The sequence below is a fragment of the Thamnophis elegans genome, unplaced genomic scaffold (genome assembly GCF_009769535.1).
Source record: "Thamnophis elegans isolate rThaEle1 unplaced genomic scaffold, rThaEle1.pri scaffold_41_arrow_ctg1, whole genome shotgun sequence".
Lineage (NCBI taxonomy): Eukaryota > Metazoa > Chordata > Lepidosauria > Squamata > Colubridae > Thamnophis > Thamnophis elegans.
In genome coordinates this window covers 1-70,000 of record NW_022473892.1, presented here as the reverse complement: position 1 = coordinate 70,000, position 70,000 = coordinate 1, and the positions used below count along the sequence as shown (strand labels likewise).

Sequence of the window (70,000 nt, the reverse complement as noted above, 5' to 3'; positions counted from 1 at the left end):
CTAGGCAAAAAAATGCCAGCTATGTTTGCGTAAGTTAATAGACCAGCAGATATTGTTGCCAGCGATGGAATGTGCCGATGTGCCAGGTGCTGTCTCATCTTTGTTAAGGAAGGATCAGGTTATTGATATTGTGCAGAGTTGCACTCCTCAGTCTCACACTAATTAAAGAAGGATTATTGTGTTGATATCTGCACTCACAACGTGTGTGCCGACCATTGAGACAGACAAATATCCCCACAGAAATTTCGCAATTTAATGGTTTCTATGCCACCCCAATCCCGGGGGACTCCGGCCGGCTTACAACACGAAATGAAAATAAAATACACACAGGGGGAGAATACAAACATACGAACAATTTAAAAAACACAACATACATTCGGTTTAATTGGGGGTTGAACCTGATTCGAAAATCAGCAACCCCAGGCCTGTCGGAACAGACAGGTTTTGGTGGCTTTTTGGAAGGCCGCGAGGGTGGGAAGGGTCCGGATCTCTGCTGGTAGTTCGTTCCAGAGAGCCGGAGCAGCTACAGAGAAGGCTCTCCCCCCGAGTGGTCGCCAGTCGGCATTGTCCGGTCGACGGCACCCGGAGGAGGCCTAGCCTGTGGGTTCTTACCGGACGTTGGGAGGTGTGTAGAAATACAGATCAGCATTCCTGGCTGAGATGCTTTGAGTCCTTGTGGTCTTTGAAAGGGCCACTTTGAAGCAAGATGGGTGGCAAATATGTTTAATAATAATAATTTAAAAATGGCGCAGGTCTCCCAACACTCTGGCAACAGCCTTGGCCTCCTCCCGAAGGAAGGTTAAATGGGCCGTCAACTGGGGAAACAGCCGAAGCCAGGGAGTAAGAGCCAGGGACCCTTGCCCCCCAATCAGCCCCGGGGCAGCCTGGAAAAGCTGATTTCCAGCTATCTCTCATTGCAAAGAACGGGCAGAAATGAGGGGCAACATGATAGCAACCTTCCAGTCTCTGAGGGGCTGCCCCAAAGAGAGGTGGCTCAGCCTATTCTCCAAAGCCCCTGAGGGCAGGACAAGAAGCAATGGATGGAAACCAATCAAGGAGAGAAGCAACCTGGAACCGAGTAGAAACTTCCTAACAGTGAGAACTTTTAGCCAGTGGAACAGCTGGCCACCGGAGGTTGTGGGTGCTTCATCAGGGGAGGCTTTTAAAGAGGAGACTCCGCGGAGAAACCTGGGTTGGGGTCGCCTTTCCACCCGCGTCTCCCTGGGACCTTCGCGCTGCGCTTTTGCTCCGGGAGTTTGATTTGCGCGGAGCCCCTGAGGTGGGAGGGGGGCTTATGGAAGGGAGGATGAGAGAGAGAGAGAGAGAGAGAGAGAGAGAAAGAAAGAGAGGGAGAGGAAGGAAGAGGGGGGCTTATGGAAGGAAGAGAGAGAGGGACAGGGAGGGAGGGAGGGAGGAAGGAAGAAAGAAAGAAAGAAAGAAAGGAAGGAAGGAAGGAAGACAGAAAGAAGAAAGGCAATGCCCCAAACCCCCCTCCCCCCCCAGTTTACCTGTGATGAGCACCGTTTTGCCCCGCAGGCTGACCGTGTTCCGGCACCAGGTGGCCGCCCCGAAGTTGTAGTAAAGCAGCGCGTAGAGCCCCAGCGCCCCCGCCGCCTCCATGGCCCGATGGTCGCTGCCCCGCAGGCCCCCGCCGCTTCCCTTTTATCCGGACGAACCTTCCCTGCCGCCCCGCCTCCCCCACTGGGAGGGACATGGTCACCAGGAGCGCTTGCCCTTCCCTTTGCCCTCCCCTCATCCCCTCTTGGGCTCGGAAGAAGGGAGGGAGGGAGAGGAGGGAGGGAAGGAAAGAAAAGAAAGAAAAAGAGGGAGGGAGAGAGAGTGTTTGTGCGTTTTCCTTTGACCTTCGCGCTGCGCTTTTGCTCCTGCGCGGAGCCACTGAGGTGGGAAGGGGTTTTATGGAAGTAAGAGAGAAAGAGAGGCAATGCCCACCGAGACCCCCCCTCCGCAGTCCAGTTGACCTGTGATGAGCACCGTTTTGCCCCGCAGGCTGACCGCGTTCCGACACCGGGTGGCCGCCCCGACGTTGTAGTAAAGCAAGCGCGTAGAGCCCCAGCAGCAACGCCGTCCCCGCCCCCAGCGCCCCCGCCGCCTCCATGGCCGATCCCTGCCCGGCCTCGCCAGCTGACCCCCGCGGACCGCCAGCGCTTGCCTTCCTTTTCCCTGGGACGGCCCCCTGCCCCGCCCCCGCGTGGGACAGCCTCGATCACACGCAGCGCTGCCACCCGTCTCGCCCCCCCCCTCCTGGCTGACAAGGAAGGAAAGAGGGAGGGGGGAGAAGATGGGAAGGAGAAGGAGGGAAGCAGTGGAGGAAGAAGGTAGATAGGCAAGGAGGGAGGGAGGGGAGGGAGGAAGGAAGGAAAGAAAGAAAGAGGGTGGGAAGGAGATGGGAAGGAGAAGGAGGGAGGCAGTGGAGGAAGGTAGATAGGTAAGAAGGGAGGGAGGGTGGGGAGGAAGGAAGGAAGGAAGGAAGGAAGAAGAAAGAAAGAAAGAAAGGGAAAGAAGAAAGAAAGAAAGAAAGAAGAAGAAAAGAGAAAGAAAGAAAGGCACTCCCCCCCCAGCTGACCTGTGATGAGCACCGTCTGCCCGCAGGCTGACCGCGTTCCGACCACCGGGTGGCCGCCACGAAGTTGTAGTTAAAGCAGCGCGTAGAGCCCCAGCAGCAACGCCGTCCCCGCCCCCAGCGCCCCCGCCGCCTCCATGGCCCGATCCCTGCCCGGCCTCGCCAGCTGACCCCGCGGACCGCCAGCGCTTGCTTCCTTTTCCCTGGGACGGCCCCTGCCCCGCCCCCGCGTGGGACAGCCTCGATCACACGCAGCGCTGCCACCCTCTCGCCCCCCCCCTCCTGGCTGACAAGGAAGGAAAGAGGGAGGGAGGGAGAAGATGGGAGGAGAAGGAGGGAAGCAGTGGAGGAAGAAGGGAGATAGGCAAGGAGGGAGGGAGGGAGGGAGGGAGGAAGGAAGGAAAGAAGAAGGAGGGTGGGAGGAAGGAGATGGACAGGAGAAGGAGGGAGGCAGTGGAGGAAGGGAAGTAGATAGGTAAGAAGGGAGGGAGGGTGGGAGGAAGGAAGGAAGGAAGGAAGGACGAAAGAAAGAAAGAAAGAAAGGAAAGAAAGGAGAAAGAAAGAAAATGAAAGAAAGAACGAAAGGAAAGAAAGAAAGGCACTCCCCCCCAGCTGACCTTGATGAGCACCGTCTTGGGCCACACGCAGGCTGACCGCTTCCGACACGGGTGGCCGGCCACGAAGTGTAGTAAAGCGCGCGTAGAGCCCCAGCAGCAGCGCCGCGACCGCCGCCAGCGCCCCCGCCGCTTCCCTTTTACCCACACTTTTACCCACTGCCTGGTACAACCACGGCCGCTCGTTGCTCTGCCAACCTCTCGCCACCCATCGTCCTGGGCTCTCCTCATGGTCTCTCGTCCATGGGTCCGAAGGCGAGGGGTCCTTGGCCACCCGCAGCCTGTCGCCCTTTCGCCCTCCACATCGTCCCTCTTGAGGAAGGAAGGAAGGAAGGAAGGAAGGAAGGAAGGAGAAGGAGACCGAGAGAGGGATGGAGGTAGGAAAGGAGGCAAGAAAAGAAGGAAAGAAGGAAGGTGGTAGGAATAAGAAGGAAAGAGGGAAGGAAAGGAACAAGATGAGGAGGAGGAGGAGACAGAGAGGAAGGAAGGAAGGAAGGTGGGTGGAAGGAGGGAAGGAAGGAAGGAAGGAAGGCTCCCCAGAGGCAGATCTACAGAGCAATTTCATGCTAATGAAGACAGTCAATCAGGCTTCCCTCCTGAAATTGTGGGTCTCCATCACTGGAGATTTTAAAGAAGAGACTGGACAGCCATTTGTCTAAAACAGTATAAGGTTTTCTGCCTGAACAGGGGATTGGACTAAAAGAAGAGAACAGAACAACAGAGCTGGAAGGGGCCTTGGAGGTCTTCTAGCAATCAAATTTGTCTTGCTTGACGTGTTTTTGACAAACCCATGTTGGCTTTTGGTTATGACTTTCTTTGCCTTTAGGTGTTTGCAGATTTATTGCTTGATTATCTTTTCCAGAATCTCCCCAGGTATTGAGGTCAGGCTGATTAGGTCTGTAGTTTCCTGGATCCGTTTCCCCCCTTTTTTGAATTTGGAAACCAGATCAGCCCTTTTCCAGTCCTCTGGCAGTTCCCAGGTGCGCCAGGACCTTTGAGAGATATAGTTCAATGCAGAGGTGGGTTCCTACCGGTTCGCACCTATTCGGTAGAACCGGTTCGTCAAATTTACCGAACCGGTTAGAAGAGGTTCTACCAGTGGATCCGGAAAGCAGGCCACACCTACAGAAGAGGTTCCAAAAATTTTTTGAAGCAAGGAAAGAAGGCAGGAAGGCAGGAAGGAAGGCAGGCAGGCAGGCAGGCAGGCAGGCAGGCAGGCAGGCAGGCAGGAAGGAAGGAAGGAAGGAAGGAAGGAAGGAAGGAAGGAAGGATCCTCAGAGGCAGATCTACAGAACAATTTCATGCTAATGAAGATAGTCAATCAGCCTGAAATTGTGGGTCTCCATCACTTTGCTCACTTGCTCACACGCATGCCTTCCATGCGCCAGGACCTTTGAAAGATATAGTTCAATCGTTCTGAGATCTTGTCTGCCAGTTCCTTCAGAACCTTGGGGTGTAATCCATCCGGTCCTGGTGGTTTGAACTCATATAAGTGAGCAGGTGCTCACTTACAATTTTCTTCCCTATTTTAACTTGAGTTCCTAATCTGTTTTTCACGTTGCTGTTTTTTGATTGGCTGGACTATTTTTCCTTTTGTGTAAAGACAGATGCAAAGAACAAGTTAAGCAGTTCTGCTTTCTCCCTGTTGCTTGTCACCTTCTTGCCATTTATGATGGACCAATCATTTCCTTGACTTTTTTCTTGTCTTTTACATGTTGAAAGACACTTTCTTTGTTATTTTTGACTTGGGTTGCAAGCCTTACTTCATTGTGAGCCTTAGCTTTCTTCATTTTTGCAGATTTGGGCTATTTGCTGGTATTCTGCCTTAGTTATGTGCCCCTCTTTCCACTTTTAATACTTGTCCTTGTTGTCTTTCAATTTGTCAGAGAGTTCTTTATGCAGCCATGCTGGTTTCTTTTGAGAGCTGTTATTTTTCTTCTTCATTGTTATTGTGCTAGACTGGGCTTTTATAATCTTACTTTTCAAATTTTCCCAAGCTTCTTGAGTTGTTTTCCTCTTGAGGATTCTCATCCAGGGAATCCTTCCCAAGCTCTAATGTTATTGAAATTGGCTCTCTTAAGATCCTAGCCTCTAATTTGACTTGTTCTGTTGCTTGTGCTTGCATAATGCTGAACTCCAACACTCCATGATTAGTCTCCTCGCCACCCCATGGGTTCCTGTAGCTTAAACACCTGCTATCATCTCATCTTTGTTAGTGAGAATTAAATTCAATATAGCTGACCCCCCCTAGTTCCCTCCTCTACTTTTTGGGAGACAAAGTTGTCTGCTAGGTTTGTCAGGAACCTGGTTGATTTTCCACTCGGTGTACAGTTTGTCTCCCAGTTGATGTCAAACAGAGGTGGGTTGCTCCCGGTTCGGCCTGGATCAGGTGAACCGGTAGTAGCAGCGGTGGGAAGCTCTGCCCACCCACCCGGATGCTTCCACACCTGCATAGAAGCGTTGCATGAATATGCGCCTGAACTGGTAGTAAGAAATTGGCAACCCACCACTAATGTCAGGGTAGTTGAAATCCCCCATTGCTATTGTGATGTGTTTCCATATCTTACTTAACTGACCAACGAAGAGTTCATCTATTTCCTGTGCTTGGTTGGGTGGCCTATAGTATACACCTATGGTAATGTCATATTTCCCCCCTCTTTTATATTGACCCAAAGTGCATTCAGGATGGTTTTCATCATTGTTGTGCTGTATTTCTGTAGAGATGCAGTTACTTCTTATATTTAGTGCAACTCTCTCTTTGTTCATTAGATCTGTTTCTTTTAAATAATTTAAATCCCTCTAGCTGTAGAGAAGAGGGTGGAAGGGAGAGAAAGAGAAGGAGAGATAGTAGGAAAGGAAGAGGAAGAATGGAGGAGAGGTAAGGGAAGAAGAAAGAGGTAAGGAGAGGTGGGTGGAAGGGAGAGAAAGAGAAGGAGAGAGGGCAGGAAGGGGAAGAGAGAGGGTAGGAGTAGGGGAGAGGTAAGGGAAGAAAGAAGGGGAAGGAGAGGAGAAAGGAAGGAAGTAGAGAAGGAAGGGAGGGAGACAAGAAAGGGAAAATAAGGTGGTGTTACAACAGGTGCTAGGGATGGTAAACAAAACAACTCAAGCTGTATATTATAACCTTTTAAATGGAATAACAATAGTATAAGAATGGCAAAGAAAAAGAATAACCATGTGAATGTATACCTATAATTGTATGTAAGAGAATAAATGACAGTAAGAATATAAAACACAATATCGGTAAACAATATTTGGTTATAAATAGCTAAGTATAAATAAATATAGAATTGTACATAAAAGTGGATAACGAATAAGGAGACCACGAATGCAAGATAGAAATGTATAGAAGGGAAAACACTAACTGCAAAGAAACCGATACGGAGCTGCTGTATGATATACGATGGAACTTCGTGTTCCTATGTTGTTTTAAGTCATGTGTTCGTTTTTGTTGATGCGTTTAAAATAAAATATTTTAAAAAATAAAATAAATCCCTCTAGCTGTATGTTCCATTTCCGTAACGGCAACAATGTCATATCTGCCCTCATTTACTTGAATTTCTAGTTCACCTGGTTAATTCCTCATACTTTCTTTGTCGATGTGTAGACATTTGAAACCTTTTTTGACTGACCCCGTGTCAGCTTTCTACGTAACCCGTTTGGTGCCTTAATTCTACTACTTCCTTACCACCTGTTTGATTAGTGCACATGGTATGGCCCCCACTATCCAAAGCTTCATTTTCTTTGACAGCAAGGTTGGTATTCTCTTTTTAAGCCAGCTGGGTGTCCTTGGGCTAATCACCAGGGGCAGTGAGTTCTAGTCCTACCTGCAAACAGAAACAGGATGATTGTGGCAAAGTAAAGCTAGTCCCAAAAGGCCCCTTGGGTGCAATCCCAACACATCTGGAGCAGCATTTGAGGTCCATCGTCAATGACAGAATATCCATCAGTCAATTGCAAAATGCAGCGTGACTCAAAATAGGATCCATCCTGGGACAAGACCATCATCATCATCATCATCAAACACCACTTGGGAAGGCCTCGAGCGGTGGATAAAATGCCAAATCCAGTCTGAACATCTGGCTGACTGTGCAACGAACCCAAACTCCATCTTCAGCCCTTCCCGTCTTATGCGGTCATCCTAGCAGCCTCTTGCTGAATTGTGGCCCGCTAGCTGCCAGTGGAGCTGACTGCAGACTCAGACAATGAGGAGGTTGAGGGAGAACTTGGGCCAGTGCTGGAGCCTGGGGAAGGCTCCGATGGATGCTCAGCCTCGGACACAGAGATCGAGTCAGGGCCGTCCGGCATTTCCCAGCCACTGGAGAGGCAGCTGCCTTTGGAGGCTGAGATAAGTGGGGAGGAAGAACAGCTGGGGCCTGTTCCAGATGCATGTATGTGCAGAGCAGATAGGAGAAGTGAGCAACGGAGGACAAGGAGTCAATCCAGGAAGCAAAGCACACATGGACGCTGCATGGCCCCTCCCTGGCTGGGAAATAAACAGAAGGAAAGGGGAGTGGTTGTCATAGGAGACAACAGTTCGTATTTCTGAAGATTTTGCCCATTGTATTTCGTGCCACAAAGACTGCTTGCCAGAACTTAATTTGCAGCCTTTCAGCTGGGAGCTCATGGCCTTGCAATCATCGCAAGGAACTGATAAGGTCTGTTACTGCAGTGAACTCCTTGGAGGACTCTTGCCTGTCGGTGGGTAAATGCCATTAGTTCAGACGAGGCAAACAAAGGTGGTTTTTTTTTGTGTGTGTGACAAGGAGTCTGTTTCTTGTTTCTGCCAAGGCTGGGTCAGAACATACTGTCCGCTCAGACTCTCAATTCCTTCCTCAGTGGCACAGTAGGTGGAAGTCTGCGTCACAATCTCAGACGAACAGCCTCATAAACCAAGGGACCAAAATTCCCACTGTGGAAAGGAGTAGTTAATTATGGTTATAACAACTCCTGAAAGCAAAAGAAAGTTGCTTTCTTTGAGCCAATAGCAATAGCAATAGCAGTAGACTTATATACCGCTTCATAGGGCTTTCAGCCCTCTCTAAGCGGTTTACAGAGAGTCAGCATATTGCCCCCAACAATCCGGGTCCTCATTTTACCCACCTCGGAAGGATGGAAGGCTGAGTCAACCCTGAGCCGGTGAGATTTGAACCGCTGAACTGCTGATCTAGCAGTAGCCTGCAGTGCTGCATTTAACCACTGCGCCACCTTGGCTCTTGGAGCCGAAGTGGCGCAGTGGTTAAATGCAGCACTGCAGGCTACTTCAGCTGACTGCAGTTCTGCAGTTCGGCTGTTCAAATCTCACCGGCTCAAGGTTGACTCAGCCTTCCATCCTTCCGAGGTGGGTAAAATGAGGACCCGGATTGTTGTTGGGGGCGATATGCTGACTCTGTAAACTGCTTAGAGAGGGCTGAAAGCTCTATGGAGCGGTATATAAGTCTAACTGCTATTGCTAAAGTTGGTTGAGTGAACAGACCGGGACAGAAAGAAGAAGATCCCAAATAAACCCTTCGCACAACATCCGTTGCTCATCTGGCAGCCTTGGGGCAACTTCTAAAAAAGACCCAACTTTTTTTTTTTTTACCAGTGTTCCAATTTTTTTAAATATATATTTTTTATTTTTAAAACCAACAAAAACAAAACAACACATATAAAAAACTTTCCTCCATTTCGTCAAGCGTGTCGTTTGGTTACAAACTTTTGTTTTTACAATTAAAAATAAGATCACTGGTTATCCATCAAACATAACTAAATACATCCTTATCATTGAGCATTATGTGTTCAAGTTACCGCTAATATTAATCATCCATAGAGTATACAATACTTATAGTGTAGCATATTCAACACCAGAAATAGTTTCTTTTTGCTAATCCAAATAATTATTGAACATTTTGATTCATATATGTATCAATTTTTCATTACATCATCATTAGTCCATTTAACATATAGAAATCTTTCCAGTATAACATGGTTGATGCTTACAATTATACATAGGATTCAAATCATCCCATTCTTGTACATTGAATACATTATTGTCCTTTCTATATCATATGATCAAACACTCTATTTCATAGCAAAAAAAACACCACAAAAACTTTCTTAACAATGACTATAACTTTCTAGTAGTACATTAATAAACAATTTCATTTCCAGATTTTTTTATCCAACCATTGGTAAAACAAATCCCGTACCTTATAAAATTGCTCATCCTCCTGTTCTCTCATTTCAAATGTAAGTCTACTCATTTCAGCACATTCCATTATTTTCCGAATAGTTTCCTCCTGTGTTGGTAATTTCTCATTTTTCCAATTTTTTGCAAATACAATTCTAGCAGCTGTTAAAACATTTACAATCAAATATTTCAAGTCTTTATTGTATGTTTCTGGTATGATTCCCAATTAAAAAAAGTTCTGGTTTTAAGTCCATGTGTTTATGTATCATTTTCTCCAACCACATGTGAATTTTAGTCCAATATCTTTTAGCTTCAGTACAAGTCCACCACATGTGGTAGTTTGAGCCCGGCGTCTGATGGCATTTCCAGCATTTTTCGGATTTGTTCTTAGACATTCTTGCTACAAAAAACTTTCCTCCATTTCGTCAAGCGTGTCGTTTGGTTACAAACTTTTGTAAGAGCTGAGGTGGCGCAGTGGGTGGAGTGCAGTACTGCAGGCCACTTCAGCTGACTGCTAGATCAGCAGTTCAGTGGTTCAAATCTCACCGGCTCAGGGTTGACTCAGCCTTCCATCCTTCCGAGGTGGGTAAAATGAGGACCCGGATTGTTGTTGGGGGCGATATGCTGACTCTGTAAACCGCTTAGAGAGGGCTGAAAGCCCTATGAAGCGGTATATAAAAATCTGCTATTGCTATCTGCTATTGCTATTCTCGTTGGGGATAAGTGCCATCTGTAAAACATCTTATACAAATTCTCTTTATATGCAGTTGACATTGTCATTTTATAGTTTTGAGTCAATGATTGATATCCAGACTGGAATTTTTAATTAATGTAATTTCTTAATCTTCTCCCAGTTTAATAATAGAGCCTCTCTTATATAATGTCTTCTAAAGTAACCGTGTGCTTTGGTTCCCTTATACCATAAGAATGAATGCCATCCCAGCAGCAAGTCGTGACTCTCTAAGTTCAAAAGCCTAACATTTCTTAACATTATCCAATCCTTAATCCACATCAGGTAATATAGCTCCCAGTCAGGTAAGCCCAACCCTCCACTTTAAATTTTATTCTTGCTTTTTTCCCCTGCCATATAAATTTCAACAGCATTTTATTTAGATCTTCAAAATAATCTTTCCCCAACCTAATTGGGATTGTCTGTAACAAGTATAAGATTCTAGGTAAAATGTTCAATTTAATTGTTGAGATTCTCCCAATCATTGATAATTGTAGATTTTCCCATTTCATCAAGTCCGTTGCAATTTGTTGCTTCAATCTAAAATAGTTATCCTCTTTGGGAGTACTACATCTAGCTGTTAAGAAGATCCCCAAATATTTGACCTTGTTCGTAACTTGCATCTCCAAGATTTCTGCCAATTCTTCTTTTTGTTTTGATGATATGTTCTTTGTCAAGATTTTTGTTTTGTCTTTATTTATTTTCAAGCTACTTTTCCATACTCCTCAATTCTTTCTATCAATTTAGGTGCAGATTCAAGTGGCTCCTCGAGAATGAAAACTAAATCATCTGCAAACGCTTGCAACTTATATTCTTCTTTTTTAATAGTCATTCCCTTTATTTCTTCCTCTTCTCTGATCCTTCTATTTAGGACTTCTAACGTTAAGACAAAAAGTAACGGTGATAACGGGCAGCCTTGTCTCGTACCTCTCTTTATTCCAATAGGGTCTGTCAATTCTCCATTTATCATTATCTTAGCTGTTTGCTTGTGATATACCGTTTGTATAGCTTGAATAAAATTCTTACCAAAGTTCATTTGTTCCATGTGTTGTATCATGAATCGCCAGTTCACATTATCAAAAGCCTTCTGCGCGTCAAGGAACATCAAAGCCATTTGCTTTTCAGAATGAGCCTCATAGTATTCCAAGGTGCCCAAAACTATTCTTAAATTATCTTTAATTTGTCTCTTTGGTAGAAAACCATTTTGATCTGAGTGGATAAACCCATTTAAATATTTTTTAAGTCTCTCTGCCAGTATAAATGCGGATAAGTTATAGTCTTGAGTTTAGCAAGGAGATTGGTCTATAGTTCTTAATTTGAGTAAGGTCTGCCTCCTCTTTAGGTAGCAATGTAATATAGGCTTCTAACCATTAATTTGGTATTTTGCTTTGTGGGAAGTTATCATCCAGCCCCCTCCCAGAAAAATGAAATATCCTAGGAAATATTGAAAAGGCAGAATATTTCTCTGGATGTGAAAAGAAACATGTTTTAAAAGACAGAATAGTTGCCTATAGCTTTCTGCCCATCCCCAGCTAATGGGCCATTAAGATGGCCAGGCTAGCCACTTTACATAATAAAGACTTCTCCTCACTGCAGCTGTAGGGGGAAGGGATATTACTCAACTGACCACAAGGCATCTGAGAACTCCTCACAGCCTAGAGAGTAGCCCCCTGCATGGCACCATGGGAGTCTGACAACCAGTCAGAATACATTTCTTACACAGGAACAGGAAACAGAGAGGTGGGACTAAACAGGGTATAAAAGGCCCAGCAAGCCCCTCCCTCAGCCCTTCTCTTCTTCTCCACCAACATTGAAGCATGTGATCCCCTTTCCTGTTCGGGGCTCAAGCCGTGTGGCCCTGTCCACCAATAAACCATCTTTCCAAGCAGCCTCCATGTCTCCAGTGTCTTTTTTCCCCACTTGGAGCTGAACCCAGAAGGACATTTCTTTCAACAGCTTTCAACCATTACTTCATTCATAACTTCTAGGAGAGGAAGAGACAAGGATCCCTCTAGGGTTTTGTAAAATTCCACTGGTAGGCCATCTGGTCCCAGGGCCTTCCCATTATTTTGTCTTTTAAGAGCTTCAGATAGCTCCATCATTGTTATTTAACTTCTAGTATAATTCTATGGTATCCGGGGAAGATTGGCATTCTGTAAGTATTGCTTGACTCCTCCCTCTTCTATCTTCTCTTGTTCATACAACTTAGCATAATAGTCCTGTGTTGTGGCCCTGCAGGAGCCGTTGGCCACCAGGTGACGGCAGAGCACTGGATCAGATGCCTTGGTTCACTTGTGCCTCCGGATAGACGCCCAGCTGCAGAGGGGGAGGCCTTGCCGTGCATTCCAGGGGACCACTAGCATGCCGGTTCATCAAGAGACTGCAGTTGAATGGGTGGAGCCCATGGAGTTGGATGCTGTCAGACCCCGAGTGTCACGCACAGAGATGGACAGATGACATGCTGAGAGGTTGTGTTTTTACTGTGGGGATCCTGGACACCTGGCTGGGAGTTGCCCCAAGAAGAGTAGGAGGGTTGCGTGGCCTGCGGCCTTACCTCAGCAACGAACTATCATGTCGGGAAACCAGCACCTTTATGTGGCTCTGGTACCCTGCTCATACAAGGTAATGTGCATCCATGGTATGAGGAACCAAAGGGCGGATGCCCTGTCTAGGACACTGGAGAACTCTGACCCTGCGGACTCGCTTCCACTCCGGACTGTTCTACCCGTCGCATCCTGCACTGCAGTTCATCATCCCGTGAGCATACGGTCTCTGATATGGGATGCGCAGCGGGGTGACGATGGGTGGAGCAATGAAAGGCGGAAGTAGGGCCAGCTTCCCCGTGGACTTTTGAGGGGGATCTTTTGAAGTATCGGGACCGGCTCTATGTTCCCGCAGGGCCCATCCGTGGACGGGTGCTTTCTCTGTTTCATGATGCTCCCGCAGCGAGCCATTGTGGGTTTTTCCGGACATTGCGCCTGGTCTCCTGTATGTTTTGGTGGCCCCGGTTACGAAATGACGTGCGGAAGTACATGGTGTCAGATCCAACTTTGAAGTGAGTGAGCGATGACGCAAAGGGAGTGTGCGTGTTTTGTGTATACATCTGCATGCTGCATTTTACGGTTCCACCACAAAACCGCGGTAGACTAAAGCGCGCTCGACAAAAGCGCGTACGTGACGTCAGAACAGCGCGACGAAAACAGCACGCTGTGAGTGGTAAACTTAAAATTAAAGGGTAAATCTAAACCTAACCCCCCCAAACCTAACCCTAAACCTAACCCTAAGCCTAACCCTATACCTAACCCTTAACCTAACGCTAAACCTAACGCTAATCCTTAACCTAACCCTAATCCTAACCCTAACGCTTAACGTAACCCTAAACCTAACCCTAACCCTTAACCTAACCCTAACCCTAACCCTAACCCTTACTTTTATGTGAATCGGCTTGCTTTAAAAGCGCTTTTTAAAGCGCCCTTTTTTCTCCACGGTCGTATTTGTCGCGCTGCTGATGACGTCAGGTACGCGCTTTAATCGGGCGCGCTTTAGTGGACCGCGGTTTTGACGGGTCACACATTTTACACCTGAATCCATTATCACTGGGTGGCTAAAAGATTCAAATAGGAAATATTACGTAATGATCTTCGGTCTGTTCCCTGAATTGGTTAAAATAGTGTGTGTGTGTGTGTGTGTTGTTGTTGTTGTTGTTGTTGTGCACATGAGAACACACAACTGAGGGGCTAATACATTCCAATGAAGAATATTATGGGTCGTCTTCAACTTACAACAACAGTTAAACCCCAAATTTCCATTGCTGAGCAAGGTAGTTGTTAAGTGAGTTTTGCCCCATTTTACAAGTGAATCACTGCAATTGTTAAGGTAGCCAAACGGCGGTTAAATGAATGTTTTTTCTGGTTTTGTTAGAAGGTCACAAAAGGGGATCCCATCACGTGACTCTGGGACACTGCAACCGTCGCAAATATGAGGCAGTTGCCAAGCATCACATGAATGTGTGGATGTTACAACGATTGTAAGTGTGAAAAACTGTCACGGGTCACTTTTTTCATGCCTTTGTAACTTCGAACAGTCACTAAACAAAATGTCATAAGGCGAGGACTCCCTCAACCTTCACATGGGGAATATTAAATATTGATTTTCCTGTCCTTTCCCCGAGTTGGTTAGAAGATGTGGGTGTAAAGTGTGGAGCAATTGTGAGGACGTTATTCCTTCTCTCTTATTCTTTTCTTGCTTCCGTATGGCAGAAAACCAGGTTGCCAATGGATAGCATCTGCAGTCCTCAAGGGGGGCATAGCAGCAGGCACCCCCCATCCCACCCCAGCCATTCCAGAGCCTCGGATGGCACAGGGACAATCCTGCCCCCGTTTCAGGCCATGATAACCGGCATTCCGGCTGCCAGGATCCTCCGTGTCCAAGATGGGCTGGAGGGCCCTGGCGTGACCCGTCAAAACCGCGGTCCACAAAAGCGCGCTCGACGAAAGCGCGCATTTGACGTCATCACAGCGCGCCGAAAAAAATTAAAAATTGAAATAAAAATAAAATTAAAGCAAGCCGATTCACATAAAGGTAAGGGTTAGGTTTAGGGTTAGGATTAGGGTTACGTTAAGGGTTAGGGTTAGGTTTAGAGCGTTAGGGTTACGTTTAGCGTTAGGTTAAGGGTTAGCATTAGGTTAAGGGTTAGGTTTAGGGTTAGATTTAGGGTTAGGTTTAGGGTTAGGTTTGGGGGGTTAGGGTAAGGTTTTCGCTTTATTTTTACATTTATCGATCACAGCGCGATGTTTTCGTCGCGCTGTGATGACGTCACATACGCGCTTTCGTCGAGCGCACTTTTGTCTACTGTGGTTTTGTGGTGGAACCGGGCCCCGGAGTGAGAGAGAAACGTAGCTCAGCCCTTCTGAACGAATCCTTCCTTTGGCCTTTCGTAGTTTTTAATAATTCAGCATGAAAACAAGTCCTCGACTTACAACCACAGTTAAATCCAAAATTTCTCTTTTTTTATTTTTGTCAGAAGGTGGCAAAGGGGGATAATTATTCAGCGTGAAAATAATGCAGGGGGAAAATAATTTTAATAGCACAGGATGAAAAGTGTTCTCTTGGACTGTTGGAGTGGCAGGAATGCCCCTTTCCTACTGAAGAGCAAAAGGAATATTTGGATCAGGTACACCCCCCGCCCCCCCGAATCGCTATGGATTAATCCAGTCGGCATCTCCTGGCCCCTTACATAAACCACGTTGGTCTGCCCTTAAATTTGGGGGTGCCCAATCTTGGGAACCTTAAGATGTGGACTTCCACTCCCAGAATTGCCTTGGACTAATTGTAGAAGTATCTGATGTGATTTTGGAGTGATTTTGTGTCTGCTTTTCCATGTGATTTTTCCTCCCTTCAGCTCAGAAAAATTAAGGGACCAAATTTAAAGAGGAAATATTTAGCTGGTCAGTCCCAGCAGCCTCTCGCTGAATTCCCAGAGCTTCTTGGCCAGCTGGTCATCACAGGCCAGTGGACTGGGCACCTTCGGCTGGCAGTCCGCAAAATACCGCCCACTCAGCCCCTCGATGCCCTCCTCAGTGGCGCAGTAGATGGAGGTCTGGGCACCAGCTTCGCTATTTCGGACGAACAGTTTGGAGGACCAAACCAGCCAAAGTGTCCACCAGGGATGGGAGCGAGTAATTTCGGTTTTAACAACTCCTGAAATCAAAAGCAGAGAGAACGTGTCTGGGATGGATGGTGGTGAGATCCCAAATGTACAATAACTATTTCCCACCGGGAGCCATGGCCCTCTTTGGACAACATGTTTCTTACAGACGTTTCGTTACTCAACTAGGTAGCATCATCAGTGCTAGAAGGGAGGGGGTTTGCAGAGAGGAGGAGGAGATGTAAGAGGAGGAGGGGGAGGGAGGAATAAGAGAAGGAGAAGGAGGAAGAGGAGGAGGTGAAGGTGGAGGACGGAAGGAGTAGAAATTGCAGAAGAGGAGTAAGAGACTGGGGCAAGTCTCATCCCTGCCTGGTAGGGATGTAGGGAGCCGAGGTGGCGCAGTGGTTAGGGTGCAGTACTGCAGGCTATTTCAGCTGACTGCTAGTTCGGCAGTTCGGCTGTTCAAATCTTACCGGCTCAGGGTTGACTCAGCCTTCCATCCTTCCGAGGTGGGTAAAATGAGGACCCAGTCTGTGGGGGCGATATGCTGACTCTGTAAACCGCTTAGAGAGGGCTGAAAGCCCTATGAAACGGTATATAAGTCTGCTATTGCTATTGCTATTGCTATTGTACAGGGAATTGGTGGGTCTGAAGAGGGATCGGAGCTCTAAGTGGGATAGAAATTCCTGACTGAGCCTCACCTGGACTTTGGGGGGGGGGGTGGCGCCATTTGGGGCACCTTGGAGCTGGACTTCCACTCACCTGGATGAACTGCATAGCAGGTGACGTTGGTTCCTTCCAGCTGCCTGGCCAACTCTCTTGCATGGAGAATGTTGGCTAGTTTGCTGTTGCAGTAGGATTCTGCGCCCTTGATCATCCATGTGTCCGGGTTGTTGAAGGCCTGGAAGTCGATCTTCCCAGAGGCGTGCGCACTTGAGGCCAGAATTACGATCCGGCTCGGGGCGCAGCGCTTCAGCCGGTCCAGCAGCAGGTGGGTGAGCAGGAAGTGGGCCAAGTGGTTGACCTGGAAGGCCTGGTCAAAGCCATCAGCCGTTTGACCAGGCTTAAGGACTCCTGCCAGATAAATAAGCGGATTACAGGTAGTCCTTGGTGAGAAGGTTCCACTTCCAAGTAATGAGTCCCCAGAATGAAAATCCCAAGGCTTCCATATTTCATCAAAATCTCTTTGTTAGGAACAGAGGCCTTGATTTAATTCTGGCTCTGACCAAACCCCGGAATTTTCACTCAGTGAAAAGCTTAGATCCCCTTACAGAATACCTAGAAAAAGCTTGGAGAAAGAATAGGAAATAAACTACGATAAAACATGGCTACATATATGCCAGCTTCAGGGTCGACACTTGGCTTACAATGGATCACTTCCTGATCATCCGAAGTACCCAAATGCACTGGTGGGTTGCTACCGGTTCAGGCAAACCGGTAGTGGTTTTATGGCCTGGGTTTCTGGAACCAGCAGTGACCCAGGCCTGCCACGCCCCTGAACCGGTTCCTCGTACGGCACTGTAGGCGCTGCAATCTTGTTTTTTGCTTCTGCGCATTCACAGAACAATTTGTATTGCACTGTGCATGCGCATGGAGAGCGCATCAAGTGTGTGCGCCGGTGGTGGGTTTTAATAAATTTTAGAACCTATTATGTAGGCCTGTTTTGTGGGAGTGGCTCGGAGGTCATGTGACCAGGTGGGCATGGCCAATTTGGAAAATGTGGTGAAACTGACTTAACAACGGTCATGCTTAGCAACCAAAATTTTGGCCACAATTATGGTCATAACTTCTTTCTTTCTTTCTTTCTTTTCTTCTTTCTTTTTTTTTCCTTTCTTTCTTTTCTTTCTTTCTTTCTTTCTTTTCTTTCTTCCTTTCTTTCTTTCTTTCTTCTTCTTTCTTTTCTTTCTTTTCTCTTTCTCTCTCTCTCTTTCCTTCCTTTTGTCTCTCTCTCTCTCCTTTTTCCTCTTTCTTTCATCTCTCCACTTTCTTTTTCTTTCTTTTTCTTTTTCTTTCTTCCTTTCTCTTTTTCTCTTTCTGTCTCTCTCTCTCTCTCTGTCTATCTCTCTGTATCTCCTCCCTCCCTCTGTGTGTGTGTGTCTGTCTGTCTCTCCCTCTCTCTCTCTGTGCCTCTGTCTGTCTCTCGCTCTCACTCACTCACACACACACAGACACACACACACATACTGTGGACACCTTGTTGAGTATTCCAATCACATTTGAAACACTCAACAACTAGCCTGTATTTATGGTTTTTTGCAGTATTCTGCAGACATAGGACCAAAATATATAGTTAAAAGTACCTGGCAGCATAGGGGTGGGTTTGTCGCCCCGGTGGCGTCCTCGTGCATGCGCGCAGTGCACGCATGCGTACTAGCGTCTGTGCGATGTTCCAGCTGCTCCTGGAGGATCACGCAGGGCCGCAGGCACTGTATGCGTCCTGCGCATGCGTGGAAGTGCAGAACTTGTCAAAACCGGGTAAGGAGCGTAGGCGGAAGGGTGGGCCCTTCGCCGTTCCCGGAAGTTACTTACTTCCGGGTTCGCTGACCAACCGGTTCGCGGGGACCGCCGCGAACCGGTTGAAACCCACCCCTGTGGCAGCGGCGTTTTTCCCTGGGGGCGTGGAGCGACTCTGGAGCCCATCCGGGACCCTCTGTGGAAAACATAGGTGTGCGCACACACACTGCACAATTACAGCTCCAGAGAGCGGAGATTCTCAGAGGGAAGTCAGAGGCAGTGGGGCAGCCAGGTCCCTCGCCCTCAGAGGGAAGAAGGGCCAGTTGGGAGAGGGGCTTTGGTCCTGCTGCCTCTGGCGGAAAGAGCTTTACTGTCCTGCAGGGAAGATTCTGTCCCTCATCCTGGAGCCTTCGGAAGGCGGGAACTTGTTCTCACTCACCCGGGCTTGTGTAGAGGTTTCCCTCTCCGGGCCTGTAATTGTGCGGGGCATGTGCGCGCCTATCTTTTCCACAGTGTGAGGCTGCAGCCAGATGACAAGGAAAACAAGGGAGACCATGGAGGTCTCATCCTTCTGAAGAGGACCTATCCCTGAAGAGGGCAGATGTGGTGGCATTGGCCTTGGAATGTTCTGCAGAGCCCCCCCAGGGAAACACGCCATGGGGGATGGCTTTTTAACCAGACGACTGTCAGAGAGAAGAGGGCAGCGCGTGCCCATGGGCTTGTGCAACAGCCAAATCCTCGCCTCCTACTCCTTCCGCTGCTGCACAAGCCCACGTGGCGTGCGCTGCCTTTTCTCTCTGACAGCTGCCTCGTTTCCAATTGGGGGTGGGGGAGAAGAACTCCATCTTTTCTGTCCCTCTCCATGGATCCCTGCCCCAATTGGAAACGAGGTGGCTGTGAAAGACAAGGGAGTGTGACTCGTGTGGCTTGTACAAACAGCAAAAGAAGGAACAGGAGGGGAGTTCATCTGTTTGAAAAACCCCGCGTGGAACTCCTTTCCTGTTCCTTCTTTTGCTGCTTGTACACACCGCGCAGCCGCGCAGGACACACTGTCTTTTTTTAAACAGCTGCCTTGTTTCCAATTGGGGCGGGGATTTATGGAGAGGGACGGAAAAGATGGATTTCTTCTCCCCCACCCAATTGGAAATGAGGTAGCTGTCAAAGACAGGGAGCACGACCCGCGTAGCTTGTTCAAACAGCAGAAGAAGGAACAGGAGGGGAGGATTCGTTGGACAAGCCCAAGGGCATGTGCTGCTCTATCCTCTGACAGCCGCCTTGTTTCCAATGAAGGGGGTGGGGAATCCATGCAATTTTCTCCCTCTGCAATTTCCCATCCTCCCTCTGCAGCGTGCCAGCCAAAACCTCCCAGAAGGCTTCTGCTAGTGGGCGAGCGGGCGGGGGGAGGTCAGGGGAGGGACTGTTCCGGTACTGGGCCCCTGGAAGCCCCAGTACGGGAAGGCACACTAAATTCTTTCAACCGGTACATGTGAACCAGACAGGACTGGCTGAAACCCACCTCTGGGTTAAGGCAACAGGATTTTTATGTCAGCTAAGTCAGTTTGATTTATAGTGAAGCCTAGAAAGCAGGAGGCTATGAGTTCAAATCCTGATTTAGGCATGAAGACCAACTGGGAAACATTTGGCCAATAACCAGGAGATGGGGAGTTCTGGTCCTGCCTTAGGCACAAAAGCCAGCTGGGTGACTTGGCCCAGTCTGTCTCTCTGCCCAACCTCCTCAAAGGGTTGTTGTTGTGAGGAAAATAGGAAGAGGAAAGTGTGTTGTAGCTGTTTGCTGCCTTGAGTAACTCGTAAAAATAATAAAAAGGCACAACCAAAGAGAGCTGCTCCTTGAGTTATGACCAAATCCCCAAAGGAACGGGAAATCCTGGAGATGGCCACCATCTTCCCCCTTCCCCACCCGGAGACCCTGGGGGGGAGGGTCTGCTCTGTCCCGACCTGCGTTGTTGATGAGGATGTCCAGACGGGGCTCCGATTCTAAGAAGGTCTGCGCAAAAGCTCGCACGGAGTCCAGGCTGCCCAGATCCAGGATCATCAGGATCACCTCCGAGTTCCCACTTTCCTGGAAAAGGAGCAGAAGGAATCCTGAGCCTCAGGATCGAGTACGGGTTCAAAGGCGGATCCCGACTTACTCACCTTCTGTGTAGGTCCGCTCACCTCCCGTCAATCTCCCTGGGTGGTGCGTAATAAAACAATGCAGGCAATCCTTGACTTATAACCATTCATTTAGCGAACATTCAGTTACAAAATGTTGTGAAAAGAGATTTACGACTGGACCTCACACTTATGACCATTGCATCATCCCCAGGGGTCACATGATCAAAATTCAGGCACTTGGGAACCAGCATATATTTACCATGGTGGTGTGTCATGAGGTCATGTGATCATCATCCCAAGAGGTTTCTGACAGACAAAGTCAATGGGGGGAGGCCGGATTCACACAACCACCACATGATTCACAAAACAGCTGGAGTGGTTTGCTTAATTAAGGGGCTGCCCCAAAGAAGAGGGACTCAACCTATCGTGCAAAGCCCTTGAAGGCAGGGGAAGAAGCAACAGATGGAAGCTGACCAAGGAGGGAAGTAAGCTGGAACTAAGGAGGAAATTCCTGACAGTGAGGACAATTGACCAGTGGAACGGCTTGCCACCAGAGGTTGTCGGTGCTGCAGCACTGGAGGTTTTTAGGAAGAGATTGGACAATCATTTCTCTGGAAGTGATGTCGAGTTGGCCACGCTCACCCAGTCACATGACCACCCTGCCACACCCACCCAGCTGGTCATTAGGGAAGAGAACCAGTTGTTAAACTATTTGAATCCCACCGCCGACTAAAACATCACATTCTTATTGTCTACACAAGGAATGGTGATTAAGATGGGCAACTTTTAATAACCACAACCCGAATGGATCACACAGACCCAGGAAAGGCCGGGACAGAATTCAAGGCAAAGCTCTTTAAGTGGGGAACAGCGGAGAGTCCGCAATGCGACTGAGGCTCATCGGAACTGTTGGGAGATTGAATTGAGTAGCTGGAACAGTAGAGTGTACTGTGGTAGTTGATTGGTTGGAGAGTGTGGGCTCCTGCATGAGGCAATCTAAGCTATGATTGGTTGCTGGGGTATAAAGAAGGAGTTTCCCTTTTTTCCCCGCCTTTTTCTTCTGTGGGCTCTGTATACTGTTTGATTTACCTCATGATGTCCCTGTGTTGCTGACTCTCCTGTCTGCTGTACATGTAGATGTTAAATATATTTATTTATTTATATAAAACTACAATCTCTGTCAGTGTCTCTGGTTTCATTTGGACAGTTGTTGTACAGTTGCCTGACCCAGATCCAACAAAACCACTTCCAGGAGTGCGGCTGGCCTTCAATAGAACCAGGACAGGCCAAGTGGGAATGGCTGGATCTGAACAGTTCGGATACTGAATTTAGTAGCTGGAACAGTAAAATGTACAATGCGCCAGAACACACAGCTGTAGCTGATTGGTTGCCGAGGTGTAAAGGGGGAGTTTCCCTTTTTTCCCGCCTTTTTTTCTGTGGGCTCTGATGCTGTTTTTATTTACCTCATGATGTTCCTGTGTTGCTGACTCTCTTGTGTTCTTCATGATGAGAAAGACTGATGTAAATTTAAATGTGTGTATGTGTGTACGCATGTGTATGAAAACTGCACGGCAGGCACTTACCCGTCTGATGTCGTACATGGCAGATTCTCCTCTCGCTTTGTCGCGGCATGCCAGAATGACGCGGGCGCCTCTCCGGGCCAGATCCACCGCTGTGGCCTTCCCGATCCCAGTATTTCCACCTAAGAAAGGCCAGAAGGATTCACCGAGATCGCCCAGCAGGAGAGGGCCTGCATTTTTGTGCCTGCAGTTTTTGTGGTGTTACAAAGCGAAGCATTTGTTTGGCAGTATTTCTCAACCTTGGAAACTTTAAGGTGGGAGGACTAGAACTCCCACAATTAAAAGAATGCAACAGGTGGAGAAATCCTGGCTCAGGGAAAGATTTTTACAACTGTTTCAGAGCAGTCTTATATCAATAAAGAATATGTTAAAATTATTCAGGTTTAATACAGTTAATCCTTGACTTACAACCAATTATTTAGTGACTGTTTGAAGGTACAACAGCACCGGAAAAAATTTCCACAGGGCTCCAATATTTCTAACATGTTTACGGCCACTGACTTTTTTTTTCCTATTATGAGGTTTTTATCCAATTCTAGCATACAACAATCCATGGGATGTTTGAAGTACGGATCAGCATTCCTGGCTGAGATGCTTTGAGTCCTGGCGGTCTTTGAAAGGACCACTTTGTAGCAGGATTGGGTGGCAAATATGTTTAATTACCTCCAATAGACCGATTAGATCCCACAGATTAGGCCTCCTCCGAATTCCATCCGCCGGCCAATGCCAGCTGGCGATTACCCGGAGGAGAGCCTTCTCTGTGGCTGCTCCGACCCTCTGGAACGACTCCCCGTGGAGATTCGAAGCCCTCACCACCCTCCAGGGCCTTCCGCAAAGCCCTTAAAACCTGGCTGTTCCGGCAGGCCTGGGGCTAAAGAGCTGTTGCCCCCCCCCCACCTCTAATGGTATGATTGTTGTGTGCTTTTAAATTGTGTATTGTTATGTTTGTCTTTTTTATCCCTTATCTGTACCCCCTTCCCTGACTTGAGTTGTGAGCCGCCCTGAGTCCCCTCCGGGGAAAAGGGCGGCATATAAGTGCAATAAATTCCAATTCCAATAATAAAAAATTTAAAAATGAAAGGCATTTCCAAAAATGCAATTCCCCAGTCAGACCAGAAGATGGCGCAGGTCTCCCAACACTGGCTCTGCAGGATGTCAATTTAATAGAAGTTGCAAAGCAACTTGAAGGCCAATCATGAAGGCGTGGATGAGAAGAACTAGGGTAACTAACCCTCCTTTCTCTGTCTGATCCGGGGACAAATAGAGATACTTAGCAGGACATAAACAAAGCCAAGTTAATACTGACCTATTCCTGCGTCCCCATCGTCACATGAGGAAAACTGGCTTGTATTTATGACAGTTGCAGGATCCCGGGGTCGTGTGTTCTACTTACAATATTAGACAACCCAATATCAACAATAGAGGCCTTCAACCTCCTGGGTTCTATGGTTCCACCACAAAACCGCGAAGCCCTTATCCACGCCGACATAAGTGCGGAGGGCAAATCCGCGCCGTTCGAAGCGCTAAGGAAAAACACGACCCTACCGCGATGACATAATCGCGGAGGGCAAATCCGCGCCTTCCGAAGCACTCAGCACCCTAAACCTAACCCTAACCCTAAACTTAAACCTAAACCTAACCCTAAAGCAAATCCCTAAACCTAATCCTAACCCTTACCTTAATTTAAATCGGCTTTCTGCCGCCGCTCTGTTTTAAAGCGCCCTTCCATCGCCGCGCTGTTGTTGCGGCGGTGATGACGCGTGGTGATGTAGCGGCTTTAGCGACGCGGTTTTATCACCGCTATTTTGACGAGCATGGTTTTGTCGTGCCACGGGGTTCTATTACCTCCAAGGACTTGAAATGGACCTTAGAGCCGTCATTAAAAAGGCACAACAAAGACTGTTCTTCCTGCGCCAACTCAGAAAGCTCAGACGGCCCCAGGATCTACCGATCCAGTTCGACAGAGGAATTATTATGGAGCCTGTCATTTGCACCTCAATAACTCTCTGGTTTGGCACAGCAGCCACGCAGGACGGGGGGCAGACTTCAGCGGATAGTTAGGACTGCAGAAAAAATAGTGGTGTCTTACGATGTATCAATTGTTGTTGTAACTTATAATTAATATTTAACCATGATTATGACCTACACTGTCCTTGTGTCTAGTTGTCTTGGTCTGCAGTGCTCTATAGCATCGTTTTGAGGGTGGGAGTTTACGTCTATGGCAATGTCACTTCTTTTTCCCTTTTATGTTGACCCATCTGGATCCTAGGAGGAGGTTTTCATCCTTGGTTTTGTGCAACTCTGTGGAAGGGTCCTTTAACATATGACGCAGCTCCCCCTCCTCTTTTGTTAGACCCTTTTTGTGTGAATAGTTTTGCATTTTTTTTAATCAGTAGATTCCTGTCACGAGCTTCATCCCACAGCTTTCTCTAAGGGCAACTATCTCATAATTACCTTCAGGTAACTAGTGTTTCAAGCTCACCCTGTTTCTTCCCTAAACTTTGACCATTTGTAAGCAGGCATTTACTGTAAGTTCTGGGTGTGCTTCCTGCTCTGCATCTGAGTTTTCCTTCTTTCTCTTTGCTCTGCACTTTCTTATATGATTGGTGTGTAACGTTCCCGTGGTTCGCCCATGAGGCCAATGTTGACAAAAGACAGGACACGATCTTTCTCGGGATGGAGAGGATCTGGTAGCCCCTTTTATTGCGATAGGACAAAGGCAGGAGGAGCAATCAGCATGTGGTTATAAACAGCCTGTAAAAGTACAATTTCTAATCTACTGCTCAGGGAAGTTCTGTCTGTATATGGTCAAATCCTGGGCGTCATTGGTAGAGCACATCTCAGAATGTTATGTTATGTGCTATCAGGATGTTATGGCATTTTAGGAGTTTGTTTTCTCCTGTGTGATTCAGCGTGGCTCTGCATGCCCTGTTATGAACTGGGCCATGGGTGACCCACACCTACACAAGGAACTATATTACAACACTGGTGATCTACTGGTGTTTGCCTGGAATTAGCTTCTAAAGGTTGTGAAGATTGGCTCCCCCTCCCCCCCTCAATTTTAGTGCAAAGCCCTTCAGATAAGGGGCGTGCATAAGTGCACCAACGTGCCAAGTGTGATGATTTGGCATAAAGTGAAGGCAGACAGCAAGGAGCTTGAGCTAGAGGCTTGTCTTATTCAGCAGCAGCTATCTCAAAAACTACCTTCTGTAGTTCCTGTCTCACTTGATCCACAAGAGTTAGAGGTATTTTCCTTGGGGCATGGATGACAGGCTGTGCAGCCTCTTTACACGCATGTGGCTTATGCCGGGGAGACACCCCAGGCCCGTGAATAGATCACAGTACTCACGTTTAACGTCAGCTTCCATCAGACCTCTATGCCCCACCATCCACAGTCATTATGATCTTCACAAGTCCTTGTTTGAGACCAAGCAGGGCTGGGACTTGTGTTTCTATCACAAACAATTGTAAGTCCCTTTCAGATAGCAATAGTTAGGCTTATATACCGCTTCATAGGGCTTTCAGCCCTCTCTAAGCGGTTTACAGAGTCAGCATATTTGCCCCCCAACAACCAATCCGGTCCTCATTTACCCACCTCGGAAGGATGGCAAGGCTGAGTCAACCTTGAGCCTGGTGGGATTTGAACAGCCAAACTGCTGAACTTCAGATCCCTCGTAGTTTGCATTTTACACGACAGCGACCCATTACTTCAGCTTTTCACCACCCATTAATTTCGGTGGGTCCAGAGTCTCAGTGGGGGATTCATTCCTGAGATGTTCCAGATATATGTGGCTTGGCACACAATTTACCTGTCCTCCAGTATCTATTATGAATATAACTGGAGTTTTGTTGCCCCCCCCACATCTGTCATGTTACATTGGCTTCATCTGCAGACTGATGTGTTTCTGTATGGCTGCAAGATCTATCGGGGAGCAGTCCGAGTCTGACCCTGCATTGTCATCATTGTCCTCTATTGTTGTAATATAGTTCCTTGTGTAGGTGTGTGTCACCCATGGCCTAGTTCATACCAGGGCATGCAGAGCCACGCTGAACCACACAGGAGAAAACAAACTCCTAAAACTCCATAACATCCTGATAGCGCATAACATAACATTCTGAGATGTGCCCTACCATTGACACCTAGGATTTGACCATACATAGACTGAGCAGTATATTAGAAATTGTACTTTTACAGGCGTGTTTTAACCACATGCTATTGCTCCTCCTGCCTTTGTCTATCTCAATAAAAGGGGACCCCCAATCTGGGTCGTCGCTCCATCCCGAGAAAGGTCGTGTCCTGTCTTTTCTCCACATTGGCCTCATGGACGAACCACGGGAACGTTACACTCCATGGCGTGTACAGCCCACATTTGTGGCCTTCTGGTTCGTGGAGACAGTTAAACACACCCTGGCAAAGTCTCCTCTTTTCTTGCATATTTGCATATTTGCCCCCTTGCGGGACAGACGCTGTTTTTGTGGTGCATATTTCCACAATATCCACAAGCTGCTTCTCTGTTACTTGTCCCAGGGCCACAGGTGCCTTTTGTTCCTCTGCGCGCCCTTTCTTGACCGTATCTATGGCATTGATCTGGTGCTGTGTTCCTTCCAGGATCTGCACATCCTTTCTTGATATTTCATTTGCTCTGGCAATCCTTACGGCTTTCTCAAGGTTTAAAGTCTTCTTCCTGCAGCATATATCCTGAGACCTTCCTTAAACTTACTAGCCCATCAGAATACGGCCTTTAATCATATCTCCAGCATCATAAAAAGCACAGCCTTTGGCGAGCAAGCGCAGCTGGGATCACTCATTCGTCCGCAGATTCACCTCCACACTGGATTCTCTCATAGAACACTGTGGAGTTTTTTCTCTTCTCGGGGTGCAGCGTGCTTCAAACTTTGCAAACGGTACCCCTGTTTTCTTTTTGGTCCTCTTGCAGTGGTCTCCCCACTTGCTGGCCATGCTCGGCACACATTTCTGTCCACACATATTAGAAGTGTGCTGCTTTCAGCTGATTAGTCCACTTGTCTGCATCAGGTCTTGCAAACACCAGCTCTATATCCCGCTCCCTCCACTTTGGCCAGTGGTTCAGATATGTTCCCGGACTCCACAGCCAGGGAAAGGAATGTTCTTTTGGGTTGCTGTTTGTTGCCATGCCTCTTCCCTTCCCACTCCCGGTCCCATGTGATGATTTGGCATAAAGTGAAGGCAGACAGCCAGGAGCTTGAACTGGAGGCTTGTAGTTATTCAGCAACAGCAGCCATCTTAAAGCTCCTTTCTGCCCCAGGGGACTGTCGTTAAGAAAGCTAATTGCTTCCTAACCTTCTAAAGAGGCATAACAATTGAACTTGAAATATAAGCAGTGTTTCTCAACCTTGGCAACTTGGAAGTCCTGTGGACTTCAACTCCCAGAATCCCCAGCCAGCTATGCTGGCTGGGGGATTCTGGGAGTTGAAGTCCACAGGACTTCAAGTTGTCAAGGTTGAGAAACACTGAAATATAGCATAAAACATACACATCGTTACACCTAACTCCTTCTCCCAATGTTTCTTTTTATTGGTATCCATTTCATGGCTCCAAAATCTTCTTTCTACTTACATATGTTATCTAAGACATGCCTGACCAAATAAATAAAACAATAAAAATAAAAATATTTTGGCTCAAGCTGGACCTGGATGGAAGCCCCCGGGGAACGGCTGGCCTCTGCGGAGCCTCCTGGCTCAGTCCTGACCCGCTTTGTCCCCCGAGGGGCTTTTTCTGGCCCGAAAAAGCGCCTTTGGCTCAAGCTGGACCGGGATGGGGCAGACCTCCGCGGAGAAACCTGGGTTGGGGTCGCCTTTCCCCCCCGTCTCCCGTGGACCTTCGCGCTGCGCTTTTGCTCCGGGAGGTTGATCTGCGCGGAGCCCCTGAGGTGGGAGGGGGGCTTATGGAAGGGAGGATGAGAGGGAGAGAGAGAAAGAAAGAGAAGGAGGGAGAGAAAGGAGGAGGGGGGCTTATGGAAGGGAGATGAGAGAGAGAGAGAGAGAAAGAAAGAGAAAGAGAGGGAGAGAAAGGGGAGGGGGGCTTATGGAAGGGGGGATGAGAGAGAGAGAGAGAAAGAAGAGAAAGAGAGGAGAGAAAGGAGGAGGGGGGCTTATGGAAGGGAGGATGAGAGAGAGAGAAAGAAAGAGAAAGAGAGGGAGAGAAAGGAGGAGGGGGGCTTATGGAAGGGGAGAGGAGAGAGAGAGAAAGAAAGAGAGGGAGAGAAAGGAGAGGGGGGCTTATGGAAGGAAGAGAGAGAGAGACAGGGAGGGAGGAAGAAAAAGAAGAAGGAAGAAGAAAGAAAGAAGAGAAAAGGAAAGGAAGGAAGAAGAGAAGAAAGAAAGAAAGAAAGAAAGAAAGAAAAAAAGAAAGAAAGAAAAGAAAGAAAAGAATAAGAAGAAGATAAGAAGAAGAAATGAGAGAGGCATGCCCCCAACCCCTCTTCCTGCCCAGCTGACCTGTGATGAGCACCGTTTTGCCCCGCAGGCTGACCGTGTTCCGGCACCAGGTGGCCGTCCCGAAGTTGTAGTAAAGCAGCGCGTAGAGCCCCAGCAGCAGCGCCACTCCGGCCCCCAGCGCCCCCGCCGCCTCCATGGCCCGATCCTCGCTGGCCCCGCAGCCTCCTCCGCTTCCCTTTTATCCGGACGAACCTTCCCTGCCGCCCCGCCTCCCCCACTGGGAGGGACATGGTCACCAGGAGCGCTGCCCCTCCCTTTGCCCTCCCCTCATCCCCTCTTGGGCTCGGAAGAAGGGAGGGAGGGAGAGAGGGAGGGAAGGAAAGAGAGAGGAAGGGAGGGAAAGAAAGAAAAAGAAAGAAAGAGAGGGAGGGAGGGAGGAGGAAGGGAAAGAGAGAGGAAGGGAGGAAAGAAAGAAAAAGAAAGAAGAAAGAGAGTGAGGGAGGGAGGGAGGGAGGGAAGGGGGAGGGAGAAATAGATAGATAGATAGATAGATAGATAGATAGATAGAGAGAGAGAGAGGAGAGAGAAGAGAGAGAGAGAGAGAGAAGAGGTGTTGCCTGGATTTCCGCCCTTAACATCTCCTCTTATGCATAGTTCATTTTATATCACATTTCCATTTCAAATTTCCGTCATCTTACTTTCTTTCCATATTTCCAATTTAACTTTTAGTTTCTTCTTAATATATAAACTATATCATTATTTGCCCCTCCAAGTTAATCAAATTTAACATTTCATTTCCATCTATTGTTCTGTTTACTGTCAATCACACGTAAATTCAATTTTGTATAGTAAACATTTCACTTAGTTAATTTATCCACAATTAATAGTATTGATCCGAATCCATCACATCATATTAACTACGTACCACTAGCAATATTAACATATTTCATTCTATTCTACTAGCAAATTCTTTTTCTTCTTCCCTTCTTTCAACCATTTTCTCTTAGTCTCTCCGGAACTTTACTTCTCTCATATTCTCTTCTCTCCATCCATCCGCCTAGCGTTTTCTTTTTCTTGTTTTTGTAGTTTCTATATTTTTTCTTCCCACTTTTTCCCCTCCCTTTTGCTTCTATGTTCTGGTAACCTTCCCCAGATTTTTCCCCAGTCTCTCCCCACTGTCTCCCACCTTTATTGTTAGTTTTCCCTTTTGGGGAGGGGCAATTCCTCCTTGTCTACTTTTAGGGTGTCGCTGTAAATCCCAATATAATCATCTGAGTATTTTTCTTTTTAAATCTCTTTTCTTCTGTATTATCTACTTGTTCTTCATTTAAATCCCTTTTTCTATCTCCCCTTTTCTCCTCCATCTTGTTCTAAACCTCTGAGTTTCCCACTTCTCTTTACCATTTAGGGTTTCACATTCATTTTTTTAACATATCAAACAGTTCATTATACATCTAAAATTCCATGTCTGCTTAGTTAATTTAACAAATAGTTTAAACTTTTTCTACTATAGCACATTTACTTAAACTTAAAGTTCATTAATTATTTTTGTTTCCTTTCTTGTTTCCAAATTCTAAAGTCCAGTTTCCAATTTTATTTGTTTTTTTCCCACGATAGTAAGTCCAATCCACAGCACTGTAACCAAAACAAATCCTCCTTATTTCTCACTGAGAAATAAAGTATCTTTATCTTGCTGCAGTCTGCAGCTGTATTTTTCCCCCTGTTATTTTCTATTAAGTCTAGTAGTATCCTCTTCTCACCAGTAGATGTCTCCCTCTCCACAGTAGCAGTATGCTGTAATCAGCTTGGCTGTCAAAAGCTGTCAAAATCCTAAGGCAAAAATAGAAAAAGGTAGAAAAAGAAAGAAAGAATCCCCCCCCCCCCAGTCTTTTGTTATTTTTATTGTTTCCAGATCCCAATTTGGGCACAAAAATCTTCTAGGGCTTTCTGTTTTAGTCTCCGCACTTCCTTTTTTTCGCTGTTAAATCCCCCGTTGCCAAATAGCTGCTAATTTCCATTCCTGGTCTCTTTTTAGATCCAATTTAAAGTTTTTTTTTAAACCTTGGTTGGTTCACTTTTTCACCCAGGTCCAATGCTTTTTCCCACCACCGCTCCTGCTCAAATAGCTTGGTCCGGTCGCCCTGACTTTGTATGGTCACTGCCGCTTCTGCTGTCAGTTTGGAGAACTTTATCTCCGACCTTTCGAGGAACTGCCGGTTCCTCTTTGGTCATCAAGATGCTTCTTCTTTAGGGTTGGTGATATATGTATAACGTTAAGGACATATTACAATGATATCTTGCTGTTGATAAATAATTTTAATAAGGGAATAATTGAAAATTGGTATATATATATATGTAGTGACTATTTAGAATATTTTGTTGAAAAATGAAGGAATAAGATTTCTGTTTGAATGTATGATGTACAAGAATGAACATAAGCATACCTGATAGTTGATTGGTGGAATTATGCATAATTGAAAATAGTGATATACAAATATAAATGGTTGGCAAAAAAAAAAATCTTTTTCTATCACATGGGGATTATATCAAGGTATACTGTTATCAAATAGACAATCAAGAATGTAAGGGAATTATGATTTATTGGGAAAAATAATACTAATCGTAACTGAACTATACTGTACAATGAAAGTGAGGTATTTAGTTATACTAGATCAGTGTTTCTCAACCTTGGCAACTTGAAGTCCTGTGGACTTCAATTCCCAGAATTCCCCAGCCAGCTATGCTGGCTGGGGGATTCTGGGAGTTGAAGTCCACAGGACTTCAAGTTGTCAAGGTTGAGAAACACTGCACTAGATGAAAAATCTGTGATGGTAAATGTTATTCGAGAATTTGGATGTTAAATGCCTGTAACCAAACGCATGTTGTATGTGATGATGCTTTTTTTTTATTGTTGTGTCTATGTAATAAAAATAAAAATTTATATTAAAAAAAAAAGATGCTTCTCCTTTTCCCATTCCTCCAGAACAGATCTTACCCGAAGGTCCCTGGCAGCTGTTTGTCCGGTTGGGTTTTCGTGGACCCCGGCCAAGCTCTGCTATTTTCCAACAGGTCTCATCGCGGGGCTTCCGGCTTCTGCCCCTGACTCCCTCTTCCTTTTGAAGATGGGAATCACTCCGGTTCTTTTATAGCTGTATGTCCCATTCATGGGTTCCATCCCACCGGATTTCTGTAATGGCAACCAGGTCATATCTGCCCTCATTTACTTGATTTCTAGTCCGGCCTAGTTTATCCAACCAGAAATGGGAACCTTGGAGGTCTTCTAAGATAGACGTTAAGAATATAGCAATAGCAATAGCAATAGCAGTTAGAACTATATACCGCTTCATAGGGCTTTTCAGCCCTCCTAAGCGGTTTACAGAGTCAGCATATCGCCCCCAACAACAATCCGGGTCCTCATTTTACCCCACCTCAGAAGGATGGAAGGCTGAGTCAACCCTGAGCCTGGTGAGATTTGAACAGCCGAACTGCAGAACTGCAGTCAGCTGAAGTAGCCTGCAGTGCTGCACTCTAACCACTGTGCCACCTTGGATAGATAGATAGATAGATAGATAGATAGATAGATAGATAGATAGATAGATAGATAGATAGATAAGTTTCTAAACTTAGAAACCGGAAAGACAGTGAGTTCTAGTCTTGCTTCAATCCTGAAAGCCAGCTGGGGTGACTCTCTCTCTCAGCCCAACCCACCTCACAGGGTTGTCGTTTTTCAGGAAAATAAGAAGAGGAAAGAGGTTGGATCTGTTTTGCTGCCTTGAGTAAATAATAATAATAACAACAACCCCTCCAAGGAGCTTTACCTTGTCATGGCTAATGATCCTAAGGGCTATGCTGAACAGGTGCAACCATATCAGACAGGTCTCAGGTGAAGGGCCAGACAAAATTTGCTCCACAACCCATTCAAATATGGTGAATACGAGAAAAATGAAATTTAAGCTGGCTGAACATTAACAAGGGTTCCGTTGGATGCTATGGCTCCTGGGCATTCTGCGCAAAATGAGCTACAGGGCTCAGCCCCCTCTGCTAGGAAACCAGGGCATGAAGCTGACAAGCTACTGGAAGAAAAAGCGGAAAAGCAAAAAATCTGGACTAGGGAAGAAAACAAGAGCCGAGGTGGCGCAGTGGTTAAATGCAGCACTGCAGGCTACTTCAGCTGACTGCAGTTCGGCTGTTCAAATCTCACCGGCTCAAAGGTTGACTCAGCCTTCCATCCTTCCGAGGTGGGTGAAATGAGGACCCAGACTGTGGGGGCGATATGCTGACTCTGTAAACGCTTAGAGAGGGCTGAAAGCCCTAGGAAGCGGTATATAAGTCTAACTGCTATTGCTATTGCTATCTCTATTATCAAAGCTTACTATCAGTCTGAGCCAGCAAAAATGTGAATTTCAAAAACGAATGTATCAGATTTGGAAGGTGAGCCACACGGATTGTGATATCAGTGAACAAAGGCTAATGGACCAACGCGTGTCATTCTAAGCCACACATTTTTTCACTACAGCAGAATTGATAGGAATTGAAGAGAAAGCAACTAATGGTCTGAGTATACCAACAAATAAGAGTAACATCAAGAATGATCTGCAAACACAAAAGCAAACTGAGGAAGAAAGGGTGGAAGAGGATGCTGAAATGGATGAAGATAAAGAACAAACACCAACAGATATTGCTCAATTAGCTTAGAAAATAAAGCATCAAGTGGAAGATGCCGAAAGAACACGTTTCCTTACATAAAGGCAAAAATTCAACATGTTACCACCAACAGCAAATGTCGCCTCTGTAACGAGAAAGACGAGACAGTCGACCACTTGATCAGTGGGTGGAGCAAAATTTCACAAACTGACTACCTACAACGCCATGACCCGCGTTGCTAAGATCATACACTGGAAATTATGCCAAAAGTTTAGATTTGAGTACAGCAAAAAACCACTGGAACAACAGGTTGAGAAGGTTTTAGAGAATGAGAAAGTCAAGATCTTGTGGGACTTCAGAATTCAGACTGACAGGCACTTGGCTCACAACACACCTGACACCTGGTCGGCTGTGACCAGAGGGGCTTTTGCCCAGGTTCGCCTGGTGTACCAGTTGCGGCCTTGTCTGGACTGGGAGGCACTTCAAATGGTCACTCGTGCCCTCGTCACCTCAAGGCTCGATTACTGCAATGCACTCTACATGGGGCTGCCCTTGAAGAGTGTTCGGAGACTGCAGTTGGTCCAGAATGCAGCCGCGCGAGCGATATCGGGTGTACCTCGGTACACCCATGTTACACCTACTCTCCGCGAGCTGCACCGCTCCCTATTGGTCTCCGGACGCGCTACAAAGTGCTGGTGATTACCTTTAAAGCCCTACATGGCCTTGGTCCTGGATATCTGAGAGACCGCCTCCTGCCACATACCTCCCAACATCCGATAAGAAACTCACAGGCTAGGCCTCCTCCGGGTGCCGTCGACCGGACAATGCCAGCTGGCGACCACTCAGGGGAGAGCCTTTTCTGTAGCTGCTCCGGCTCTGTGGAACGACCTGCCCGCAGAAATCCGGACCCTTCCCACTCTCGCGGCCTTCCAAAAAGCGACCAAAACCTGGCTGTTCTAGCAGGCCTGGGGCTGTTGATATATAATTAGGTCCAACCCCCAGCCAAGCCGAATGTATGTTGTGTTTTTTAAACTGTTTTGTTTTCTCTCCCCTATTTTGTTATTTTTATTTATCTCGTATTGTAAGCCACCTGGAGTCCTTCGGGATTGGGCTGCATATAAGCTCATTAATTACGAATTATACATAGAAAATAAAAAAAAGTATGGTTCATTGACATTGCAATACCTGGAGATGCATGAATTGAAGATAAACAGCAAGAGAAAATCACAAAGTCCCGGGACTTGCAAATTGAAGTTGAGCGACTGTGGAAAAAGAAATTGTGTGTTGTCCCGATTGTAATTGGAGCCCTTGGAGCAATACCCAAAGGGCTACCTCCCTATTTGGAAAATTTAAATTTACCTGACTTGAACATTCTGATTCTACAAAAACCATCCCCGCTTGGAACAGCTTATATCCTCCGACGTTACCTTAACAGTTCCTCGGTCCTTGGTTAGGACTCGGGCTGTTGAGCTACCAATCAGCCTCAAAGGCTGTGAATCTCACCAAAGATTAACCACATAATAGTAATAATGCCCAAAGCCAAGATGTACTCCATGACCCCCAAAGAGCCCCATTAGAACCATGTCATGGTTCCAAGTAATGCTCCCAATTAGTTGAAAACTCTGAGGCAGTTGCTTTCCCAAAAATCCGGTTTACTGAGTACATCTTATTGGCATGTTCAAATGTAAAGTCAACTCTGACTAATTCCCACGCTTTGGCATAATTAATTGATAGATACTGGCCACCCCCCTTGTTTCACAGGTCACATTAGCCAACCAAGCAGGTGATAAGCTTCTTAGCACTTCCGCCAGGCCAGGCCAGGCCAGAATTCAAGGCAAAGCTCTTTAAGTGAGGAACGGCCGAGAGTCCGCAATGTGACTGGGCTGCATCGAACTGTTAGCATAGTGAATTGAGTAGCAAAGTGTACAGTTGTGGTTGATTGATTGGAGCTCCTGCATGAGGCAACCTGTGCTGTGATGGTTGCTGTGGGTGTAAAGGGGGTATTTCTCTTTTTCCCCGCCTTTTTCTTCTGAGGGCTATTTACTGTTTGATTTACCTCATGATGTTCCTATATTGCTGACTATCTTGGCTGCTGTGGATTGAGGAGCAAATAGCATGGGTTTTGTTATTTGTTAACTAACATAGATAGTTTGTATTTTAATCTGATTTATGTTCTTTCTTTTAAAGTGATGTTCAAGATTTATTAGCTTTTAACATTCCTAAACTGGTACCATTCTGGTACAGTGCTCCAGAGGGCCCACCTGCCCACCCACGCTCCTTACCGGTATTTGAGCTCTTCATAGCTTCCACGCCCGCGCATGGAGCATACGGGACCTGAGCAACGCTCTGCCGAGCAGCTGGAGCAATGCAGAGGCATTAAGGAGCATCGCAGGTGGCAAGTACGCATGCACCTGCTGCATGCAGTTTCGCATGCATGCGCTGCACACAGGTGCATACGCGCTGCACGCTTTCATGTGGTGGTGGAAGCTGGGCCCCGTTGCACTGTACCAGTTGCACTGGGATCCGGAACCCACCATTGGCTCATTTATATAAAATTAGAAGTTCGTGTCAATGTCTGATTTCATTCCGACTCCCTTTAAAAGATCTGGATGTCCCTGATCTGTTGGCATTGATGGGCAGGAAGTTAGGCAATCTCCCCCACTGATAGCAATAGCACTTAGATGGTTCAACCTTCAAACCTTCAAGCATTTAGACCACTTCACATAAACATTCAAACATTCAAACATTCTTTTACAGCCCCCTCTAAGCAGTTTACAGAGTCAGCCTCTTGTCCCCAACAATCTGGGTCCTCATTTGATTGAGCTTGGAAGGATGGAAGGCTGAGTCCACCTGGAACTGGTCACGATCGAACTGCTGGCAGTGGGCAGAGTCAGCCTGCAATACTTCATTCTAACCATTGCACTACTAAGGAAGCGGGGGAGGGAGGGAGAGAGGGCAATGGCACTTAAACTTACCGGTATATACCGCTTCATAGCCCTAACTGGTTTACAGAGTTGCATATTGCCTCCAACAATCTGGGTCCTCTTTTTACCGACCTCAGAAGGATGGGAGGCTGAGCCAGTCACAATCGAACTGCTGGCAGTTGGCAGAGTTAGCCTTGAATACAGCACGCTAGCCACTGCGCAGACAGGGTTGGTCCACACGTCTTAAAGTTGCCGAGGTTGAGAAATACAGCAGCGGTGCCCAACCTTTGCGGCTTGGCACCCTGGCTCGGGCGTGGAGAGGACGACCAGGCTGTGCAAGCAGTGAGGTGGCACACACATGCACGCAGCTTGACTTGCATAAACGATGGGCTGACACCGCAAGGCACATGCGTGCACAGCTCAATTTGCGCAAGTTGAGCTGGGCTGTGTGCATGCACGCCAATTTGCTGGTTGTGCAAGTTGAGTTACAAGCACACCAGCCCCCCGCTAACATGGCACGTGTCAGCCTCTGCTTTGCTGCTGCTTCGGCTGCCATTGAAACGGGGAGGGGGGGCATGGTTTTTGGAGGGGACTACTAGTTGTGCTGGAGGAAGATTCTGGAGTTTCTGCTGCCTGTCTTACTGCGCATGCGGAGGAGGTTTCCCGCCAAGGCCAACGGCACCGACATTCTATCTTGGTGATGCCTTTCGAAGTTATCTCGCACCTGACACTTGGGAGAATTATGATTGGACTGTGACTGAGATGCCAAGGGGTAGGGGAATGGGTTATTCTATATATCATTTGCTTTCGCGCCTAAATAATCAGTCTTCACTTTGCTACGCTCCTGATCATTTATAATTAGTAAAAGGGCCTTCCCGTGTCAGGACACAGCAGGCGTCAATCAACACCCCCTCTTGATGCTATTGCAACCTTCTGATCAATGGGGAAGCTGGATTCACTTTACATCTGTGTTCCTAAATTAACAACTGCAGTGTTTCACTTATCAACTGTGGCAAGGTCGTAAAATGGGACCAAACTCACTTAGCAATTGTTTCGCTTAGCAACAGAAGTTTTGGGCTTAATTACTGTCATAAGTCGAGGACTACCTGTATGAATAAGGAATGGTCAGCATCTTAGAACAAAGAAGGACACACATGATTCGCCCAAGGAAATTTCTGAATTGCTCAATACCTTGAGACAGAATCTTGCCAGGCTAAAGCAGATTGTCATCTACAAGAAGCATATTAACTGCAAATTACAAAGGAGGAGCTGCCTTGATCCTCTTCCTCCCACATATAATATCTATGCCAAGTTGCTCCTTCCTCTTCTGGAGTACATCCCCCACCCCGAATCTGCCCATTTCATTCCGTCACAGGAAGCCCCCTGCCGAAGGGTATTCAGCCTCTCCCACTCTGAGCATGGAGGGAAGGCTGCTAAAGATGCTATCCCCCAACTCCAAACCCCTGAGAGCAAGAGAGACCCCACAATAAAAGAGGATCTACCTTCCATCTCCATCTACCTTCCTTTCCCCTTACCTATCTACCTTCCTTCACTGTTTCCCTCCTTCTCCTTCTCATCTCTCTCCCTCTTTCCTTACTTTCTTTCCTTTCTTCCTTTTAGAATTTAGAATTTAGAATTTTATTAGAATTTGTAGGCCGCCCTTTTCCTGAGGGGACTCAGGGCGGCTCACACAAAAACTGGGAAGGGGGGGAATACAGACAGTAGGACAACATGTAATAAATAGCAAACAACATACATTCATCATTCGGGAGGGGCAACTATCCTATCCCCAGGCCTGACGGGGCGAGCCAGTTCTTCAAGGCTATGCGGAAGGCCTGGACGGTGGAGAGGGTGCGAATCTCCACGGGGAGCTCGTTCCAAAGGGTCGGGCTACTGCTGAGAAGGCCCTCCTCCTTGTAGTTGCCAGCCGACACTGGCTGGCCGATGGAATGCGGAGGAGGCCTAATCTATGGATCTTATCGGTCGCAGGGATGTAATTGGCAGAAGGCGGTCTCTCAAGTATCCAGATCCACTGCCATGTAGGGCTTTATGGGTGATTAATAGCACCTTGAAGCGCTATTCCTTCCTTTCTTCTTACCTATCTACCTTCCTTCACTGTTTCCCTCCTTCTCCTTCCCATCTCCCTCCCTCTTTCCTTACTTTCTTTCCTTTCTTCCTTCCTTTCTTACCTATCTACCTTCCTTCACTGTTTCCCTCCTTCTCCTTCCTATCACCCTCCCTCCTTCTCCTTCCCTCCCTCCCTCTATCCCTCCCCCTTCCTTCTTACCTATCTACCTTCCTTCACTGTTTCCCTCCTTCTCCTTCCCATCTCCCTCCCCCTTTCCTTCCTTCCTTTCCTTCCTTCCTTTCTTCTTACCTATCTACCTTCCTTCACTGTTTCCCTCCTTCTCCTTCTCATCTCTCTCCCTCTTTCCTTCCTTCCTTTCCTTTCTTCCTTCCTTTCTTACCTATCTACCTTCCTTCACTGTTTCCCTCCTTCTCCTTCTCATCTCCCTCCCTCTTTCCTTCCTTCCTTTCCTTTCTTCCTTCCTTTCTACTTACCTATCTACCTTCCTTCACTGTTTCCCTCCTTCTCCTTCCCATCTCCCTCCCTCTTTCCTTCCTTTCTTTCCTTCCTTCTTTCCTTCCTACCTACCTTCCTTCCTTCTTACCTACCTATCTATCTTCCTTCACTGCTTCCCTCCTTCTCCTTCCTATCACCCTCCCTCCTTCTCCTTCCCTACCTCCCTCTATCCCTCCCCCTTCCTTCTTACCTATCTACCTTCCTTCACTGTTTCCCTCCTTCTCCTTCCCATCTCCCTCCCCCTTTCCTTCCTTTCTTTCCTTTCTTCCTTCCTTTCTTCTTACCTATCTACCTTCCTTCACTGTTTCCCTCCTTCTCCTTCCCATCTCCCTCCTCCTTTCCTTTCTTCCTTCCTTCTTTCCTTCCTACCTACCTTCCTTCCTTCTTACCTACCTATCTATCTTCCTTCACTGCTTCCCTCCTTCTCCTTCCTATCACCCTCCCTCCTTCTCCTTCCCTCCCTCCCTCTATCCCTCCCCCTTCCTTCTTACCTATCTACCTTCCTTCACTGTTTCCCTCCTTCTCCTTCCCATCTCCCTCCTTCTTTCCTTTCCTACTTTCCTTCTTTCCTTCCTTCCTACCTACCTTCCTTCCTTCTTACCTATCTACCTTCCTTCACTGCTTCCCTCCTCCTTCCCATCTCCTCCCTCCCTCTTTCCTTCCTTGTCAGCCAGGAGGCGGGGGCCGAGAGTGGCAGCGGTGCCGGTGGCTTGGCTTTCCCACGCGGGGGCGGGAGGCAGGAGGCGGGGCTGGGCGGGGGCATCGCGGTGGAAGGGAAGCGCTGGCGGTCCGCGGGGTCAGCTGGCGAGGCCGGGCAGGGATCGGGCCATGGAGGCGGGGGAGGCGCTGGGGGTGGCCGCGGCGTTGCTGCTGGGTCTCTACGCGCTGCTCTACTACTACTTCGTGGCGGCCACCCGGTGTCGGAACGCGGTCAGCCTGCGGGGCAAAACGGTGCTCATCACAGGTAAGCTGGGGGGGGGGGCATTGCCTTTCTCCCCCCCCTCTGTCTTTCATCCTTCCTTCCATAAGCCCCCCCTCCCACCTCAGGGGCTCCGTGCAGGATGAATCTCCCGGAGCAAAAGTTCAGCGCGAAGGTCCAAGGGAGACGCGAGTGGAATGGCGACCCCAACCCAGGTTTCCCCTTGGAGTTTCTGCCCCATCCAGGCCCTCTTCTTTGGGGCAGCCCCTCAGATACTGGAAGGCTGCCCTCATGCCAGCCTGTTGCTTCTCTTTAGATGCCAGTTGATTGGCATAGGAGGGGCTGGAGACCAGCTCATTCCCTTCCCTTCATCCCTGGCTCTGCTTTGGCCACCTCAAAGCTCTCCTCCTCCTCCTCTCACCTGGGATGGAGAGAAGCCGGGGTGGGGGGGCGTTCGGAGGAGGAGAAGCTGAGGACGCAGAAGAGCCAGCTCGGCCCTTGGAAAGAGGCTGGAGGATCAAGTGGCACGTTCAACGCTCCCACAAAACGAAGCCAAGATCCAGGATCAGGAGTGACAGTTGCCAGCTGGCAGATTCCAGTTCAGTTACTGAAATAATCCCTGATGCCAAGAGCAGTTACACCAGAAACAGGAAAGTTTGGTTTCGTGGCGAAAGCACCAGGATTGAAAACAGGGGGTGGCGAGTTCTAGTCCTGCCTTAGGCGTGAAAGCCAGGCTAAAGGGACTGGAACTCACCGTCTCCTGGCGATTGGGCCAAAGTCACCCACCTTGATCCTTCCTGTACTAAAGAAAATCAAGATGAGGTTAATTTCTCGCCTTGTATCCCTGGAATTTTTTCTTACGGTTGTTAAGTAAATCACGGCAGTTGTTAAGTGAATCACACAAATCTGTTTCTCCCTTGGACTTTGCTTGTTGGAAGCCAGCTGGCAAAGTCGCAAACCGTGACCACCTGACTCCTGGATGCTCGAACTGCCGTAAACACCATTGTCTGAATTCTGATCGCGTGACCAGGGCCGGATTTAGATGAAAAGAGGCCCTAGGCTATTCCACTTATGAGGCCCTTTCACCTCCCATTTTTAAGTTTGTAAATTACATGAAAGACAATAAAATACATCATTACTGTGATATATGTCAATATATATCAATATATATAGCTGGCCTCCTGACGGAGGGCGGCTCTGCTCTGCAGCAAAGGCAGCGAGGCCAGCCGCCTCCCCTGCTGCGCTCAGCTGCCCGGCTCGGCCCCCTCGCCCTCACCTGCCTGGCCGCTGGTGGGCTCCGCGTCGACGGGGCGGCTACTGGGAACGGCCGCGCCTCTCGCCCGACTGCCAGTGCCGGGAACGTGGGCGGGCTCCCCAACTGCCGCTGCGGTGGAACGATCTTAACCAATACATTTTTATGTTTGTTTATTAGTCATATGCGTAGAATTTCTCCTTATTTTCGGTTCAGTGTTTTAGTGTTCACTGTTTTTAGAATAGTGTAATTTTAATTTTGCTAACAATTTGAATGTAGGCCCCTCTTGATCTTGAGGCCCTAACAATAGCAATAGCAGTAGACTTATATACCGCTTCATAGGGCTTTCAGCCCTCTCTAAGCGGTTTACAGAGAGCCAGCATATCGCCCCCACAGTCTGGGTCCTCATTTTACCCACCTCGGAAGGATGGAAGGCTGAGTCAACCCTGAGCCGGTGGGATTTGAACCGCTGAACTGCTGATCTAGCAGTAGCCTGCAGTGCTGCATTTAACCACTGCGCCACCTCGGCTCAGCTGAAGCCTAGTTAGCCTATAGGAAAATCCGGCCCTGCGCGTGACTCTGGAGATGCTCTAAGAGCAGTAAGTGGAAGGACCAATCGTAAGTCATAAGCCATGAGGCTACTTCTGCTGCCTGCTTGCAGTTTGGCACTTCATGGCATTGGACCTGGGTACCTGAGAGACCGCCTCCTGCCGATCACCTCCCATAGACTGATTCGATCACACAGGTTAGGTCTCCTCCGAATTCCATCTGCCAGCCAATGTCGGCTGGCGACTCCCTGGGGGAGAGCCTTCTCTGTCGCAGCTCCAGCCCTCTGGAACGATCTCCCCGTGGAGATCCGGACCCTTACTACCCTCCCAGCCTTCCGCAAAGCTGTTAAGTCCTGGCTGCTCCAGCAGGCTGGGGGGCCCTCAATATATCCAGCCCCCCGGAGATTGTGATTGTTGTATATTTTAATGTTGTTTGTGGATTATTTCCCCCTCCCTTGTTTTATTGTAAGCCGCCCGGAGTCCTTTGGGAGTGGGCGGCATACAAATCAATAAAACTATAAACTAAACTATAAACTATAAACTTTGATCCTGACCGGCTCAAGGTTGACTCAGCCTTCCGTCCTTCCGAGGTCTGTAAAATGAAGACTCAAATTGTTGGGGGCAAGAGGCTAACTCTGTAAACTGCTTAGAGAGGGCTGCAAAGCACTGTAAAGCAGTATATAAGTCTAAGGGCTATTGCTATTGCTATTTTCTTTCAGTGCCGTTGTAACGTCAAACAGTTACTAAACAAAATGGTTGTAAATCCCTTCTTTTTCTGAAAGCATACTTAATTTGCAGCATTTTTGCACAATTGCCTGTAATGCCTGCATAATACTGTTCTAATGTCTTGAGGGGGGGAAAGTGTTCCTGCCTCTAGTTGTTTTGGGATGCCATGCCCTCTAGCGCCATCTTGAGAGGAGGAGTTGAAACTGTTTATATCCAGGATGTGATGTTTTCACAGCCCTTCTGACCCACACAGTACACAATTCTCCCCTGAAAGGCAGGCTGGTTGCAGTTGTTATTTCTGAAGCCCTAAGTATCCCTTGGAGTCTGTACCGGTTTGGTTCCTGTACTATACCAGACACGAAGGAGGATCACTTAGCTGCTCTCACCCGTACATGCATGCAACCATTGACCTTCAAATTATTTTGCAACTTGTGTTAGTAAAGTGACATTCTGCAGAGCCAGTGTTGGGGGACTTGCGCCATCCTCTGGTCGGACAGAAGCACTACATCCCATTTTTAGAAATGCTTTCCACTTTTTTATTATTGTTTTCATTTACCACCCATCACGGTGCAAAGCGACCTTTTCAAAGGCCTTGTGGATGCTGCAAGGATTGTGAATTGAAAAACAGTTATAAATCACCTTTTCAGCCCCGCTGTAATTTTGAACTCTCACAAAATGAATGGTTGTAAGTCAAGGACCCCCTGTATTTCCCCTGAGTAATTTTAATCCATTCTTCTTTGCTGATGCAAGACTGCTCTGGAACGGTTGTGAAAACCGAGCCCTGAGCCACCGTATCTCAACCTGTGCAATTCTAAGATGTTGCTTCACTTTAATTCTGGGAGTTGTCAAGGTTGGGAAACCCTGCCAGAGAAATGCTTCACCGTGTGACACCGTAACAACTACAAGCACGAATACAGGCCCAGCTCCTGGATCCCCGTCAAAGGCTGGGCGATCTCGGTGAATCCTTTCTCTGCCCTTTCCTAGGTGGGAGTACTGGGATCGGGAAGGCCACGGCAGTGGATCTGGCCCGGAGAGGCGCCCGCGTCATTCTGGCATGCCGCGACAAAGCGAGAGGAGAATCCGCCATGTACGACATCAGACGGGTAAGCGCCTGGCGTGCGGTTGTCTCCATTCCTCCGTTCTTCTGCATCCAGATAAAAGATGGTTATTGTAAAACCATGATAAAATCGCCATAATACGGCCCCACAGAGTCACAATGGGATAGATGTTATACAGATAATCCTCAATTTACAACAGTTTAGTGACTGTTCAATGTTTGAAGGGATTTATGACCATTGCAGCATCCCGATTTTGATCTCGGGATCAAAATTCAGATACTTAGCATCTGGCATCTCACATTTATGACGGTTTCAGTATCCTGGGATCATGCAATCACCTTTTGTGACCTGTGACAAACAAAGTCAATAGGGAAAATAGATTCGCTTAACAACCATGCTAATAACAGAGCGAGAGGAGAATCCGCCGTGTGTACGACATCAGATGGGTAAGTGCCTGCTGTGCAGTTTCCTCCGTCCCTCTGTTCTTCTGATATCCAGGTGTTTTCCTGATGGTTTTTATTCATTTATTTAGTGAGTGGCATCTGCAGGGGTCATGTGATCATGTGATCACTTATATGCAACATGGATAAAACACATCATACGTGCCATGGAAATCTGTGTTTAAATAAAGCATCAAGAAATATGTATATATCAAATAAGTGGACAGTCAATAGACGAGATAAATTATTAACTGATAGTAAAACCATGATAAAGATAAGAGCCGAGGTGGCGCAGTGGTTAGAGTGCAGCACTGCAGGCCACTTCAGCTGACTGTTATCTGCAGTTCAGCGGTTCAAATCTCACCGGCTCAGGGTTGACTCAGCCTTCCATCCTTCCGAGGTGGGTGAAATGAGGACCCAGATTGTTGTTGGGGGCGATATGCTGACTCTGTAAACCGCTTAGAGAGGGCTGAAAGCTCTATGAAGCGGTATATAAGTCTAACTGCTATTGCTATTGCTATAAAATCGCTATAATATGGCGCCATAGAGTCACAATGGGATGGATGTTACACAGGGATGCCTTGACTTACAACAATTCAGTTAGTGGCCGTTCAAAGTTACGATGGCCCTGAAAAAAGTGACTTATGACCATTTTTCACGGTTACGACCGTTGCAGCATCCTGGTGGTCATGTGAACAAAATTCTGATGCTTGGCAAATGATTCCTATTTATGACGGTTGAAATTTGCGACCTCCAGACAAGTGCAATCAAGGTGTTACTAACTTAACTTCGGTTATTCACTTAACAACTGTGGCAAGAAAAGCCGTAAAATGGGGCAAGACTCACTTAGCGACTCTCTCCCTTAGCAACATAAATTTTGGGCTCGACTGCGGTCATAGATCAAGGACTCACAATGCACACCTACAGAGGTCCATCACCGTCCTGTTCTCCCACTGCAGATCCCCTCCGAAGTTGCCCTTAAGGTCACCAATACTTTTGCGAGAATTTTTTCAAGGTTTATAGTTTTATTACGGTTTTTATGTTGTTTTAACTTTTGATTGAGAGCTGTTGATTATAAAATTGGTGGCTACATACAGGCGCTCCTTGACTGAAGGAGAGTTGTTGTCGGTGGGTGTCAATGCGCATCTTCTCTTCCTTTCCAGCTGCCATGGAAACAGTGGGAGGGGGAACAATGGGCATTTTGGGGAGAGGGTGCAGGAAGGGAAAGTGGAAATTTTCAAGGAATGGTGGGAATACCACACTGGTGAAAGTCAAAAATTTTCCCTACCGATTCTGTGGGCGTGGGGTTAGTGGCCATGTGACCAGGTGGGCGTGGCTTGGTGGCCATGTGTCCGGGTGGGCGTGGCTTGGTGGCCATGTATCCGGGTGGGCGTGGCTTGGTGGCCATGTGTCCGGGTGGGTGTGGCTTGGTGGCTATGTGTCCAAGTGGGCGTGGCTTGGTGGCCATGTGACCGGGTGGGCGTGGCTTGGCGGCCATGTGACCAGGTGGGCATGGCTTGGCAGCCATGTGACCAGGTGGGCGTGGCTTGGTGGCCATGTGACCAGGTGGGCGTGGCTTGGTGGCCATGTGACCAGGTGGGCGTGGCTTGGTGGCCATGTGACCGGGTGGGCGTGGCTGCACAACTGACTCACCTACAATGTAAAAGCAGCTGGACTTCACACAAAATGGCCCCTGCAACAAGAAAGAACCTCACAAACAATCATGCACAGCTGATTTCACTACTGTGGGACTCCCATTGTCACACAGCTGTTCGGTAGAAAAAAAAATGCTAAAAAAAAAGTTCCAACAATTGAGTGGCACAGCTGATCGTCAGAACTTTTTTTTAAACTTTATAAAGCATTTTTTACTACCAGTTTAGGTGAATGGAACTGGTAGCATTTCACCCCTTGGGTTCGTTTAACCATCCTCAAGGCCGACTGTCTGACAGTATGCAGAAGGAAGGAACGGTGCACCTGAATCAGAGACTTTCCCAAAACATCTTCTTGGCCAATGATTAAACTCTGGTTGCCTGGCTATTGTGGGGTGGGCTCTGGGGTTTGTTTCAATTTGGTGCTTCGCACATTTTTGCTTCAGATCTTGCCTGAGTTAGCTGTATTCAGTTCTTTCCTAGTAAAAGCACCTTTTCTCTAATTCTATGGAGTCGAGGGTTTTTCTTTCCTAGGGATTGTACAGAGGCACCATGACAGTTGTTAAGTCAACCAGACCCAATTTATATGCCACAGTTGTTAGGCAAATCACTACAGTTCTTAAGTGAATCATGTGGTTGTTAAGTGAATTCAGCTCCCCTCACCATTGACTTTGCTTGTCTGAATCCTCTTGGAACAATCACAAATAGTAATCATATGACCCTGGGACACTGAAATCATAGGAAATATTGCTGGTTGCCAAGCACCCAAATTTTGATCACATGACCCTGGGGGAGCTATAAGGGTTGAAAGTGTGAGGACTGGTCAATAATCACTCTTTTTTCATTGGCATCGTTCATTGAATGTTCGCTAAATGAATGGTTATAAGTTGAGGATTGTCTGCATTGTTTTATTACGCACCACCCAGGGAGATTGACAGGAGGTGAGCAGATCTATGCAGAAGGTGAGTAAGTCGGGATCCGTCTTTGAAGCCGTACTCGATCCCGAGGCTCAGGATTCCTTCCGCTCCTTTTCCAGGAAAGTGGGAACTCGGAGGTGATCCTGATGATCCTGGATCTGTGCAGCCTGAACTCCGTGCGAGCTTTTGCGCAGACCTTCTTAGAATCGGAGCCCCGTCTGGACATCCTCATCAACAACGCAGGTGGGGGCAGAGCAGACCCTCCCCCCCAGGGTCTCCGGGCGAGGAAGGGGAGAATATTTGGGAGAGGGGGGATTGTCCGGGATTTCTGTAACTCTGTGAGGTGGGTTGGGGAGAGAGGGGGGGGACTAGAACTAGAACTCACCGTCTCCTGGTGATTGGACCAAAGCTATCCAGCGGCCTTTCGGGATGAAGCAGGATTAAGCCAATCATTTTCTAGGCTCAACCACTAGACCAAATTGGATGCTTTACATACAATCCTCAAATTATGATCACGATGGAGCCTGCTGATTATGGTCATAAGTTGTGATGGTTGTAAAGCAGGTCTGACCTCTGTGACCAATACTATCTGATACCCTTTTTTTTGAGGCGGTTGTTAAACGAACCAATTATTCACTATCGGGTGTTTTTGTTTAAAACTGCATTTTTAATAAATTGCAGTCATTTCACATGTTACTAAGGGCGGGGCCTGTTGCTAAGCTCCCAAAATGCTACCGTGCGACCACAAGCGGGAGCCACTGGAACTTTGGAACCGGGTCGTAATCGCAAAGTGACCTGTCGTAAGCCGAGGACTACCTGTAATCCACTTCTTTTTCTGGTAGGGGTCTTTCAGGGTGGCCAAACCGCCGATGGCTTTAGCCAGAACTTCCAGGTCAACCACTTGGCCCACTTCCTGCTGACCCACCTGCTCCTCGACCGGCTGAAGCGCTGCGCCCCGAGCCGGATCGTAATTCTGGCCTCAAGTCTGCACGCCTATGGGAAGATCGACTTTCGGACCATCCACAAGCCGGTGGAAGGGATGTGGCAGGTGATAATATCGTACAGCATCAGCAAACTAGCCAACATTCTCCACGCAAGAGAGTTGGCCAACCGTCTGGAAGGAACCAATGTTACTTGCTATGCGGTTCATCCAGGTGAGTAAGAGTCCGGCTCCAAGGCACCCCACGTCATGGAGCTCCCCCCACAGGTCCCTCTGGGGCTCCGCCAGGCATTTCTCTCCCAGCGGGGGCTCCCTCGACCCCCCTCTGCAGAGCCCCCTCGGGAGTTTCCTCCATAGAGCTCAACACCGGTTATCGTGGCCTGAAACAGGGGCGGAATTTTTCCGGTGCCTGTGGAGATTCTTTGCCAGAGTGGTTTTTTCAGGAGGCAACTGGACTTTCTGTTTTTTTTTTCTTTGAAGATATTTCGTTCCTCATCCAAGGAGCTTCTTCAGCTCTGACTGGATGGAGGGGAAGGGAAGGATTGATGCTCCTTGCAGACAGCTGGTCATTTGCATCCTTTTAGCGAGTCGTTGAGGCGACTCGGGGAAAAAGACAGAAAAGTCATTATAAAGGGTCTCCAGGCCACTGTAACCATCATAAATATAAGTCAATTGTTCCAAGGATCTGAAATTTGATCAGGTGACCCCTGGGGGATGCTGCATCAGTCATAAGTGTGAAAAATGGTCATAGCTTGCTTTTTACGGTGCCGTTGAAACAGAATGGTCACTCAACAAAAATGTGATAAGTGTAATAAGTTGTGGACTATCTGTATTACCTATGGATTCGTGTGTTGCGACACACACAAACACATGCCTATACACACTATTTTAACCAACTCAGGGAACAGACAGAAGATTGTTATGTAATATTATCTATTTGAATGTATTAGCCATTCAGTGACAATGAATTTAGGTGTGCAATGCAGCATGCAGATGTGCACACACACACATATACAAGCACACACAAACACACACACACTCCCTTTGCATCATCACACACTCACTTCAGCGTTGGGTCTTCCCAAAAATATTGAGAAGTTGCCCCAAGGCTGGCAAAGGGCCAACGGATGATGTACGAAGGGTTCATTTGGGCTCGACTCCTCCATTTGGGCCACGTTGGAAGGTGCTTCCTCCCATCCTGGGCTGTTCACACAACCAACTCTCTTTTGCTTTCAGGATCTGTTAGAACCGAAATCGGCCGCTCTTTTCCACGGTGGGTATTTCGGGTGTTTGGGCTCATGAAGGTGTTGAGACGAGATTGTGATGCGGGTGCCCAGACCTCCATCTACTGCGCCACCGAGGAGGGCATCGAGAGGCTGAGTGGGCGGTATTTTGTGGACTGCCATGCAAGGGTGCCCTGGCCACAGGCCTGCGATGACCAGCTGGCCAAGAAGCTCTGGGAATTCAGCGAGAGGCTTCTGGGACTGACCGCTTAAGAGGGAAGGGACAGAAATGGAGTTTGAGGTCACCATAAGCGGTGACCAATTAAACTGGGGGAGCAAACTGCAGGGAATCTGGAAACTTCTCTGAGGTTGTGGCTGAGACAAGTGTTGAATTTCCGAGAATTTAAAAAAAACTGGGAAGTATTGTGGGGTTTGTGGTGGAGAGTTGATCGGCGTTGGTCCGTAAGTATCTTTTAAATAAAGAAACCGACTCCATAAAGTTGTTGGACTCTTTTTTCTCCATCCGTACTAGAAGAGGGAGGGTGGTTTGCCAGGAGGAGAGGGAGTCTTGCAGACATTTCATGAGCCAACTTGTCCTTCCAGCAGAGAATCAGAGGGGGAGGAGGTGCGTGAGCTGGGGCCAGCATCAAGGCAACTTAGCAATAGCAATAGGAGTTAGACTTATATACCGCTTCATAGGGCTTTCAGCCCTCTCTAAGCGGTTTACAGAGTCAGCATATCGCCCCCAACAACAATCCGGGTCCTCATTTCACCCACCTCGGAAGGATGGAAGGCTGAGTCAACCTTGAGCCGGTGAGATTAGAACCGCCGAACTGCAGATAACAGTCAGCTGAAGTGGCCTGCAGCGCTGCACCCTAACCACTGCGCCACCTCGGCTCTTGAGAGCTCTGAGGGGGAAGGGGGAGTGGAGCTGGCAGAGAGAGAGAAAGAGAGGGGGGGGGGAGGCGGAGCCTGGGCTGTCCGTCAGATGGAGAGTCAACCGCCCCCAGGTCTGGAGGTTGCTGATGAGGAAGAGGAGGAACAGCTGGGTCCAGTGCCTGACATATGGATAGCAATAGCAATAGCAGTTAGACTTATATACCGCTTCATAGGGCTTTCAGCCCTCTCTAAGCGGTTTACAGAGTCAGCATATTGCCCCCAACAACAATCCGGGTCCTCATTTCACCCACCTCGGAAGGATGGAAGGCTGAGTCAACCTTGAGCCGGTGAGATTTGAACAGCCGAACTGCAGAACTGCAATCAGCTGAAGTAGCCTGCAGTGCTGCATTTAACCACTGCACCACCTTGGCTCTTGGATGCAAAGAAAGGCAGGGGAGAGGAGAGCAGTAGAAATCTATGGGCCGGTCCTTGGGACAGAAGAACCACCACTGCTAGTGAAGCCCCATCCTGGCTCTGGGGATCAAAGGCAGCGGGTGGAGTTGAATAGATGTGGCAGACAACTCTTCATCTCCCTCCCTCCCGGATGGATTCGTTAGCCTGCGGTGAGAGAGAAACCTTTCCAGGGCTGCTGGTGCTCTTAATAAAGGAATCGTTAATGAATTACAGAGGTTTAAAGGTTTATTTAGTTTGTATGCTGCCCTATTCCGAAGGACTCAGGGCGGCTAACAATCTGAAGGGGAAGGGGTACAAAATAAAAATAAAAAGACAAACAATTTAAAATACAACAATCGTAACCTCGGATGGGGCTGGAACATTCAACAGCCCCAGGCCTGCTGGAACAGCCAGGTCTTAAGTTACTTTGCGGAAAGCCGGAAGGGTGGTAAGGGTCCAGATCTCAACGGGGAGATCGTTCCAGAGGGCCGGAGCAGCCACAGAGAAGGCCCTCCCTTGGGGCGTTGCCAGCCAACACTGGCCGGCAGATGGGATTCGGAGGAGGCCTAGTCTGTGGGATCTAATAGGACTTAGGGAGGTAATTGGCAGCAGGCGGTCTCTCAAGTACCCGGGTCCGATGCCATGTAGAGGGTTTGTTGTGTTTGGGGAGTTGGGTCAGAACACAACTGGTAACGTCATCAGTGACGGAGGGGAGTGGGGTTTTCCTTGAGGAGTCTGCTGTTTACTGCGAAGCCATTGATGAGCCACTTGTAGAGGAACAGAGAGCAAACCCCATCCCTTCTAGCACTGATGCTGTTGCCTAGTTGGGTGATGAAATGTCTACATGGAAAGAGATCAGAGAGCACCAAGGACCCCACAGCCGCCTTCCTTCTCCTGAGCCATGATTTATTCCCTTCTGGTGGTAACTGGATATTGCCCAACAGCAAATTTGGCTCCTTCCAAAAACATCTCTGGACGGTAGCTACCTACTTTATTCTACAGGTAGTCCTCGACTTACGACCACAACGGAATCCAAAATTTCTCTCGTGGGTTGGAATGCAGCTGTGGTCTGTTCTCGGCCATCTGACCTTGAAGGCGCATCTCCGGCAGATAAAGTGAACTCTTACTTACCGCTGGTTCTTCCCTTCTCCCACACATCCTCCCCAGAGTTCATGGCAGATCGGTACCACCAACTGATAGCAGAGGCTCAGCGTGAGGTGGCAGTTCTGGCACAGAGAACCATCAGCATACTGGTCATATCTCAACTCATAGTGACGGATGATCTCACCCAATGGCTTCACGTCGATGTTAAAGAGCTGTAGAGAGAGTTCAGAGCACTGTGGCACACAGGGCCGGATTTAGATGAAAAGAGGCCCTAGGCTATTCCACTTATGAGGCCCTTTCACCTCCCATTTTTAAGTTTGTAAATTACATGAGAGACAATAAAATACATCATTACTGTGATATATATCAATATATATCAATATATATAGCTGGCCTCCCGACAGAGGGCGGATCTGCTCTACGGCAAAGGCAGCGAGGCCAGCCGCCTCCCCTGCTGCGCTCAGCTGCCCGACTCGGCCCCCTCGCCCTCACCTGCCTGGCCGCTGGTGGGCTCCGCGTCAACGGGGCGGCTACTGGGAGCGGCCGCACCTCTCGCCCGACCGCCGGTGCCGGGAACGTGGGTGGGCTCCCCAACTGCTGCGGCGCTGGAACGATCTTAACCAATACATTTTTATGTTTGTTTATTAGTCACACGCGTAGAATTTCTCATTTTCGGTTCAGTGTTTTAGTGTTCACTGTTTTTAGAATAGTGTAATTTTAATTTTGCTAACAATTTGAATGTAGGCCCCTCTTGATCTTGAGGCCCTAGGCTGAAGTCTAGTTAGCCTATAGGGAAATCCGGCCCTGGTGGCATACCACAAAATAGCAGCCGAGGACTGGACTTCCAACTCCCTATTAGTACTGATTGAGATCGGCCATGGAGAAGGGAGCCAAACCAGCGCAAGATTGTGTCATCTGGACCCAGCCCTATAGCCGGCCCCAAAGGATACCATGATTGATGATATCAAAAGCCACTGACAGGTCAACTCCCATCCCACTCAGAGATTATCAACAAGTGTCATCAATGCAGTGGTGAAATTCAGATTTCTTTACTACCGTTTCTGTGGGCGTGGCTTGGTGGGCGTGGCAGGGGAAGGATACTGCAAAATCCCCATTCCCTCCCAACTCCTGAAGGGAGGATCCCCATTCTCACCCAAGTCTGGGGCCAGCCAGAGGTGGTATTTGCCAGTTCTCCGAACTACTCAAAATTTCCACTACCGGTTCTCCAGAACCTGTCCGAACCTGCTGAATTTCACTCCTGCATCAATGCTGCTTCTATCCTATAACCATCTTTGACTGAAACGGGTCCAGATAATCTGTTCCCCCCAGGATCCTCTGGAGCTACCAGGCCTCCACATTTTCCACAACCTTCCCTAAAAGTGGGAGAGAAATGCCTGGCGGAGCATTATGGGAAATAGAAGGATTTATACTCCTTGCAGACAGCTGGTCGTTTGCATCCTTTTAGAGAGACATTGAGGCCACCTGGAGGTTTACCTATGTCCTCAGGGTCACTCGAGTAGTGCAAATGGGTGTGTGGAGCCTTCTTGGAACCATTGAAAGGATTGTGTTGAAGACTGGAGATGGATGAGGTCATATCCCTCCCTTTCTCAGAGAAGGCTCCCCACAAGGAGCATAAATCCTTCCATTCCCCACCATCCAGTCAGAGCGGAAGAAGCTTCTTGGATGAGAAGGGAAACTTCTTCGAAGAAAAAACAAGGAAGTCCAGTTGCCTCCTGAAAAAAGCACCTTTGTTATGTGGAGGACAGTTTCATGTCACAGATCGCGTACCATGGCAAATCTGAACACAGGGAAAAGACAATAGATATTTAGACAGGTAGTCTTCGACCCACGACCACAAGTGAGCCCAGAATTTGTGAAAAAATTGTTAAGTGATTGTTAAGAATATAATCTAACGGTTGGGTTGGCAATATATAAATCATGTAGCAATGCTGTACCTGTTTTTTTAAATCATACTGTAAAATGTGATTGGTTGCTGTTTCCTCAATCGGCCATAAGAGGGAGCCAGAATGACTGTTAGCTCTCTGTTATGTTAGATGCTAGGCTGATCTGATCTGAGTGTTTTGGAAGCTGGCTGTTAGAAAGTGCCATGAGCTATTGTAAATTTTGTAACTGTTAGCAAACTTTGAATGCCGAACCGATTATATGATACTGGACTATGTTATTTGGATTATCCCTTAACTGAAAGACATTGATGACTGACTGTCTTATCCGTGTATGACTTGGACTGTTTGATGGACTCTGATACCTCTATTTCCACAAAAGTAGAAGCCTATTTAAACTGCAGTGCCTCTGTATGCTGCTTTGTGTGTTCTCCAACACAACTCTCACAACGCTTCGCTGAATCTACTCGCTCTCCCAACGGGGAACTTACCTAACAGTGAGCTATTGTGACATTGGCTAAGTGAATCATTGCAGTTATTAAATAGTAACCTGGCTTCCAGATTGACCTGGGATAGAATCAAGATCAAGACAGCTACTAATACTACGCTATAAAGCAATGTTGGCAAACCTTTTTGGCACCAAGTACCAAAACGGGTGTACACACACGCGTGCCGAGAGCCTGAAAAGCAGGTGATCTGGTTTTTGGCAGCCACATGCTCACCAGCCACATGGTCTGCCGGTTTCTGGCATGCCTGTGCGTGCGAAGAATACCTGTCTGGTGCACCTGCTCCGCCTTGCCCTTTGGGGGTCCTTGTTAGCCAGTTACAAACCCACCTGATGGTGCGGCTGCCGCCTATCCTGCATTTTAGATTTAGATTTAGATTTTAGATTTTTCCTTTATTTGTATGCCGCCCTTTTCCCTGGGGGGACTCAGGGCGGCTCACAATTTTACTAGCTTGCAAAGAAATAGATTGTGGTCTACTTTATCAAATGCTTTACTAATATCTAAGCATGCAATAGTTGTTGATCTACTAATTTGGTCCCTTCGTTGAAGAAGGAAATGAAATTTATTTGGCACAATCTGTTTTTGACGAACCCGCGTTGGCTCCTGGTTATGACCTGGTTTATTTCTAGGCATTCCTAGATGTGTTGCTTGATTATCTTTTTCTAGATCTTCCCAGGAATTCTTGTCAGGCTGATTGGTTTGTAGTTTCCTGGATCTGTTCCCCAATAAGCCAAGCCAATGGGAGTGGGAGGCTGGGTTTACTCAAGGGAAGGAAGATCACGTCGGGGTCACCAAATGTGAAGTTACCATCCTCTGCTACCAAATGTGATGTTCCCGCTGTTCGCCCATGAGGCCAATGTTGAGAAAAGACAGGACACGATCTTTCTCGGGATGGAGCGACCCAGATGAGAGTCTGGTAGCCCCTTTTATTGAGATAGGACAAAGGCAGGAGGAGCAATAGCATGTGCTTAAAAACAGCCTGTAAAAGTACAATTTCTAATCTACTGCTTCAGGAAAGTTCTTTCTATATATGGTCAAATCCTGGACGTCATTGGTAGGGCACATCTCAGAATGTTATGTTATTCACTATCAGGATGTTATGGCTTTCTAGGAGTTTGTTTTCTCCTGTGTGATTCAGCGTGACTCTGCAGGCCCTAGTATGAACTAGGCCATGGAGGACACACACCTGCACAAGGAACTATATTACAACACTCAATGACTATGGGGGGGGGCATGATGGCGGTGCTCCAATACGTCAGCGGTTGCCACAAAGACGAGGGAGTCAAGCTCCTCTCCAAAGCCCCTGAGGGCAGGACAAGAAACAAGCGATGGAAACTAATCAAGGAGGGAAGCAACTTGGAACTAAGGAGAAATTTCCTAACAATGAGAACAGTTTATCAGTGGAATAACTTGCCCCCAGAAGTTGTAAATGCTCCGACATTGTAAGTGTTTAAGAAGAGATTGGAGAACCATGTGATGCAATTGACACTTAACCATGGCAAAAACATTTGGCACAATTCACTTCACAACTACCTGGCTTAACAATGGGAATCCAGGTCCCAATTGCAGGACTAATTTGTGACCGGGGCAACCCAAAATGAAAAAGACCTCCCCCCCCCCCGGCTGCCTCATTGCTACCAATTCAGGCTACATGGACCAAACGGTTTAATTCCGAGTTCTGGGAGGGACCTCAAAGGTCATCTGTCCAGCCCTGCCAACCCCACTCCCTTCTAGCACTGATGACATTACCTAGTAAGGTAATGAAATGTCTCGAGGGGTGGGAAGGAGGAGCCCTTTTCAAGACTAAGCAAAACAGCCAGGATGGAGAAAATAAGAGACCAACAACTGGATGGAGTTTCTTTATTTATTTAAAACATTTTTTATGGCCGCCCATCTTCATAATCAATGCTGGGCAACTCGCCCTGAGAAAACCCACCACACTTTTTAAACCTCGGAAATTCAAAGCTTGGTCTCCGTCAAACAACTTCAGGGAAGTTTCCAGATTCCCCGCATTTTGACTCCCCCAGGTTAATTGGATGACAGCTTTTGGTTACCCCAAATGCTTTCTCTGCCCCGTCCTATCTTAAGTGGTCAGTCCCAGCAGCCTCTCGCTGAATTCATAGAGCTTCGTGGCTATGTGGCCATCGCAGGCCTGTGACCAGGGCTCCAAGTGCTGGCAGTCCTCGAAATACCGCCCGCTCAGCTTCTCAATGCCCTCCTCGGTGGCGCAGTAGATGGAGGTCTGGGCGCCTGCCTGGCAATCTTGCTGGAACAACTTGGCGAAACAAAGGAACCAGTGTAGCCACCGTGAATAAGAATGACCAAGTTTGGTTCTAACAGGTCCTAAAAGGAAAAGAGAGTTGGTTGTGCAGACGGCCTCGGACGGAAAGAAGCACCATCCAGAGTGACCGAGATGAAAGGTGGTTTTTAATTCTCCAACTGAAATGCAATTAGAAATAAGGAAAGGAATAAAGAAAGGAGATTATGAACGCAAGATAGAAATGTATAGTAGGGAAAACACTAACTGCAAAGAAACCGATTCGGAACTGCGGTATGATATACGATGGAACTTATTGTTCCTATGTTGTTTTTAATGTTATGTGTTTGTTTTTGTTGATGTGCTTATGTGTTTCAAAATGTGGAGGCCTGGCAGCTCCAGAGGATCCTGGAGGGAACAGATTATCTGGACCCGTTTCAGTCAAAGATGGTTATAGGATAGAAGCAGCATTGATGCAGGAGTGAAATTCAGCAGGTTCGGACAGGTTCTGGAGAACCGGTAGTGGAAATTTTGAGTAGTTCGGAGAACTGGCAAATACCACCTCTGGCTGGCCCCAGACTTGGGTGAGAATGGGGATCCTCCCTTCAGGAGTTGGGAGGGAATGGGGATTTTGCAGTATCCTTCCCCTGCCACGCGCACAGAAACGGTAGTAAAGAAATCTGAATTTCACCACTGCATTGATGACATTTGTTGATAATCTCTGAGTGGGATGGGAGTTGACCTGTCAGTGGCTTTTGATATCATCAATCATGGTATTCTTTTGGGCCGGCTATAGGGCTGGGTCCAGATGACACAATCTTGTGCTGGTTTGGCTCCTTTCTCCATGGCCGATCTCAATCAGTACTAATAGGGAGTTGGAAGTCCAGTCCTCGGCTACTATTTTGTGGTGCGCCACCAGGGCTGGATTTCCCTATAGGCTAACTAGGCTTCAGCCTAGGGCCTGAAGATCAAGAGGGACCTACATTCAAATTGTTAGCAAAATTAAAATTACACTATTCTAAAAACAGTGAACACCAAAACACTGAACCGAAAATAAGGAGAAATTCTATGCATATGACTAATAAACAAACATAAAAATGTATTAGTTAAGAACGCAGCAGTTGGGGAGCCCGCCCACGTTCCCGGCACCGTGCTTATGTGTTTAAAATAATAAAATAAATAAATAAACATTAAAAAAAAAAAGAAATAAGGAGAAATTCCTTTAAATCTCCTTAAACAAGGAGAACAGGATACTCAACACGGTACATATAGCATTAAAACAGGAATTCAGTTAGAAATCAAATAATGAGAATTTCAGGAAAAACAATGCAGAATCCTCGTAGAATTTTACACACACACACACACACACACACACACACACACACACACCATAATTATATTTTGTCTGTTCCCGGAGTTGGTTAAAATTGTGTGTGTGTGTGTGTGTGTGTGTGTGTGTGTGTGTTGTCTCACACATCAATCCATTGGAATTAGGTGGCTAATACAGGCAGTCCCCAACTTATTAGAGTTTGTTTAGTGACCATCCAAAGTTACAACAGCACTGGAAAAAGTGACTTATGACGGTTTTTGACACATCTCCATGAACATGTGATCAAAATTCAGATTTTTAGCAACTCACTCATACTCACAATGGCTGCATTGTCCCGGGGGGGTCAGGTGATTCCCCCTTTTTGCGACCTTCTGACAAACATAGTCACAAGGGAAAGCCCAATTCTCTTTGCAACCATGTTATTAACTTAGCAGTGCAGTGATTCACTAAACAACTATGGCAAGCAATGTCGTAAAATGAAGCAAAATTCACTTAACAACTATCAGTATCTTGCTTAGCAACATAATTTTTGGGCTCATAAGGCAAGGATTTCCTGTACATTCAAAGGAAGAACGCCGCTATTAAATAATGATATTTTGGTTCCCCCCCCCTCCCCAGAAGAACATGGGTATCAACATCAAACAATTATGGGGGTGTTATTCCTTCTCTGTTATTCTTTTCTTGCCCTCCAAGTGTCAATAAGCAATAATCCTCTTTGAATGTGAGTGGAGAATGGGGAACCTAACAGGAGGCGGAATGGAGAAGAGAACGTTAACTAGGAATCTTTGCGCGCACACATTTAGATCCGGCTTTGCTACTCTAAGCACTTGGATTTTAGTAAAAGTAACCTTTTCATGATGAATGGAGTTGAGAGGCAGGGGGTTGGACTACAAGACCTCCGAGGACCCTTCTCACTCTTAAGATTTTAGGATTATGGACCGGAGGGGTGGTGGCAGAGGTGGGTTCCTACCAGTTCGCACCAGTTCGGTAGAACCGGTTGGTCAAATCTACCGAACCGGTTGGAAGAGGTTCCACCAGTGGACCCGGAAAGCAGGCCACACCTACAGAAGAGGTTCCAAAATTTTTTGAAACCCACCACTGACACACATATACACACACACACACAGACTCACACAGAGAAAGAAAGAGAAAGAAAGGAAGAAAGAAAAAAAGAAAAAAAGAAAGAAAAAGTGAGAGAGAGATGAAAGAAAAAAAGGAAAAAGGGACAGAGAGACAAAAGGAAGGAAAGAGAGAGAGAGAGAGAGAGAGAGAGAACACATGGTCGGCAAGCCACTCCCACAAAGGAGGCCACACACACAGAGTAGGTTCCAAAATTTTTTGAAACCCACCACTGGGTGGTGGTGGGAGACACCTCCCTCCCCAGTTGACCTCAATGGAGGAAATTCCCAGGGTGTCTCTGCAGAGGCGGTTGAGGGTGGGATGGGCTTCAAAAGTTTCAGCAACAGGTTCGCTACCCCATTGCTGAGTGGATGTGACCATGTGGGGCATGGCCTAGTTGGCCTCCTGCAACATCGGGGGGCATTTTTGGCCCTCACTGGGCTCTAGAGGCTTTCCTTGAGCCTCCAGGAGGGTGAAAACCGCTTTTCCCGGGCTCTGGAGGCCAGAAACGGCGTGTTTCCAGATTGGTAGAGCCGAGGTGGCGCAGTGGTTAGGGTGCAGTACTGCAGGCCGATTCAGCTGACTGCTATCTGCTATCCAAGTGCTTATAGTAGCAAAGCCGGATCTAAATGTGTGCGTGCAAAGATTCCCTAGTTGTCAGCCTCTGCTTTGCTGCTGCTTCAGTTCGGCGGTTCTAATCTCACCGGCTCAGGGTTGACTCAGTCTTCCATCCTTCCCAGGTGGGTGAAATGAGGACCCAGATTGTTGGGGGCGATATGCTGACTCTGTAAACCGCTTAGAGAGGGCTGAAAGCCCTATGAAGCGGTATATAAGTCTAACTGCTATTGCTATATTGCTATTCTGGAAGGCTCATTTTTTGCCCTCCCCAGAGGGACTTAGGGAACCTCCAGTAGCCCCCTTTTTTGCCCTCCCTGAGCCTCCGCGCCGGCCCCCCACTTACCTTGCATGATGAAAGGACCACCTGCAGACTCCTGGGAGGAGAGGGGAGGGGCGGGAGGGCAGGGTGAGGTGGGTGGAGCCAGCCAGAGGTGGCATTTGGGGTTTCGCCGAACTGGGCGGAATCCTAGCTAGAGGATTACCCGAATCCGTGTGAACCCCCAGCAGCTCACCCCTGGTCGAGGGAGTCTCCAGTGGGAGAAAAATGCTTGGCAGAGCCCCAGGCGGACCTGGGGAGGGGGGAGGGGCTCCATTTGGGCTGTCTCAGAGCCAGGCTTCCACTCACCTGGGTTAACTGCATAGCAGGTGACGTTGGTTCCTTCCAGCCGTTTCGCCAACTCTCTTGCATGGAGAATGTTGGCTAGTTTGCTGTTGCCGTATGAATGCAGAGCCTTCCACATTCCCTTTCCCGGCTTGTGGATGGTCCGAAAGTCAATTTTCCCAAAGAAATGCGAACTTGAGGCCAGAATTACGATCCTGCTCGGGGCGCAGCGCTTCAGCCGGTCCAGGAGCAGGTGGGTCAGCAGGAAGTGGGCCAAGTGGTTGACCTGGAAGCCCTCGTCAAAGCCATCAGCGGTTTGACGAGCCTGGAACTCTCCTGCCGGATAAATAAGCGGATTACGGGTAGTCCTCGGCGAACAATGTGATAATTCAATGTTACAACAGATGCAATTACCAAAGGGACTAACGATCCATTTCCAAAGTTCCAGTGGCTCCCCCGTTTGGTCACATGGTCACATTTTGGGTGCTTGGCAAATGGCCTGCAACATGTCGAGTGACCATGATTTGCAACGTTTTGTCAAAAAAGGCACTTGCTTGCAATTTTTAGCAAAAACACCTGATAGTGAACAACCAGTTCGTTTAACAACCACATCAAAAGAAGCTCAGAAAAATCATAGTTACATCACAGCTTACAAAAATAATTGGCAGACTCCACCAGGGTCCTACGTCAAGCACTACCTTTCAGTTTGGTCTAGTGGTTAAGCCTAGAAAACAGGAGGCCACAGTTCAAATCCCATCTTAGCTATGAAAGCCGGTTGGTAACTTTAACTTTTTAACTTTTAACTTTAACTTTTAATAAATTTATATGCCGCCCAATCCCGTAGGACTCCGAGCGGCTTACAGAAACAAGTTAAAATAAGGAGTTAAAATAAAGAAACAATTTAAAAAGAAACAATTTAAAAAACAACGGACCACACACTCAATCTGGGTGGGGCTGGACCTCATTCCTGAAGTCAATAACCCCAGGCCTGCCGGAATAGCCAGGTTTTAGTGGCTTTTTGGAAGGCCGAGAGAGTGGGGAGGGTCCGGATCTCTACGGGTAGGTCATTCCACAGGGTCGGAGCAGCTACAGAGAAGGCCCTCCTCCGAGGAGCCGCCAGCCGGCATTGTCCGGTCGACAGCACCCGGAGAAGGCCCAGTCTGTGAGTTCTTATCGGCCGTTGGGAGGTATGTGGCAGGAGGCGGTCTCCCAGATATCCAGGTCCTAGGCCATGTAGGGCTTTAAAGGTGATGATCAGCACCTTGAAGCGTGTGTGGAGACCGATCGGAAGCCAGTGCAGCTCGCGGAGGATAGGTGTAATATGGGTGTATCTAGGTACACCAAAAATCGCTCGCACGGCTGCATTCTGGACTAACTGTAGTCTCCGAACACTTTTCAAGGGCAGCCCCATGTAAAGCGCATTATAGTCCCTCACTCTCTGCCCAACTCATCTCACAGGATTTTTTTTGAGGAAAACAGGAGAAGGAAGGTGCGTTGCATCTGTCTACTGTCTTGAGTTACTTGAAAAAATAATAATAATGGGGAATACAAAAACCAACAACAACCAACAACAAGAGAGAGCCGCTCCTCGAGTTATGGCCAAATCCCTGAAGGGAGAGTGTTACATGCTGACAGACAGTATGGTAGTTTCCACTCAGGTCCTCTGTTCCGGCGGGAACAATACTTGAATGCGATTGGTTGAGAGGTCTGACAGCTATAAAAGTGCGGCATTGGTGACGAAGGTGGGATTGGAAAGCAACTAGGCACCAAAAATCCAATTGGTCGTTTGGTCGGTCCTACAAGAGACGCTGTGGACACATTATGCTCCTAGGCTATCTAAATACATGTGGAGGCACAAATTCAACCTCCGCAACCAGAAGGAATGAGAAACGATCAACCAATATGTTGCCGCACTTCGAAAGGCTGTGGCCTACTGCGATTTCAGGGACTTAGATGAACTATTGCTGGACAAAATCATTTGTGGTGTTCGGGACATTAGTTTACAGAGGAGGTTGCTCGCCAAGACAAACCTCACTCTACAGATCGCCCTGGATGAAGCCAGGGCTACCGAATCTTCAACCAAGTCAACAGAGACACTGCAAAGGCAGAGCAGCCTTAAAAGTGCATGCAAAATTGTGGAAGTGCGTCGCGAGACTACAGAGCCCAAGGCCTCCGATACCGAGGACAAAATCTACCGCATGTGCGTTGATCGCAAAGAAGCAGCATGGAAATTTGAAACATGTTTCCTGTCTTGCGCCAGCTGTGGAGACAACCACCAGCGATCTGCCGGCCGTTTCTGGGACGTCATCTGCCAGTGCTGCAAACGAAACGAGCACATCACCAGGGTCTGCAGAAGTGAGTTCCCTGCAGCACCAAAGAAACCGAAGGGCCAACCTGCATGCCTGAGACCGCCAAGATGAGGCTTATGGCATCCAGGGCCAAAGCAACCTGGGGCAGAAACCGATGCGACCTTCCAAACCATCATGGGTCAAGCAAGCATCCCGCGGAACAAACAACTGAGAGTCACAATCCTCCTTAAGGGATCTCCTTGCTCCATGGAGATTGACACTGGGTCATCAGAGCTGAGGTGGCGCAGTGGTTAGGGTGCAGTACTGCAGGCCACTTCAGCTGACTGTTATCTGCAGTTCAGCGGTTCTAATCTCACCGGCTCAAGGTTGACTCAGCCTTCCATCCTTCCGAGGTGGGTGAAATGAAGACCCAGACTGTGGGGGCGATATGCTGACTCTGTAAACCACTTGAGAGGGCTGAAAGCCCTATGAAGCGGTATATAAGTCTAACTGCTATTGCTATTGCTATCACTGACCATCAGTCCTGGGCTACTGTGGAACAATCCTGTGGAACGATCTACCCGTAGAGATCCGGACCCTTACCACTCTCCCGGCCTTCTGTAAAGCCACTAAGACCTGGCTGTTCCGGCAGGCCTGGGGCTGTTGATCAATGTCCAGCCCCACTTAGACTGAATGGATGTTGTGTAATTTTAACAACTGTATTTTTTTACTTTTAAATTTTTAAACGCTTTTTTATCTGTCTGTAAGCCGCCCAGAGTCCCAAGGGAGTGGGCGGCATACAAATTTTATTAAATTGAACTTGAAATACTATCAAGAAAGCTGTCCTCAACTTGAGGAGGCACAAGTGAGGGTTCCAGACCTAGGCCTGAGCGACCTCCAGGGGAACTGAATCCCGGTTCTTGGCCGAGGCACTTTCCTTTGAGAGACTGCTTCCTGTGACAGTGGTCGGCGGAGCCCTGCAAAGCCTGCTAGGCTTAGACTGGTTCGAATCCCTGGGCCTTGGGGTACCGGAATCAATGCCGTTCGTGATGACAGCACCAAAGAGCTCCTTAAGGAGTTTGAGGACATCTTTGGCACCAGTCTAGGTAAGTATGTGGGGACTCCAATCTCTTTTAATTTGGACCCCAAAGTAGCCCCTAATAGGCTAATGCCCAGCAGAGTCCCTTTCGCTCTCCGCCCCAAAATTGATCTTGATTTGGACAAATCAATTGGCCAGGGAATCCTAGAGCAGGTTGATCACGCACGCTGGGAGACCCCTATAATGACGGGTCTGTCCACATCTACACAGACTACAAGTGCACAATAAACAAAGCTTTACAACAAAGCGCTTATCCTGTGCCCATTGTACAGCACCTACTACATTCCCTTGGCCTGGGAAAAGTGTTCGCTAAATTGGATATGGCATAGGCATACCAGCAGTTGCCTGTAGATGGCGCCATGGCAGAGGCCCAAACCACTGTGATGTATAGGGATGGCTTTAAATGCACCCGGCTACAATTCGGCGTTAGTATTGCCCCTGGACTGTTCCAAAGTGTCATAGAACGGCTTTTGCAAGGGATACCAGGAGTCGTCCCCTTTTTTGATGACATTTTGGTATCAGCTGCAAATAAGGAGCAATTTTTCAAAAGAGGGCTGTTTTGACCAGAATTAGCTAAAAAGGTCTCCGCCTCAAAAGAGAAAAATGCCAAATTAATGTGCCCAGGGTTGAATTTCTAGGGTACCTAATCAGTGGCTCTGGGATTTCCCCCCCCCCAAAAAAAAATTAAAGCGATCCAGGAGGTTCCAGGCGTTCCTCGGACTCCTTAACTTCTACAACGTCTTTCTCAAACAGAAAGCTACAGTTGCTGAGCCTTTGCACCGGCTCCTCAGCAAGAAGGCGAAATGGACCTGGGGCAGGGCTGAAGCTGCTGCATTTGCAGCGGTGAAAAAACTGCTGTCAGCGGACACATTTCTGGTCCAGTACAACCAGACTCTGCCACTTGTGTTGACTTGTGACGCTTCTCCATTTGGTGTCGGGGCTGTGCTCAACCACCGCATGCCCAATGGAACCGAGGCGCCCATCGCCTACCACTCGAGGACCCTGTCAGCTGCCGAGCAGAACTACAGCCAACTGGACCGTGAGGTTCTGGCTGCGATAGCTGGTGTTAATCGGTTCCACAAGTACTTGTATGGCCGTGACTTTGAAATCATCATGGACCATAAACCACGGTTGGGTCTCTTGGCTGGGGACCGTCCTACCTCAGCATCACTGTCACTGCGAATGACTCATTGGCCTATTTTCCTTGCGGCCTACAGCTACTTTACTTTACTTTAATAAGATTTGTATGCCGCCCACTCCCATTGGGACTCTGGGCGGCTCACAACAAAGTAAAAACAATTAAAATATTAAAAATACAATGTTAAAAATTAATACAACATCCATACCATCAGGTGGGGCTGGAACGTAATCAACAGCCCCAGGCCTGCCGGAACAGCCAGGTCCTGATCGCTTTACGGAAGGCCGGGAGAGTGGTGAAGGTCTGGATCTCTGCGGGTAGCTCGTTCCACAGGGCCGGTGCAGCTTCAGAGAAGGCCCTCCCTCGGGGAGCCGCCAGCCGGCATTGTCCGGTCAACGGCACCCGGAGGAGGCCCAACCTGTGTGATCTTATTGGTCGTTGGGAGGTGAATGGCAGGAGGCGGTCTCTCAGGTAGCCAGGTCCAATACCATGTAGGTTTGAGGTTTGAGGTTTATTGGGATTTATATGCCGCCCTTTTCCCTGAGGGGACTCAGGGCGGCTTACAACCACAGGGGAGGGGGGTGCAAGGTCAAAAACAAACAATATGTGCACAAAGAAAAGATAATAAAAACACAACTTTCATTCAGCAATCAAACACTCGGGCGGGTAATTGGAAACCTATCCCCAGGCCTGCTGGGAGAGCCAGATCTTGAGGGCTGCGCGGAAGGTCTGGATAGTGGTGAGGGTACGGATCTCCATGGGGAGCTCGTTCCACAGGGTCGGGGCAGCAACAGAAAAGGCTCTCCTCCTTGTAGTCGCCAGTCGACATTGACTGGCAGATGGAATTCGGAGGAGGCCCAGTCTGTGCGATCTAATTGGTCGGTTTAGGGAGGTAATCGGCAGAAGGCGGTCTCTCAAGTACCCAGATCCACTACCATGGAGTGCTTTAAAGATGGTCATCAGTATCCTGAAGCGCACCCGGAGACCAACAGGTAGCCAGTGCAGCACGCGGAGGACAGGTGTAACGTGGGCGAACCGCGGTGCGCCCACTATCACTCGCGCGGCTGCATTTTGGACTAGCTGCAGTCGCCGGATGCACCTCAAGGGCAACCCCATGTAGAGCCCATTGCAGTATTCCAGTCTAGAGATCACAAGGGCTCGAGTGACTGTTGTGAGAGCCCCCCGGTCTAGGTAGGGCCGCAACTGGCGGACCAGGCGAACCTGGGCAAATGCCCCCCTGGTCACAGCTGACAGCTGGTGATCAAAAGTCAGCTGCGGGTCCAGGAGGACTCCTAAGTTGCGGACCCTATCTGAGGGGTATAAAATTTGACCCCCCAGCCTAAGCGTTGGTGTATTAGCCAAATTATTGGGGGGGAAACACAACAGCCACTCGGTCTTATCCGGGTTGAGTACCAGTTTGTTAGCACTCATCCAGTTCTTAACGGCCTCCAGACCCTGGCTCATCACGTCCACCGCTTCATTGAGTTGGCACGGGGCGGACAGATACAATTGCGTATCGTCCGCATATTGATGGTATTTTATCCCGTGCCTCCGAATGATCTCGCCCAGCGGTTTCATGTATATGTTAAATAGTAGGGGGGATAGGACCGAACCCTGAGGTACCCCACATGTTAGGGGCCTCAGGGACGATCTCTGCCCCCCTACCAACACCGACTGCGACCTGTCCGAGAGGTAGGAGGAGAACCACCGCAGAACAGTGCCTCCCACTCTCACCTCCCGCAGTCGTCGCAGAAGGATACCATGGTCGATGGTATCGAAAGCCGCTGAGAGGTCAAGGAGAACCAGGATGGACGCATAGCCTCCATCTCTGGCCCTCCAGAGATCATCGGTCAATGCGACCAAAGCGGTTTCTGTGCTGTAACCAGGTCTGAAGCCGGACTGGAAGGGGTCAAGATAGCTAGCTTCCTCCAAGGCCCGTTGAAGCTGAAAGGCCACCACCTTCTCAACAACCTTCCCGATAAAGGGAAGATTGGAGACAGGACGAAAGTTGTTTAAGATGGCTGGATCTAACGATGGTTTCTTCAGGAGGGGTCTCACCACCGCCGTTTTGAGTACGGCGGGGAAGTGCCCCTCCCAAAGGGAGGCGGTGACAACCGCCTGGATCCAGCCATGTGTCACCTCCCTGCTGTTAGCCACCAGCCAGGAGGGACACGGGTCCAAAATACAAGTGGAGGCACTTACAGCTCGAATGGCCTTGTCCACATCCCCAGAGGCAACTTCCTGGAACTCAACCCAGCGCTGATGTAACAAGTGATCCTCCTGTGACTCAGCTGGACCTACTGCGGTGGAGTCCAGGTCCGATCGAAACCGAGCTACTTTGTCCGCCAAGAATTGAGCATAGTCCTCAGCCCTACCCTGCAAGGGGTCTCCCGCATCCCTCCTATTGAGGAGGGAGCGGGTTATCCTAAACAGGGCGGCTGGGCGCGACTCGGCGGACGCAACCAAGGCAGAAATATATGATCTTTTTGCGGTTCTTAATGCTCGGACATAGTCCTTGGTGCAGGTAGTTAAGAGAGCTCGGTTCGCCTCGGACCTATCGGACCTCCACTGGTGCTCTAGGCATCTCCTCCGGCGTTTCTTCTCCCGGAGTTCCTCGGTAAACCAGGGAGCTCTCCGGGATCCACTGACCCGGAGGGGCCGTAGTGGCGCAATCCGGTCGAGAGACTCCGACGCCGCCGAGTACCAGGCGGCAGCCAGAGTCTCCGCCGAACTGTGGGCGAGAGTATCAGGAATGACCCCAAGCTCCGTCTGGAACCTCAAAGGGTCCATAAGTCGCCTGGGGCGGAACCACCTGGTCGGTTCCTCCTCCCTACGGTGGGGGTATGGCCTCCGGAAGTCAAGCCTCAGTAGGCAGTGGTCTGACCACGACAGGGGTATGATCTCATTACCCTTCAGACCAAGATCACACATCCACTGCTCCGAGAGGAATACGAGGTCGAGCATGTGACCCGCTGCGTGGGTTGGGCCCCGAATTACTTGGGTCAAGCCCATGGCTGTCATGGAAGCCATGAACTCCTGCGCCCCATCAGAGCGTTCACCGAGCGATGGCAAGTTGAAATCCCCCAGAACTATAAGCCTGGGGAACTCAACCGCCAGCTCGGCTACTGACTCGAGGAGCGAAGGGAGGGATGCTGCAACGTAGTTGGGAGGCAGGTACGTTAGCAGCAAGCCCACTTGACCCTTGAGGTCCAACTTTATCAGCAGAGACTCACACCCGACAAGCTCCGGAGCAGGGACCCTACGAGGTAACAGAGACTCCCGGATTACAATGGCCACACCGCCACCCCTTCCCTGGTCTCTCGGCTGATGAAGCACCTGAAATCCCTCTGGGCACATCTCTACAAGGGGGACTCCTCCTTCTGTGCCCAGCCAGGTCTCAGTAATACATGCCAGGTCTGCCCTCTCGTCAACAATTAAGTCCCGGACGAGGGGAGCTTTGTGAACAACAGACCTGGCATTTAGCGACAGCAGCCTGAGACCAGGGTCCTGACTGCTCACGCCATCTGGCCTTGGAGTGGGACTCCTAGGGCCGGAAGGAGGGATCTCTGTAATGTAGCGAACCCTCCTTCCCCGATAATGGCCAGCCCTAAGGTCCCCGCCATATCTGCCTCTCCCTGTCACGACCGCTATGCTCCGACCCACTCCCATGTCCATGGTCCCCCCAACCACCCCGGTACCCCCCGCCTTCCCCAGCAGGTCCTCCGAGTCAAACATTCTCATTTATCCACACTAACAATTCCCACGTAAAAATTTAAAACATATAAAATACAAGGGTAACAATTACTAAAAGTGGGCCATTCATTCAAATCCAACCAGCTCCCATACACTCAACATACTATTTAAAATTGCGCAGCTATAATATATAATAATATGGAAACAGTGGAGGAAGCAATGGTCTGCTCCTCTCCCTTCTTCTTATTTCCTGGGGAAATGTCCTTAGCCACCAAGTCAAAAGTACGTGGTATATAAGGTGGCTGTATATGAACAAAATTAAATGTAAAGCTCCAAAGTTCGTAAACGGTAACCATGTAGTCCTACCCCACTGGTGGAGGTTAGCGGGTTGTATGTTCCAAAGTCTCTTTCCCAAAGATGTATAAAGGGCCCAATGTAGGAGACCAGAGTTCGAGACTAACTTGCACCGCTCTTGCAAATGGGAGGAAAAATGCTGATATTTTCGGGGCTCAGTCCTTGTCCCTGCGGCCGCCATCCTCTATCGCTCCCTGCCAGTTGGCCACAGTCTTACTCCTCCTAATGATTAAGTGAGCAGGGGGCAAGGTCCGGAGGGGGCTACAATGATGGTAAATAGTAAAGCAGCAGACGATAAATGATAAAGTAGGTAACTGATAATAAAGTGAGCAGAGATAGATCTGAGGGGGGGGGGGCGTCTAGGACAGCAGCAAGCACAGCTGATCAACCTGTAGATTCAATGCAGCCTCCGACAGCCCCCTACTTTAAAGTAAACTAAGTTAAAAATTTAGCCCCTCTCAGCTCACTAGTCACCAAGACTCACAGTCACAGTCACAGTCACTTAGCTCCAGCAAAGTCCGGAAAAGAGGATGTAATAATGTAACGCTGTGAGTCAGCTGTTTGGCGCCGCCATTTCCTCCATGCTTTCCTCCACGCTTCCCTTCCAACTTCAGCAGCTGCTGTTCCGCTGCTCTGGGACGACTCTGGGGCGACTAGTAGGACCAGGGGCCAGCAGGTAATTGGCCAGGGGGCTCGCCAGCAGCACCAAGGGCTTCCAGGAGACCACAGATGGTAAAGTGGTAGGGGGGTTCCGAACGCCCGCGCGCCGCTCTCACCGCCGCGCGCCGCCGTCGCCGCCGTCCTCGCACAGCTGGATAACCTGGGCTGCCGCTATAACAAAAATGCGAGCCTCCGGATTTCAGCAGGTCCTGTAGGTTCCGCAGCTCTTGGGCTCTCCCAGGAGCTGTTTCCAACAGTTTTTGCGGTCCGTTTGGAGGCTCCCCGGTGCTTTTTCGCTAGGTTAATGTGGAGCGAAAAAGCCCGGTCGCCATTCCAAACCCGCACATGCGCATAGGTTGTAGGGCTTTAAAAGTAACGACTAGCACCTTGAAGCAGGTCCGGAGACCAATGGGAAGCCAGTGCAGCTCGCGGAGGATAGGTGTAACATGGGTCATCGACTGGGCACCACTTTGGGGCATGCTGATGCTCTCACGGTGCCCTCTACAAGAACTGCTTACCCCCAGATTCAACTGGCAAACTTATACGCTTTAGTGTAGGGGATCGAGTTTATGCCTGCAATTACGCTGGGGGCCCCCTCTGTATTCCTGCCACAGTTACAGGAATTACCGGACCTCGCTCGTATCAATTGGAGGTCAAGGACGGTAGAACATGGGGATGGCATATTGACCAACTCTGAGGCCGCCTCTCCCAATCCAATCTTAGGCAGCCAGAGGTAACTCCTACATGAGTTAGCCAAAGCCCCACCCAAAAGGAGCACGAACTCACTCCTTCCACAGACTTCTCAAGCCCGAAGGTACCGGGATATTTATCTGGTGAAGTTGCAGGGCCGCAGTAAGTTCCGAGCAAACCGGCTCCAGAATCTCCAGCCGCGCCCTGTGGAAAGTTCCAGGAGCTTCCACCAGGTGAAGCCAGAGAGACAACAGGTCCATCCGACCCGACCGAAGATCCAGCACCAACTGAACAATGCTGGTCTGGGTGAGCCACCAGAAAACCCGCCTACCTGCGTGAGTACGTTACAAGCTGGATGAGCCCAACTAAGAGGGGAGAGGTGTTATATACTGACAGACAGTATGGTAGTTTCCACTCAGGTCCTCTGTTCCAGCGGGAACAATACTTGAATGTGATTGGTTGAGAGATCTGACAGCTCCCTATAAAAGGGCCAGACAAAGTCTTTGATGGATTGTACACAGTTGTCACTTAATAAAGAACTGTTTGTTGCTGAAGCCTGAAGTCTGCCTCCTCCTTTCACCCTATCTAACAGAAAGCAACGCCGGAGACAGCCACTAGCTTCCCTCTTCCTCGCCCGGAGACCCTGGGGAGGGTCTGCTCTGTCCCCACCTGCGTTGTTGATGAGGATGTCCAGACGGGGCTCCGATTCTAAGAAGGTCTGCGCAAAAGCTCGCACGGAGTCCAGGCTGCCCAGATCCAGGATCATCAGGATCACCTCCGAGTTCCCACTTTCCTGGAAAAGGAGTGGAAGGAATCCTGAGCCTCAGGATCGAGTACGGGTTCAAAGGCGGATCCCGACTTACTCACCTTCTGTGTAGGTCCGCTCACCTCCCGTCAATCTCCCTGGGTGGTGCGTAATAAAACAATGCAGGCAATCCTTTACTTATAACCATTCATTTAGCGAACATTCAATGAACAATGCCAATGAAAAAAGAGTGATTTATGACCAGTCCTCACACTTTCAACCCTTATAGCTCCCCCAGGGTCATGTGATCAAAATTTGGGTGCTTGGCAACCAGCAATATTTCCGATGATTTCAGTGTCCCAGGGTCATATGATCACTATTTGTGATTGTTCCAAGAGGATTCAGACAAGCAAAGTCAATGGTGAGGGGAGCTG

At 48.3% G+C, this 70,000-nt stretch overlaps 3 protein-coding genes and 1 long non-coding RNA gene across 4 annotated transcripts in view; 1 reads left to right on the top strand and 3 right to left on the bottom strand.

The window, feature by feature from the left end:
• The window catches only part of LOC116523539, a 13,275-nt gene extending 11,648 nt beyond the window's left edge, over window positions 1-1,627 (bottom strand). Inside the window, exon 1 of the long non-coding RNA XR_004257086.1 lies at window positions 1,509-1,627. This is a non-coding gene — a long non-coding RNA (uncharacterized LOC116523539). The remainder of the gene's footprint in view (window positions 1-1,508) is intronic.
• Window positions 1,628-15,081: 13,454 nt separating this feature from the next.
• On the bottom strand, window positions 15,082-28,519 carry LOC116523535 (dehydrogenase/reductase SDR family member 13-like). Its single transcript, XM_032238646.1, has 5 exons — window positions 28,368-28,519; window positions 21,894-22,012; window positions 20,152-20,275; window positions 16,504-16,815; window positions 15,082-15,794 (listed from the first exon to the last, which is right to left on the bottom strand). The coding sequence occupies exons 1-5, from the start codon at window positions 28,501-28,503 to the stop codon at window positions 15,535-15,537; spliced, it is 951 nt and encodes a 316-aa protein (XP_032094537.1). The 5' UTR covers window positions 28,504-28,519; the 3' UTR covers window positions 15,082-15,534.
• A 10,701-nt stretch (window positions 28,520-39,220) lies between these two features.
• On the top strand, window positions 39,221-48,626 carry LOC116523540 (dehydrogenase/reductase SDR family member 13-like). The gene is made up of 5 exons (XM_032238649.1): window positions 39,221-39,423; window positions 42,889-43,007; window positions 46,088-46,211; window positions 46,811-47,122; window positions 48,145-48,626. Exons 1-5 carry the CDS (start codon window positions 39,288-39,290, stop codon window positions 48,402-48,404), a joined length of 951 nt encoding a protein of 316 aa, XP_032094540.1. The 5' UTR covers window positions 39,221-39,287; the 3' UTR covers window positions 48,405-48,626.
• Window positions 48,627-54,993: 6,367 nt separating this feature from the next.
• LOC116523538 (dehydrogenase/reductase SDR family member 13-like) lies at window positions 54,994-69,645 on the bottom strand. Its single transcript, XM_032238648.1, has 3 exons — window positions 69,491-69,645; window positions 58,924-59,235; window positions 54,994-55,317 (listed from the first exon to the last, which is right to left on the bottom strand). The coding sequence occupies exons 1-3, from the start codon at window positions 69,585-69,587 to the stop codon at window positions 55,058-55,060; spliced, it is 669 nt and encodes a 222-aa protein (XP_032094539.1). The 5' UTR covers window positions 69,588-69,645; the 3' UTR covers window positions 54,994-55,057.
• Between the last annotated feature and the right edge of the window lie 355 nt (window positions 69,646-70,000).

Coding starts and splice junctions, on each gene's coding strand:
- LOC116523535 (XM_032238646.1), bottom strand. CDS start 28,503: ATGGAGGCGGCGGGGGCGCTGGGGGCCGGAGTGGCGCTGCTGCTGGGG. Junction 20,276..21,893: donor CCATGTACGACATCAGACGG/GTAAGTGCCTGC, acceptor CTCCTTTTCCAG/GAAAGTGGGAACTCGGAGGT. Junction 16,816..20,151: donor CATCCTCATCAACAACGCAG/GTCGGGACAGAG, acceptor TTTATCTGGCAG/GAGTCCTTAAGCCTGGTCAA.
- LOC116523540 (XM_032238649.1), top strand. CDS start 39,288: ATGGAGGCGGGGGAGGCGCTGGGGGTGGCCGCGGCGTTGCTGCTGGGT. Junction 39,424..42,888: donor CAAAACGGTGCTCATCACAG/GTAAGCTGGGGG, acceptor GCCCTTTCCTAG/GTGGGAGTACTGGGATCGGG. Junction 43,008..46,087: donor CCATGTACGACATCAGACGG/GTAAGCGCCTGG, acceptor CTCCTTTTCCAG/GAAAGTGGGAACTCGGAGGT.
- LOC116523538 (XM_032238648.1), bottom strand. CDS start 69,587: ATGATCCTGGATCTGGGCAGCCTGGACTCCGTGCGAGCTTTTGCGCAG. Junction 59,236..69,490: donor CATCCTCATCAACAACGCAG/GTGGGGACAGAG, acceptor TTTATCCGGCAG/GAGAGTTCCAGGCTCGTCAA. Junction 55,318..58,923: donor CTGCTATGCAGTTAACCCAG/GTGAGTGGAAGC, acceptor TTTTCCTTTTAG/GACCTGTTAGAACCAAACTT.